Genomic DNA, 72,089 nt, shown 5'->3' on the forward strand with positions numbered 1-72,089 from the left:
AGGACTATCTTAATTGACAAAACCAAACTCAATCGATGTAACTATACGTCTTGACATCTACCCGATCGTTTATAATTAAGCATGGCATTTTAAACTGTAAACAGATAGCATGCATATCATATAGCACGTAATCATGGTATTCGTATAACACGTAATCACATACTTCATGTAACATATAAGTCAGATCATTAAAAGATAGGTCTCAGTGCGTTCAGAATGAAAATCAGGTCAATAATAATATTTACCGATCATATACCGACTCAAACTGATATACAAATCAAATTTCATTGCAATACAAAATAAATTAGGACTTAAAAGTATTTTTATTGAAAGCGTAATAATTTTCTGAGTTTGTACGCGTTCGTTTCGTATTAAACGGACGAACGGTTTAATTATTATGAATAAAATAAGAAATAAATAGAATTAAATCAATTAATAATAATATAAATTGACTTTTAAATATCAAAATATAATTTTTAAAATTCTAGAAATAATTTTTAGGAATTATTTGAAATAATTATAAATAATTTACATTTATTTAATTATTTGTAAATACTGATTAAATGATTTTTAAACAATTAATTGAATTCATAAATAATTAACTAAAATAAATTATAAATAAATAAATCAAAATAGATTTTTGAAAATAATAAAAGAAAATAATTTTAGGAATTTAACATAATTCAGAAAATAATTTTTAGAATTTAAAATAATACCTAAATGATTCTTGTAAATAAAAGAAATAATTTTTAAAAAAATGAAATTGAATTTTTGAATTAAAATAAAGGAAAATCTGGAAAACAGTTTAGGGGAAAGGGGGTTAGGTTTGGGTGGATTGAATCCGGGTTTTAGAAAAAGAAAACAGGTCGGGTTGGGGCTTCAACCGGGTTGCCAAGAACTCTGGTTGAAGTTCGACCGGAATCTGGGTTTTCCCCAGAAACCAGCGACTTCGCCGGAGTCCGGCGAATTCCCGGCGCCTGCAACCCCCCCCCCATTTTAACACTCGTTCTTCTCGTTTCTTTCTTCAAATCAATACAAAACAACCCCTGCATCTCAGTTACCCATTCAACAGCAACAATCGATTAGGGATTCACTCAATCCGGCCAAAAAAACTGAACAACCGCGGCGGTGCTCCGGCCAGACTTCGGGTTTGGCAAATTTAACATCAAATTAACAGTTTTATACATAAAAATAAAGCTTGTAAAGCCTGCAATCACTTCCCAAAATCAAAACAAACAACCATATCACGGATAATTCAGAACAAGCAAAAATAAGAACACTAAACCCCCTAAACTCGATTCGATCAATCTGCAAACAAACAACTTAAATTTATACATGAATCGACTATAAACAAGGTCGTGAATTTAATGGAATCATCAAAATCAACTAACAATCAGTCAATAATCCAGAAAGTTCAAGAATCAAATTGAACTATATAAACTTCGATTTTACAAAAAACTCAACCTTAAATCAAAATAGTTATACTGAAAGATCGGCCGTGAATCAAGCTTCAATTTGACTACTCGAGTGTCCGATTTGATTTATTAAATCGATCGAAATCAGGGATTGAAGTCGCCGAAGAAATTTCACCCCCAAAACTCAAGGGTTTGTTCTTGATTAATCCTATTTTCTGAAATTTTATTAAAATAACATCAATAAAACTAATATTAATCAGCTATTTATATTTTTACAAAAATTATACCCCAAAATAAATTAAGGGTATTTTTATCCCCTAATTATAATAATTAGGGCCCCCAAAATAATAACTATGGGGAATAATTTTTAAAATGATAAAATACAAAATTAATGTCAAAATTCCCCAAAAATTGCGAATAATTCAAAAATACAACAATAAAGGGTATTTGAAATATGAATAATTTTATAAAAATAAAAATACAGATTTTGTGGGGTTTGTTGTTCCGGTGGGGTCCCGGTCCGTTGATTTTTGAAAAACAGAAATGATTCCTAAATTACCCGAAAAACCCGATAACACATAAAATGCATTGAAACACACGTAAAATGAAATAAAACGAGTACCTTAATAAAGACGCTAATAAATACGCGTCCCGATTACGGATAAAATCATATAATTACAATTTAAACGTATATTACTCAATCGAAAAATTTTCTGGCCCGCACGAAAACACACATAAGAGCTATAACATCTAATATCATGACAATAATTACTCTAAATTTATATACATAATAATTATTTATTTAATATATAAAATTCACATAATTTCCCTGATATTACATCAATGATATTAATCGAACCGAATGGACAAGACAAAGAAGCAATATATTGTATCATAGATCCAACCACACTTCTCCTGCCCAAGACTCTTTGGGACCCTTGTGTCAAACGGACAACGGACCTTATCTTCTTTCAGATTACGAATGATACGTTGAAATTAAATTGTCACATGCAGCTTATTCGAAGGAGAAAGTCCGTAAAAATATTGATTCCCCAGAGTAATTAGTATAAGCGTGTGTCAGCCACGATGCCTCCGTTTCCAGGATTCAACTTATTCTGGAATTTTGTTCGAGCACCAGTTGTTCAACTAAATAATCAAATTAAGATGCCTTGTTGATTAGTGCCTCGTTATACTTTTTAATACCATGTCCTATAAAAGTGTAGGTTCTAATTCTGGTATTAGGCTAATTAATTAATTAACTAGTCCAACTTGTTTCCTTAATCACAGTTCTTATATTCTCCACTACACGACTATATTATGTTTTTTTAATAATGAACTTATATTGATTTTTTCAGATGTAACATAACTTTTTAAATAAAAATAAGACTGCACTAGACAATTTAGTAAAATAAAAGTAATTTTTCTGGATTAGTTTAAGTATCGAAATGCGTTTATAAAGTTTTGAATTTAGGTTTGATGTACAGTTTTTGTATAACAAGGTGGCTGAGCTAGGATACGAACTTGGGGGTAGTAAGATTTGATATATAGTTCATATTTTTATTTTTCACTTTATTAAATTATGTTAGTAGGCAGTAGCATACAAAGAAATATAAGTACAAATATTTTAATTTTATGCTTCTTTCTACTCTAAATAATTATCTGCCGCATACATTTCGATTAGAAAAAAGAAGAGGCAACCAAGTAGACTTGTGGCTGTGGATGCAATTCATGTCCCACTAAAGTGAGGTATTGTGGGGCCAGAATTAGCATGTGGGTCCGAGTTGGCTGGCAGTTGGACCATACATGGTTGTCGCTTTATCACGTCGGCCTTCTCTCTTGTCTGTTGTTAATAGGGTCCATAACAGGGTATTGAAAATTGAAGAGCCTGCTTGAATCCGGGAGGTGCATGAACCTTTTTTTTTATTAATTAAATAATATAAAACCAATTAAAATTGGTAAGACTCCAACAATGTGCCCGTTTGGAAATCTTAACTTACGACTTAAAATAAATAACTGAATTATAAGTGATAAATAAAAAAATACTTATAAGTTAAATAAGTGTTTGGATAATTTTACTTATAAGTTAGAAATTTTTTTTCTTAAATGAATTAGAATACATAATTATTACATATAATTATCTAAATTCTTGAATTTTAAGTTAGATTAACATTTAAAAATATAAATTTTAAAATTGAGGTTAATTAATCAGCAAAAAATCAAAATAAGTTGAGAAAAAGTACGTTGTTACTAACATTCAACTTATCAGCTTATAAATTATAAATTCAACTTATAAGTTGAGTCGACAAATACTCGTCAATAAGTTGTTACGGGCTTATAACCATAAGTGACTTATAAGTAGGCCGACGAACATGCCCAATGTCTATCCTTATCCTCATGTGCACATATATTTATTTTATTTAAATAATATGCCACTACACAACTTTAGCTGTCTTCCTCCCCCGGCCTTTCAACACCCAATCAAATCTTCATGCCTTTTGAGGAGGAGAAACTTTTTTTTTTGTTTCTGAGTATATGCCTTTTCATAATTTGATAGCGGAAAAAAATGTAAATTAAAATCATCATTTTGAATATTTTGAATTATGAAGATAATAATTAAAAATACTAGGCTAATCGCATGATGTTATATATAAGTAAAGTTGCTCTAAAGGGAACCGGAACATTAAATATTTAAATTACCATCGGTTTGAAGAATATCTTAAGTCCAGATCTCCACCTAATAATTGAAAAATGGACCTATGTTCAGAAATAAATATATTTCATTATTCAATAATAAATTTTTTAATTTAAATAAATAAATTTTTGAATGAGGAAATTTTAATAACATAATTTTTGATGTTAACGAAAATAAATCATATTAAAGATTTAACATTTGTAGGATCTCAATTTTGGTCATTAATTATTAAACTGAGGAGCAGATAAATTTGCTTAGTTAGTAAAAATTAACAGTCAATACATGAGCCAAAGTCAAATTAGGCAAGTTAAGCCTAATGTTGTTTGTCAGATCAGTATCATAATCATAACTCGTTGTAAACATTAGTACTACTTGACCCGTCAAAGTTCAAAACCAGGTAATATACCACTTACCACTTACCACTTACCACTTACCACTTTGTATTCTCTCGTTTTGTTAGAAAGAGTGTGTTGGCACAAACACGTAAACATACACACGCGTGAAAACTTCAAGTTGCTCGTATATAAATGTAGCCCTGAAAATCAGGAGTTTCCACAACTCTTAACACAAAAAAAAAGAAGCCTTTAAAACAAACTCACTCACAAACAAGCAACATAATTGTTACTTTACCACTTACAAGTCGATCAATCAAACAATCCATCCAGAAGAGAACCTAAGAAGAAGATGTGTGGCGGTGCTATTATCTCAGACTTGGCTGCTCCTCCCAGGCGTTCAGCTCGTCGCTTAACAGCCGATGTGCTCTGGAACATCAACAACAGCAGCCAGCGGAAGAATCCTAACAATTGCTACTCTAAGCCTTTGACATCTGCTAAGCTTGACGATGATTTCGAGGCTGATTTTCTTGGCTTTCAAGATGATGATATTACTTCTCTTTTCAACTTCTCTGCTACTTCTGTTCATCATACAGGTAACCTTATCTTATCCCCTCCTTGTTCACCTTTTTCTTTATCAGCTTTTTTTTATATAATCAATAACACATGACCACGTTAATAGTCGAACTCGTGACCTATGGCAAGGGGACACGAGCGAGCTCAACCAGGGGACATGAACTCAACCACTGCACTTAATTGGTTAAGTTTCTTTTTAGAATTTAGTTTAGTCTCGGGTCATTTGGAATATTTAGATTACCTAATTACTAAGTATGTATGATAGATGTGATTTCTACAAGTACCGAAACAACAAGATGAGTTTAGTCAGTAATATTGTTCATATATTATTTCGATTAAACTAAGCATGATGAAATTGATTTTGTTTTTAAATTATGTATAAGATCCATCTAGGAGTAGTTTGTGGTGGTCCATTTGCGTCTTCTGCTAACACCGTAACGCGATGGTAGAATTAGCTAAGAATCTTACTGTGTTTTCTCACAAGTTTAAACCTGAGATGTGAATATTGGATTCTGTTTTGTTTAATTGAAGTAGCAAGTAATGATATGTTGGTGATATTTTGATTTTTGCTGCTCATCTAGTCTTGAAAAATATTGCTATTGCTTTTATACATTTAAATTAATTCGGTTTTGATGATTTTTCATATGCAGTAACCAATGATGAAGCAGACAAATCCTCCGGTAGGAAGAAGAAGAATCAGTATAGAGGAATAAGGCAACGCCCTTGGGGTAAATGGGCTGCTGAGATTCGTGATCCGAGGAAAGGCGTGAGAGTATGGCTTGGAACATATAATACAGCTGAAGAAGCTGCGAGAGCTTATGATTCTGAGGCAAGGAAGATTCGAGGTAGGAAAGCAAAAGTGAATTTTCCTGATGCTGTAGCTCAAACTGCTGTGAAGCACATGACTGAGGCAAACATCAATAAGAATGTCTCGGACTCGGTTCAGCCCACTTTGAATCCTGATGTCAACTCGATGAAATATCTGGATAGTGATTATTGTGACTCTCTAAGCTTTGTGGAAGAAAAACCTAAGCTTTTTGGTTATAATAATTTGTATCCTGCTAACACGGAGGTGGGTCTTGAACCAATAGTTTCGTCAGATAGAGCTTCCCATTATTTTAGTTCTGACCAAGGAAGTGACTCCTACGATTATTCCGACTTTGGTTGGGGAGATAATTCATCCAAGACTCTGGAGGTGACATCTTTGGCTACTCTAAAACGTGATGGAGTTGAATATTTGAAAGATGCCAGTCCCTGTAAGAAACTGAAGCAACTCCACTCTACGGGCTTTGTGTCGTGTGAAGAAACTGTAGAGAAGAAGCCTGAGGAGATCCCCAACTTTGAAACAGAGATGAAGTTTATCCAGATGGCATGTATGGATGGCAACTGGGATGCCTCATTAGATGCATTCCTAGCTGAAGATACAACTCTGGATGCCGAAAATCCAATTAATCTTTGGGCCTTTGATGATCTCCCTGCTACGGTGGGGGGAGCATTTTAAGCAACCTCTGTCCCATGGCATGCTTTGTGTAAATAAAGGCTAAATGTTAGTAATTTCAGGGCCATATACTACTTTTTTGCATTTCCGATAGATCTTTGAAGTGGTTCCATACTGGTTTTCGTTCTAGAGAGCAAAACCCTTATCATGTTCTCTTTGTCATTTCAGGCATGCTTCCTGCTGACCGAGATGACGGGACTGACAATGAAGCATGATCATGCCTCAAGTGCTTTCAAAAATTTGGTTTTTGTAATATAGTAGTAGTTACGTAATTTGGTTGAGTAATCTTTAAGACATGAATTTTGATTATGATGTTTGATCGATGTTGTGTAACTTGTTTATTTGTGTAACTTGTTTATTTGTTTGTTTCTTTTATGTGGCTTTGCTCTTAAGTTGGAAAACTTGGACAAAAGTAGCTCATCTATTATGTGGAACTGGGACAAAAATGAGTAGTTAAAGTTTACCAGGTTAAGCCCTACTTCACTGCCTACATCTCCATATTTGCGTGGGATCAAGCTTTAGTTTGAAGTTGTAGGAATTAGTGGAGTGAAGATGAATTTGAATATTTACTTGCAATATAGTGTAAAATTGCTTCTTCTTACTGCTCAATAGGATTTAGCTTTTCTGTCGCTTATCTGTGATGCATTTTTTAGAGCATCTCCAATAGGTTGTTTAAATATGCTCTTAAGTTTAAAAATAAGGAGGATAACTAATAAGCTCTTTAAATATGCTCTTAATTGAGTATGACTCAAAATGAAGATCTAAGAGACTCCCAGAGACTCTTTAAAACTCTAAAAGACTCTTCTCACTTCTCTCTTTTAAGAGAAACTAGCAGCTCTTAATTTATATTTTATTAATAAAATTTGAATACCTACCAATTATTACACAACTTTTGGTCATAGTGGAATTGATTTATTAATAAATTATGAATAAAGCTAATATAAAGAGTATTGTTAGAGTTGACACATTAACCTATGTAATAACCTGTTAAGAGTCATTTTTTTAGTATTATTTTGAATAATAAGTGAGGAGACTCTTGGAGATGCTCTGAAAATCTTAAAACTTAGAGCAAGTCCAACAGTATTCTAGTGGGTTCTTTATAAATATTATAAAATATTAACTCTTAATAATTTAAGACATGATTTTGAATTTCAACTCCAACAATCCTTCCTTATTATTATTATATTAATATAGGATAATGGTCAAATAGAAACCAGCCCTAAAATAAAAACTAGAAACCCATCCTAGCCATTCATTACTTTCTTCTAACTTTAAATCTGGGCCACTCATTTAATTTAATAAAAAAAGATAAAAGACAGAGATTCTTTTCACTAAATTTCATAACCGGTTTTTAGTTTCTCTCTTTTCGTGTCTCTCTCTCTCTTTCTTCTGTTTCTTTCTCCATCTCTCTCCAATTTTAATCCATTAAACATTGTTCATCTAGCTTCGGAAACTTTGTTGAAAACACATATATTCAGTGATTGTTGATTTGTAAAGAGATCATCTGCTTGTCAATTGGTTGTTTGAAAATGATTATAGCTGATTTGGATAAAATTAGAGTTAATCAAGGTAAATTATCTTGTTTTATATGTTTTGATATGTTGAAAAGTTCGTTTTTTTGATTTATTGAGGCTTTTTGTATCTTTTTGTGATTTTAAGTTGTACAACGAATAGTTTGAGCTTAATTTTTTAATTATATATGTGATTAATGTTAGTTGTGATTTGTTTATGTGATTATATGCTATTCTATTAGTGATTATATATGTTATCTATTAGTAATTGTTTGTGTTTTACATATTTCAGTATTAGTTAATTATGTATTAGTGATTGTTTGTGTCTGATATACAGAGAAATAGACAAGTAGAGATTGATATAATATTTGAATAGAGAAAAGAACTATAGATATAATCAGTTAGCGAGATAAAAAGAATAACAAGATTTTTAGAGATAGAAATAAATTTGTTAGTTTGTTGTAATCGTATTCGTAATATTTTATTTATTATTAAATTGCATTATAATTATGTATCTGTGATTTTTTATATTTACATTAAATAATTGCATTGATTATACAATTTATCAGTTATTTTTGTTATATGTATTCAGTTTTTGTTTTATATTTTTTAGATTCGTTTTGCGGAGATTCTTCAAGGAGTGGCAGTGATGTTGGTATCAGTGTTGTTACTGATGTTTCTTCAACAGAAAGTGAAAGTAGTTCGAGAAATTATACTATATCTCCTGGTGGTAATAGGTATTATATACCTAGTTGTGTTGTTGAGAATGGCGTCCCTTACACTAATCAAGTTTTTGAGACTGTAGATCAAGGTTATCAGTTTTATAATACTTATGCTCGTTTAGGTGGTTTAGCGTTCGCAAAATAACTGAAAAGCTAGATGATGTCGGTACTGTTTTGTTGAAACATTTTGTTTGTAGTTGTGAATGGTTCAATAATCCTAAGGATGATCCAAAAGTTTTGAAGAAGCGACGTTCTGTTACTCGTAGGTGTGGATGTAAAGCAAAGATAGTTTTGAAGTATATGGTTCCGAATAAATATTTTGTGTACTGCTTTATTGTGCATAACAATCATCCTTTGACATGTGAAAAAGTCGTCATTTTTTGCGATCTAGTCGTGAGATGACTACTAGTTTGAGGAATATCTGTTATAATGGTGCAAAGGTAAATATTGATGTTAGTAAGTCATTTAGTTTTGTCAAGGAAATGTATGGTGGGTATGCTAATGTTGGTGCTTCGCTGCAAGATTTTCGGAACTTCAATAGGGATTTGAAATTGTTTATTGGTGATAAGGATGCGCAGATGATGATTGACAAATTCAAATGTATCCAGGATAAATCTAAATAATTCTATTATGCTTATGATGTTGATTCTGATGGTCGTCTCACAAAGTTATTTTAGGCTGATTCTATTGGTCGTAGGAATTTTGAATTGTATGGTGATGCAATATCATTTGATGTAACATTTGATACAAATAGGTACTTGACATCTATTTACTCTAATTGTATACTGAGTTTTTTTTGTTTTTTCTATTTTTTAAAATTTATTTTTCCAGGTATAATTTGATTTTTGCACCATTTACTGGCGTTGACAAACACGACAGATGTGTAACTTTTGCATCATGTCTTCTTTCACATGAGAGTGTTGCTGATTACAGTTGGGCTTTTGGTCATCTTATAAAGGCAATGTGAAGGAATCCTGTTTTGATTATTACTGATCAATGTCCTGCTATGAAGGTGTCTGTGCGTGATGTATTTTCTGATGTTAACGGTCTTGTTCGTAGTAAGCATCGTTTATGCATGTGGCATATTATGGAGAAATTCCCAGTTAAGGTATTATAGTGATATTTATAAGTGATTAGGAAAATAATGTTTAGTTATTAATTTGATATTTATTACTGATTAAAATAAATGTTTTAGTGAATATTTATATTCTCTTATGTTTTTCCATGTATCATTGTTCTTCCTTGTTATTAATAAATTAGACATTTATTAATGATTAAAATAATTGTTTCTTGTGTTTTTTATTGTATTTTATATTGTGTTTTATTATTTTTTTTGTTTTTTTACAACAGCTTGGTAAGCGATTATGCAAGGAGACAGACTTCACGGAGAAAATGAAAACTTATATCTGGTCATCTATTATTAAAACTGAAGAGTTTGAGAGCGGATGGGAGAGAGTTATAAATGAATTTAATTTACAAAATAATAAGTGGTTGCAAGATATGTATACTCTAAAGGCTTCATGGATTCCTGCATTTTTTAGAAATGAGCCAATGTTTGGATTGCTAAGAACTACTTCAAGATCTGAGAGTGAAAACTCATTTTTTGGGCAGTTTCATAAACAAGGAGATACGTTATGTGAATTTTGGTTGCGTTTTGAGAGTGCAATGGACAAGCAGAGGAATGAGACAGTTAGACTGGATCATGAGTTAAAGTCAAGTCTTCCTACGATATTGTCAAAGTGGTTTATAGAAGATGATGCAGTCACTTTGTATACACGTACAATGTTTTATAAAATTCAGGAAGAAATTCTCGCTTCTTGTTTGGAAATGCAATTTAAGCGTATGAGTGAAGAAGTTGATGGTGTTACTCATTTTGAAATCAGGGATGTGAGGGTAAAAGACAAACTCTTTAAGGGTAATCTCGTTTACTATTTTGTTTCTTTTCATCTTTTATTAGTGATTTTTTTTATGTTTAAATGATTGGATGTGTTTGTTTTAGTGATTTTTAGTTGTATAATTAGTGATTATAATGTGTTCATTATATTTTATGCAGGTTTCTGTTAGTATGAACCATGTTGTGTGTTCTTGCAAGAAATTTGTGATGTGTGGTATTGTTTGCAGACATGCATTTTGTGGTTTGAAATAAATTGGGGTTACCAAATTTCCAAGAAGCCTTGTTCTTAATCATTGGATGCAAACTGCTGATAGTGGAACTTCATCGAATTTAGATGTGGTAACCAGTGATTATTTTAAGATGGAACAAGTATCTTTAAAACTGACCACAATTTGGTTTGATTTTCGCCAAGCAGTTGACAAGGCTGGGGTAGAAATTGATAGACTTGAGCATGTACACAACACTATAAAGAAGTTAAATACAGAGTTGGTTGCTTATGATGGATCTATTGTCAGTTTTACGAAAAAGGATCGCATTGCTGCAATGGTCGGTCAGCAACGTGAAGGATAAGTGAACATTCTTCCACCTAATGTTTGTAAGAACAAAGGAAACTACTTTAAGAGGCTGATGGGTGATAAGGAAAAAATAATTAACAAGTCGAAGAAAAGAAGTCGGAAGTGTGCATTTTGTCGCGCAACAACTCATGATGCAAGAAGATGTATAAAAAGGAAGAAAGCTAGTGTTGAATAAAATTGATTGTGAACTTCTGTTTAGGCATTTAAAATTTTGATATATATATTGTTGAACTTTTTATGGGACGAGTTTAAATTTTGATATATAGATCGTGTACTTGTATATGTTTGTGACTTTCATTATGATATGATATGTTGTATATTGTTATAAAATTTTTAGTATTTGAAGAATGGAAGAAAGCAAACTTTTTAATATTAATCTATTCTACTAGGTGTTACTTTTCACTTTTTATAAGTGATTAATTGTAATGTTTTAGTGATTAGGTTTATTTTATTTAGTGATTTTTGGTTGAATAATTAGTGATTATAGCGTGTTTCACTATATTTTGTGCAGGTTTTTGTTAGAAAACATACTTTATGTTCTTGCAAGAGATTTGTGAGTGCTATTTAGAAAATTTAAATTTTTTACTTATATAGATTGTTTAATTTTTAAGGGACAAGCTTATATTTTTTATTGTTATAAAATATGTTATGTCATTTTTATTTGTTATAAAATTTGTCTTATATAGATAGATGTTATACCATGACTTTATATTAATATTTAATCAAAACATTATCAAGAAACTTTTTTCCAAGAAAAACATTATTCACACAGAGAATAATTGTAACAAACATAACATATAAATTTTAAATTGTAACAATGTATTTACAGAAATATTCATAATATTTGAAATTTGAATCATATCGTCATTCTTCAGTTTCCGAAACTGAAAGTACTAAAACATTAACACTGCTTCTACTTAAACGTTAATATCACACAGAGATTCCAACTATTTAAATTTACATTTTCCAAAGATAGAACATAATAGAACTAGTCTTTTACAGATTTGTTCTTTGCAGCTTCATCAAATGTACTTGTCAAGTTTTTCGCAAAAGTCACATTTTTTGTTTTTGTAGACTGCTCTTCTCTGTCTTCTTGATTATTGGTCATTCTCTGCTCCTAAGACTGTTGAGAGGATTCAATCACCAAGTTCATTAGCTTATTTGAGAAAAGTTTGATATAAAGTTCCTTTCCTTCCTTGATGATTTCCTGCCTTACAAAATTGAGCTGTGATGATAGTATAACACTGTTATACTTGATTCGAAGCCCGTTGAGCTGATTTTCTGCCCATTCTGCAATTAAAAAAAATATAAGACTTTAGTGATTAGTTGTTAAAATTTTTGTGATTATTTGTGTGTTGTTAGTGAATATTTTGGAAGTTTTTGTATACCTGTTCTTCTTTCAACCCTGTTTGCCAGTTCTTTGCATCTCCTTTATAAGTCTCCATGTGCCTGATTAGGAATATGCCACAATCAACTGAATTGTTTAATGTCTTCCATGACATTTTCAAATAATTTGGCTTCAAACTTTTTATCCGATTTGCTGCCATGACATGTCCCTTTGCTTTCATGTACTTGACAAAGTGTGAATGCTAAAATTAATGAAAAAAATTAGTTACATGAAATTACTAAATAAATTGAAATAAACTAAGTGTTGATATTTTTATACCAGAGTTTTTGGTTTTTGTCCATAGCAGATTTTTGGATCATTATTCCTTCTTATATTGTCAATTATTTCCCATGCTGGATTCTTGATATTGTAGCAAATCAAATAAAAATGCTCATAAGCAATAATTGGGAAAAACACCTGCAATAAATTTGGTATCAGATTTGTAAATATGGTAATAATAATGTAGCAAATTGAATAGAAATCCTCATACAGTAACTTTGAATTTTACCATGTCCATACTATCAAGCCTTGTCCTTTTGAATTTTTCAAGCATCATGTCCATATTCTCAGCAAATATCGGATATGTTGCAGTAACGCTCTTGTCAGCATCCAAACTTGGATGCTGTTAAATATGTATGTTTTGAAATTAGAACTGGACATTAATAAATAATTTTTAATATTTATGGTATTAATGAATAGATTGATTACCACACAATCAATAGTACAGAATATACGCAATGGAGATTCCTCTGCCTTGTACTTCTCATTATCATTCAGAATAATTGTGTATGTGTCGATTACTGCACTTGCTAAGTTATTGTTAATTTCCAGAGTTTGCATATCTTGCCTTATGCAAAAGAAATCATTCATGCTAAACATCATCTCCCTGTCAATAGTTAATTGGTTATTGTACGGATTTAATTATATACTGCAGTGTATAATTGAATACAACAAATATGGAGTACTTACATTAAATCTCTTTTTTGTAGTGTAAATCTCCATAATCTAACCTCCTAACTTGTAAAATTTGATTCAATGTTTACCGTTCTTTCAACATATGGTGATTTGCCAAATCTACCCAACTTTTGGAGATGTGTGCTTCTCTCTCTGATTGTTGGCTTAGGAGTAATGCAATCAGTACTCGCTTCTCTATATATATCTTCATCAATTCCAAGAGAAAAAAGATGGAATTCCATCATTGTCTTCCTCTGGACCAAAGTTGGAAAGATTTCCTTGTGTAGCTCTCACATATTCAATAAGATCAACATCTGTCAATTCTTCATCAAATTCTTCATCTCCCAATTCAACATCTGCTTCATCTGTTTGTTGTTGCCTTTTCTGCTTTGATTGCTTATTTTTCTTTGTAGAAGTATCGTCTTGGCTCTTTGGAATAGATACTTCATTGATCAAATCTTTAATCATCAATAAGTTCTGATTTTTGGATCTTTTTCTAATGCACACTTCATATCCGTATCAAACAGAATCTTTGATTCAATTAAATCATTTGCTCTCTCTCGCAATTTTTCAATTTCATCCTGTATATGCAATATATTTTAGGTTACATTATATAAGATATAATACAAGTTATAATTAGTGATTAATAAGCAAAAACTGGTGATTAAACTGTCAAGTATTAGTGATTTTATAGTAGTAAATTAGTGATTTAAGTTCAAGAAGTAGTGATTATACCTTTTCCTCATGTGTTTTTCCTGAAACACTCTGCGTAATTTCCATTTCTTTTTCAGCATCTTTGTCACCCTGTGTTTTTTTAATTGTTAGTAGTGATTTTTTATGTAATACAGTATTAAGATCAATGATTTTTTAAATTACCTGATTTTGATCTTTCACAATATCATCTTTCTTTCGTCCATCCTGACTCTGTTCCCAGCCATCATTACTAGCTCCAAATCCAGTATATTTATTATTATCCAAGTTCTTTTGCTTGGAATTTAAAACATAAAGAATTAATCAGTTTAACAAAGTATTGAAAAAAAGAATGCACAGATGTTTAATGGTTTTAAATTTTACCTTTTTGGATATATTTTCCTTTTGTGATTGTTGTTCCAAATATTCCCTCAATGGTGACAAAACAACACCAACACCAAAAACTTCGTTGAACACTTCAAGTGCCTGTCTTTATTTCAACAATTCCTCATGCCCACCTTTGTAAGACGGAAAGTGCATCTCAACAAAGTTGATTCCTATGTGGTGTACTCGGTCTACATAGAATAACTACATAACTACGGATTTATAAATACATTTATTTCTAAAAAAATAACAATTTACATAATACAAATAAATATAATTTTTACCATCAAAAAGACCATTGATCCCCTGAAAAAAACAAAATTGTTTGTGTTCCAACTATCAGTTGCTTTGATGAGGTAGGAAATTATGTACTCTACCCAATTAAACTTGCACAAATCATCAAGATTGTTATCCAACTTAAGAAGTTGTTTGTCAATGTATGCATGTCTTGGTGTTCCAAACATGACATTTAACAAAACTATAACAAAATTCAGTTTGAAATTCTCATTCAACCCTTGACCATTCATTAGATCGACCACCATTCCAGTTGTAATTTGTTCCCTTTTGTCAGCAGAAAATTGTTCTAACCACTGTTCAGTCCTCTTCTGGTACTTATCTCCTGATGCCAGCATGATAGATTTTCCTCCATAGAGGATTCCCAACACATCAAAAACATCTTCCTCAGTGATTTCTATGTTTGAATGTTTCAGCCTCAAAGAAACATGGTTATGGTAAAAAATTTGAAAGATCTTATATACAAGCTTTGATGGCAACAACTCCAAACAGAAATCAACTAGATGCTCGAATCCAGAATCTTTAACTCATTCCTTTTGTTCTTCTGAGAGGTAGTATACCATTTGGCTGAAAAGTCTTGGAGAATTCCTAATTTTTAAATCTCCTTTTTGTTTATTGATATGCACAACACCTTCAATATGATTGATATTTTTTTAAATAAAAAAATGTTAGAGACTATAAAAGGAAGCATAAGAATTTACTTTTATTATCCATATGATTTACCTCAGTGTCCAGTTTTGCAGCTTTCTTCTTCGGAATTCTCAAATTTGCCATTTTTCTCTTTATCTCTTTATCTTCACCTTCAATGTTGTCCAGTTTATAAAATTGCAACTTTAATAGTGATACAATATAGTGATTAGAATGTGTAATTTATTGATTACTATGGACATTTTAGTGAATAACATGTTTAATATAGTGATTTTTTTTACCTTTTTCTCTGTCCTCTTCTTCCACTTGTTCATTTTCAGTTTCTTGCTTGCTTCTTGCTCTTGAAATTGATCTTGACTGTCTTGTGTTTCAGTTTCTTCCAATATCATTTCTTCTTCAACATTTCTTTGAATAGTATGTTTTGTCTGGTTACAAAAATTAATAATTCAATATCTAGCAATTTCTGTCTATAATTTAAAATTTAACTAAATTTAACAGTTTTTAATTTTTTAGGGTTCACCAACTCCTTAAATAGGTTTTAAAAATATTTATCTATTTTTTACTAAATAGAAACTAGGATAGATATTACATCTATTTAGGATTTAGGGTTTGAGGTTTAGGGCCTTTAGGCCCTAAACCCTAAACCCTAAACCCTAATTTTTGCTAACGGCCCTAAATCCTAGAAACCAGATTGTATAAATAATGATTACTATCTACAATTTAAAATTTAACTAAATTTAACAGTTTTTAATTTTTTAAGGTTCACCAACTCCTTAAATAGGTTTTAAAAATATTTACCTCTTTTTTTACTAAATAGAAACTGTTAGATATATTTGAGATGTCATGTCTCATATGTTTCATGTTTAGTTTTCAGATCTTAACAAACAGGAAATATCAGTATTTACTGGAATCAGTACTTAATGGAAGCCAGAACTTAAGGATATCAGAACTTAGGTTATCAGAAGATAAATATCAGAAGATAGATATCAGAACTGAAGTACGGGAGGACTTACAGTTAAGGAAGGAAGCTGATTTACAGGAAAGAAGATCGAGACTAATACAAAAGTAGATATGCATGGAAAGAGTTAGAAAAATGAAAGACTTGTATAAGATATCTTATTGATATATTTTAGGAGACAGAATTATATTCCATATCAATTAGAAGTTATCTTGTAAGTGTGTACTATATAGACACATACATAGATTTACACTATATGTGTTATCATTATCGTGAAGATCATACATTGTAACCTAGCAGCTCTCATGATATTTGTTCATCACTGAGAGAGAACAATTCCATTGTAACAGAGTTTATTATATTGAATATATCTGTTTACTGTTACTTGTGTTTGAAATTGATTTGATTGTATTAAATACTGCATTCAACCCCCCTTCTACAGTGTTGTGTGACCTAACAATTGGTATCAGAGCTTATCTATTAACACACATACATTAAAGATCCAAACAATCATGTCTAAAGAAGCAAAAAATCCAACCAAGCCCACCAAAACTGAAGAAACTAAAAACACTCAAATCCACAGTCGATATGAGACTATTAGGGTTCCTATACTGAGACCTTCTGAGTATCCCATACGGAAAGTGAAGATGGCTATGTTTCTGGAAGCTACAGAACTAGAATACCTTGACAGAATTAATGAAGGACCACATAAGCCAACCAAGCTCTCTGTTGTAGTTGCAGATCAGCCATCAAAGACCATACCAAAGGAGAAAAGTGAGTATACAGCTGAAGATATCTCATCCATTGCCAAGGATGCAAAGATAAGGCATTTGCTGTATAGTGCCATTGATAATGTCGTGTCAAACAGGGTAATTCATTGCAAAACTGCAAAGGAGATATGGGATGCTTTGGAGACAAGATGCCAGGGAACTGATGCAATCAAGAAGAACATGAGGACTATACTCACTCAAGAGTATGAGAACTTTGACTCAAAAGCTGATGAGTCATTAACTGACTTATATGACAGGTTTGTCAATGTAACACCCCCAAATCCGGGGTCGGGGATCCGGGTTGTCACGAGTTCCATTTCCCTTAATAACACCCAATCTTAATAATTAATCAACTACTCTGTACTGTGACCCCACAATAAACACACACACCACAAGTTATAGTCTCAGAGATGATCATCCAAAAATAATCACAAGTCATTTTATTCCACAATTACATGCCAATACACCTTAAATAGGTTTCTGAATAAATTTACATTTCTCTGCCATTATTACAACTCATAATATACATAAGTCTGGTACATCATTAGTTGAAAACTTAGCCTATTGGTAATTTCTACCTCAGCTACAACGGCCTCAACGCTTCCAGAAAGTTGCGAAACGTTTCCTATCCACTTGCGAATTGGGAGCTTGGTCCTGTTCATCTTATCTATCTGATGTTGTGTGATGAAAGAAGAAAGCAAGGGTGAGCAGCAAGCCCACCAAAATAATATGTATAATGATTAACAATATATGAGCCTTCTCATAGTACTCATGAAAGTCTTGGTCAAAAGAAATGAACCAAGTTGATATCTTAATGCGATGAAGTCGCAAAATATTCAGTATATATATATACATATATACTTTTCAAAATATTGGAAGTCCTCTTCCATGCATAATACATACAGAGTTCCAGTGTATAACTGTATAAAAATACTGTTGCAAGGTGATCTCATATATCTAACCTTGTCTCAACGTTTTTCTGAAAATCTTTGTCATGCATAAGATAATCATTTACTAGATATAAGTTTAAAAAAAATGAAGTTACAAGATACTCCAATATACTTATATCCAAATACTACTTGAACTACCACCGTTCAAGTTATAATCAGTTTCAAAGTTCATCACCCAGATGAGACTACAAGATAAGACTTGAATAGATTCAATCTTTGAAATATCATTATAAATAATGAAGTTACGAGATACTTCATTAAGTCCTGATATATATATATATATATCCATATATATATATCTCATACATTTCCTGAAAATCTCTGTCATGTAAAGTATGAACAGAGTTGTAATATCCAATGAATTTGGAAAGAAAAGAATTTTGGCATAAACCTGATATCTTGCTGATCAGGCAAAGATACCAATAAGTAACCTTTTCTACTAGTAGATGGACGAATTCCCCACTGGTCATCACCCTGGTCGCAATAGGACCTTATGCTGGACTGCCACTCAGCCACTTATGCATTTGATGGACTCCCACTGAGCCACTTACACTATCATGGACGCCCACTGAGCCCATGTTGCTTATGCCGACTCAATAGATGGACTTACTTCCCGAATGTTGGGTAAGTAATCAATTCATTTACCAAAACTGCAACCTTGTTGCGAATATAAAATACACCATAGAGCCGGATCCCTCAGGTTTTGAGCGAGTATTTAAATCCCCTTTTTTAAAAGGAAGATCTTAAATATAAAAAAAATGAGTTTTGGGATCCGCTCTAACTTTTAAAAATCATTTTGAAGACTCGAAAACACTTTAAAGAGTGTTTGGAGTAATGCTGATTTAATGAAGTAAATCATTCCCAATATATTTAGAAAATGTCTGAATATTATTATTTAAATAATATTCTCATAAAGATAATCCTTATAAAAATAATCGAAGTAGAAGTATTAAAACTTATACTTGAAATGGATATTAAATAACCAAAGATATACTTATATGAAAGTACTATCTTTATTTGAATAATCGAAAATAAGTTTGATTATTGACACCTTATTCTTTAATAAAATAAAGAATATATTTCAGTAATAAGCGGAGTCATAATACCTCGAATGAATATTATAAATAATATTCATAAAATAAAGGAGTCATACATCCTCAAATGAATATCCAAGTAATATTCAATAATAATATAAAGGAGTCATAAGCCCTCGAATAATATTCGAAATAATATTCAATAATAAAATAAAGGAGTCATAAGTCCTCGGATGAATATTCGAAATAATATTCCATAATAAAACAAAGGAGTCATAAGTCCTCGGATGAATATTCGAAATAATATTCAATGAATAATATAAAGTTATCGAATAACCCTTATTTGATTAATAGTTTTGAAAACTATAACCATATATATATATATAATTATATATATATATACATATATACAAAATCTACTCGGGATCCTCGACTCCCGGTTTAGAAATATGTTCATATTTTGATCCCCTATACTAAGGGTAAATTCAAATACCGCTTATCTCTAGCATAGGTATTATACAACTGTAAGCATTTTTAACCAACAGATATATAATCCAAGAATATGAAACAGGCATGCATATATACCATATCACATGCTACAATATATCGCAAGAATTTGCTAATAACAAGTATGCATTTATCGCAAGATCATGCATATACACATATACATCACAACAACAGTATAACGGGTAGAAACCTTACCTGAGCGACTGGGGGTTACGAATGGCTCGGGACGAGTCTGGTAATCTATAAGCAACAAGTAAGTTGGAATTAAACCAAAGTCACTTGTAAATCTATACTCTAACCCAACTCAGACTCTAACGCTCGTTTTGCGCTTACTGATTCTCTTAAGTCACTCGAGTACCCTCGGCTCCACCATTTTTAATAATTTAACCATTACGAGTTTTAAGGCGATTCCTTCGCGAGTGTCTTACCAACTGCCTATTACACCTTACATAAATGTTTCATACACTAATTAACCCTTTTTGGTCTTTAACCTATGTTTTAAAGTAAGGCGAGGGGAAAAGTTTCGTTCGCGAAACGCCGTTACTTGAAACGGTCGTTTCTCCTAAACCGTATATCGGAATCAAACGAACTACATATCAAAACGAAGATCGTAACATGAGATATCTAAACATGGCAATGCTCATAATCTATCAGGGAGTTCTCGGGTCCAAATGTTATGAACAAAAGAAGTCTAAAGTAAATCGGACGTTATGACGGCTATGTTTACGCGATTTCCCAATTTTAAACCATTCAAAAACCATCCCAATTCAACCTCACATCAATCATACAACCAACATCCATCCTTATCACATCATAACAGCCCCAATCAATTCAATTTTTAACATTCATACTTATGCCTAAGCTTGAATTTAACTATACTACATTCTTTTAACCAAAACAACAAGATTTACCATTCCATTTCAATACCACTTCAACCCAAACTCTAAACCACAAACATTAAGCTACAATATCACCATAATAACCAAAATCATCTTAATAAACATAGGAATCTAGGGTTTGGAGATGATATACCTTCCTTGAAGTGGTGGGAGTAGCTAAGAAGCCTTAAGAAGCTTTGATTAGTCTTAGGGATGCTTGGATCTTAAAGGAAAAGAAGAACAATTTCAAGTTAAAAACTTGAAAACACTATTCATTGTCTTCTTCATTGATTTAATAAAGAAGATTGAGAAAGAATTGATGGCTTAAACTCATGATATAGCCCTAACTATGCATAAGGATGATTAGGGAATTAACTCACCAATTTAGGAAGCTTGGATCTTGAATTTTTGAAATTTCTTGCCTTTAAAGATGAAAAAGCCGAGAGCAAATGAAGAACAATGCCTTGGTTTCTTTTTTTGTTTTGATGAAGAATGAATTATTTGGCTTGGTTGATTTGGTTTTGTTTTGTTTTTTGGTTAATTACCAATTTAACCTTGATTTTGTGTGGTTAAAAATCCACCACATCTCCTTCCTTCCCATGTCATGCCTATGTCATGTTGTGATGTCATCTTTCCCTCCTTGTCCTCTTCTCATTGGTTGGGTGACATCACTCTCTATAATCCCTTTTCTTAACTTCCTAATTGTTTGCCTAATGACCGCTGATCTGTTATACGGTTCGCTTAACTTTCGTTTTCGTTTATCGTTTGAAGGATCATACCCGGGATCTTATTACTTAGGTTCCCTTAACCTTTCTCAATACATTATATTCCTTTTATGATCCTCTCTTATAATCCTTTAATTTAAATCCTGTTACCTTATACTCAATTCTCTCCGTATCTAGTGTATTTCCGGGAAAAATCAAAGTGTTCGGAATTGGATTCTGACGATCTTTACATACACTCATATATCATATAGAGTACTGATAAAATCTCAGAATATCCATAATAGAACCCCTACATAGTGTGGCTTGAAAAGTTTTCTCATTCAGCATAATCTGCAAAATCACTATTCATAAGGGTTTCAAAAATTTCCAAAAATTGGGGTTATTACAGTCTCCCCTTCTTAAAAGGATTCCGTCCCGGAATCAGATAGAAAATGAATAGGGATACTCTCTTAGCATTGCATTTCTAACTCTCGAGTAAATTTTCCCACATTGTGGTCCTTCCATCAAACTCTGAATAGTTTGATAACCCTTCTCCTAAGCACTTGTTCCTTTTCACTCTATAACCCTTCCTGGTTGCTCCATATAGGTTATGTCGGGTTGCATGTCTATGCGCTCATATGTCCCTATTTGTCTGGCATCCGAATTACACTTCCTTAACATTAATACGTGGAACACGTTATGATTTGCTACATGTTCTTGGTAAGGCTAGCTCATATGCTAACTTCCCAATACTTCTTAATATATCCAAGGGTCCAACAATTGGTGGACTTAGCTTTCCTTTCTTTCCGAATCTCATTAACCCCTTCCAAGGGAATACCTATAACAACACTAGGTCCCCTACTTCCCATTCCTTGTCCTTTCGTGTCAAATCAACATACTTTTTATGTCCATCTTGGGCTACTACCAGCCGTCCTCTGATTAGATCTATTATATCCTTGGTCCTTTGGACCACTACTGGTCTGAGCATCTTGCGCTCTACAACTTCATCCTAACATAAGGGAGATCGACATTATCTTCCCTCAAGGATCTCATAAGGCGACATCTCGATAATGACATATGATCTATTATCGTAAGAAACTCAATCCGTGTTAAGTGATCATTGATAAGTGGCATTTTATACCACTTAGAACGTCTTAAAATGGCTTAAATTGGTGTCTTGAAATCAAGTATTTTGTGTATTTGATGCGTTTTTCTAGTGTTTATGCATTTCAGGGTTTTAGTTGCATTTCGGGGGAGGAATCATCAAGAATAAGCCTTGGCATGTGTTCACCATTGCGAGAGGAAAGAAACGGGCAGTTTACGGCGATGAAACGGAGCGAAATCAGAATTTTTCCAGTAGAGGTCTGAGCGCCCGCTCAGCATTGCTGAGCGGCCGCGCAGCAAGCTGAGCGCCCGCTCAGCTATGCTGAGCGGCCGCGCAGGGTCGGGAAAAAAAACAAATTATTTTAGGACTTCTACTTCTATTTGGATTCCACTTCTATGTAATCTGAGTTTTATGGGACTATTATATAAGTAGATTTGAGACGTTTTCACAAGGGTGGATTGAAGAAGATTGTGTTTTTACGCAAGGAGCGAAGGAGATAAGGAAGAAGACCGATTTAGCACACCGCAACGAATAGGAAGCATATATTCTTGTGATTCTTATTTCGTTGTAACGTTGGATGCTAGTTTTCTTACTTTGAACTTATTTACTCTTGTGACGTACTCTGTTTTAATATAATTGGTTTAGTTATTATTTTCTTGTGTTTGTTTATCATGATTTCATATGAACCCATGATGACGATAAGTGCTATTATGAGCTAATCGTGATCATGGGGTTGCAACGGATTTATTATGGAATTCTTTAGTTAATTGTTTAATACTTTAGTGTGTGATGATTGCATGATATCTAGTATTGGTTGTGCGTATTCGTCTTATGTGCGTCGCGAACATATAAGATAGGGTGTTAATCTCTTGTGAAGCGACGGTGGATCTTGAGATTTAGAACTTGCCATGCTAGCATAGGTTCATGTACGTTGTGCATGATTAGTGGGTAACTCTAACAGTTTTATTTGCCCTATGTAATCAAAAGGAATAACTTGAGCTTAAATCGTTGTGTTGTCAATTTCTGTAGATATATGGGAACTCAACATAATTGATGACTATTCAACTTCTATCTTAATTGTGGATGCTTGGTAGAATGGTATTAGTACAATGAAAGTTGGCTTTTATCAGTTTCGTGTTATTCGATTAATATCATCACTGTCACATGCTAAAGGTAATAACAATGGCTATAGAAGGAAGTAATAATGAAGTTGTGATCTCATGAGTGTTTTATTATTGATAAATTGAAGTGTTAGTTAAGTGATTAATTAAGTAGTTAATTATAGTTAATATTTAATCAACAATTTTAAGTGTTAGTATCTTAACATTGAGAAGTAATCATACATTGGTGAGTGAGTTTAATTAGACAGTAATTTAGTCTGAGTCTCTGAGGGAACGAACTAGAAAGTATTCTATATTACTTGCGAACGCGTATACTTGCGTGAATATTAGCGCGTGTTTTCGCCCTAACAAGTTTTTGGCGCCGCTGCCGGGGACTCGGCGTATTTGTTTAGTTTATGTACTTACCATCATTGGTCATTAGGACTCAGTGATTAGGACGTAGTAGTTACTTATTTTTTCCGGTTGTGTTTCAGGTACTTTAGCAAGCGTTTATGCAAACTCGTTCTCGTGCTCGCAAGAGGACTTTAGATACAGCTGAGGAGACAGACGAAGTTTTTGATATTCCGGAGAAGTTAGAATTTGAGGATTCGGATTCAGGAACTGAGCAGAAAGAACCAGAAAACATGGGAGATCATATTGTTCAAGCTGATCCAGCTCTTATGGATTTTTCTCGGCCAAAAATTGATGACATCCAGTCAAGCATCCTTCATCCGGCTATTCAAGCTAACACCTTTGAAATCAAGCCGGGCACTATTCAGATGGTGCAGAATTCTGTTTTTTTTGGAGGAGCGGCAACTGAAGACCCCAACATGCACATAAGGAATTTTGTCGAGATCTGCAGCACTTTTAAGTATAATGGCGTGACTGATGAGGCTATCAAGTTGAGGTTTTTCCCATTCTCACTGAGGGACAAGGCTAAAGACTGGTTACATTCTGAACCAGCTGGGTCCATCACTACGTGGCAAGATCTTGCGCAAAAGTTTCTGGTGAAGTTTTATCCGATGGCAAAGACTGCTGCTATGAGGAGTGCTCTTACTCAGTTTGCGCAGCAACCTACAGAATCTATGTGCGAGGCTTGGGAACGCTACAAGGAAATGTTGAGAAAATGTCCACATCATGGAATGCCGGATTGGATGGTGATCACTGGTTTTTATAATGGTTTGGGGGCTCAATCTCGGCCCATGCTCGATGCAGCAGCTGGAGGCGCCTTATGGGCTAAAAGCTATACTGAGGCATATAATCTTATAGAGACGATGGCTGCAAATGAGCATCAAAACCCAACTCAGAGGATGACGTCAGGCAAGGTAGCAGGTATTCTGGAAGTTGATGCAGCCACCGCTATTGCAGCCCAGCTCCAAGCGCTATCAATGAAGGTTGATTCTCTGGCTACGTATGGAGTTAATCAAATAGCTATGGTTTGTGAGCTTTGTGCAGGTTCTCATGCTACGGATCAGTGTTCTCTTGTCAACGAATCTGTTCAGTATGTGAATAATTATCAGCGACAACAGCAGCCTGTGCCAGCGACCTATCATCCTAATAACAGAAATCATCCAAATTTCAGCTGGGGGAATAATCAGAATGCTATTCAGCCACCATATCAGCAAGGAGTGAGTAAACAGTTTAACCCACCTGGATTCCAGCAACCTCAACAGTATGCTACAAGGCAATCATATCCTCAACAGGGAAGTGCAGCTGCACCTACTAGTGCTGATTTTGAGGAACTTAAGCTGTTGTGCAAGAGTCAGGCGGTTTCTATCAAGACCTTGGAAAATCAAATCGGTCAATTAGCCAATGCAGTGCTCAATCGTCAACCTGCCACTCTTCCCAGTGACACGGAAGTACCAGGCAGGATGGAAGCTAAAGAGCAAGTCAAGGCTATTACCTTAAGGTCTGGAAAAGTAGCTGATGCTGAAAAGGCAAAAGAAGTAGAAGCTGAAAGTAGAGGTGAAGAATCTACGCAAAAGGAGAAAGCGGTGGAACCAAGGAAGACTACTGTTGAACACACTCTGCCTGAGGCTAATACAGGGGAGAAACAGCTCTATCCTCCACCACCTTTTCCTAAGAGATTGCAGCAACAAAAGCTGGATAGACAGTTCCGAAAGTTTCTGGAGGTGTTCAAGAAACTTCACATCAATATACCTTTCGCTGAGGCTCTTGAACAAATGCCTAGTTATGCGAAGTTTATGAAGAATATTCTTTCAAGGAAGGTGAAACTGGATGACCTTGAAACCGTTGCTCTCACGGAAGAATGCAGCGCTGTTCTGCAGCAAAAGTTACCACCAAAACTGAAAGATCCAGGAAGCTTCACCATTCCTTGCACAATTGGCAATCTGACGTTTGACAAGTGCCTTTGTGATTTGGGAGCAAGCATTAATCTGATGCCGTTGTCGATCTTTAAAAAGCTGGATCTGCCTGATCCAAAACCCACATACATGTCGCTACAATTGGCTGACCGTTCCATTACTTACCCAAGGGGCATAGTTAAGGATGTGCTCGTCAAGGTGGATAAGCTCTTCTTTCCAGCAGATTTTGTTATTCTGGATTTTGAGGAAGATAAGAAGATTCCCATAATCTTGGGAAGGCCTTTCTTGGCTACTGGCCATACCTTGATAGATGTGCAAAAAGGTGAACTTACTATGCGGGTCCAAGATCAGGATGTGACCTTCAACGTATTCAAGGCAATGAAATTCCCTACAGAAGATGAGGAGTGCTTAAAAGTGGATGTGATTGATTCTGCGGTTACTTCAGAACTCGATCACATGCTAATGTCTGATGCATTGGAAAAGGCCTTAGTGGGGGATTTTGACAGCGATGATGAAGATAGCAACGAGCAATTACAATATCTGAACGCTTCTCCCTGGAAGCGAAAGCTGGACATACCATTTGAATCTCTTGGTACTTCTGACCTTAAGAACGCTGAAGGGAAGCTCAAACCATCAATAGAGGAAGCACCTACCTTGGAGCTCAAGCCATTACCTGAGCACTTGAGGTATGCTTTTTTAGGTGATTCATCTACGTTACCTGTTATTATTTCATCTGACCTTTCAGGTAGTGAGGAAGACAAGCTCTTAAGGATTTTGAGAGAATTCAAATCGGCTATAGGATGGACCATAGTAGACATCAAGGGGATAAGTCCTTCATATTGTATGCATAAAATTCTGCTAGAGGAAGGTAGTAAGCCAACTGTGGAACAGCAGCGAAGACTGAATCCCATCATGAAGGAGGTGGTGAAGAAAGAAATTCTGAAATGGCTAGATGCAGACATCATTTATCCTATTTCTGACAGCTCGTGGGTGAGCCCCGTACAATGTGTACCTAAGAAGGGAGGTATCACTGTGGTCGCAAATGAAAAGAATGAGCTCATCCCTACTCGAACAGTTACAGGATGGAGAGTATGCATGGATTATAGAAAATTGAACAAAGCCACAAGGAAGGATCACTTCCCTCTTCCATTTATTGATCAGATGCTTGACAGATTGGCGGGACATGAGTATTTTTGTCTTCTGGATGGTTATTCCGGGTATAATCAGATTTGTATTGCACCAGAGGATCAGGAAAAGACTACCTTCACTTGTCCATTTGGCACGTTTGCTTTTCGCAGAGTTTCGTTTGGGTTATGTGGCGCCCCGGCCACCTTTCAGAGATGTATGATGGCTATATTCTCTGACATGATTGGAAATAACGTCGAAGTGTTCATGGATGACTTCTCCGTCTTTGGACACTCATATGATGAATGTTTGAATAATCTGCGCGCCGTACTCAAAAGATGCGTGGAAACTAATTTGGTGCTCAATTGGGAGAAATGTCATTTTATGGTGCGTGAAGGCATTATCCTTGGGCATAAGGTCTCTAGCAAGGGTCTGGAGGTGGACAAAGCCAAGGTGGGAGTCATTGAAAATCTTCCCCCACCTAATTCTGTGAAAGGAATACGTAGTTTTCTTGGTCATGCGGGTTTTTATCGGCGATTCATCAAGGACTTTTCAAAGATATCTAAGCCGTTGTGTAATTTGCTTGAGAAAGATGTGCCTTTCAAATTTGATGATGAATGTTTGGCAGCATTCGAGACTCTCAAGAAGAGTTTGATCACTGCACCAGTTATTACAGCACCAGATTGGACAGAACCGTTTGAGATGATGTGTGATGCGAGTGATTATGCGGTAGGTGCAGTTCTGGGACAGCGCAAGAAAAATCTCTTCCATGTGGTCTACTATGCGAGTAAGACTTTAAATGGTGCCCAATTGAACTACACCACTACTGAGAAGGAGCTTTTGGCTATAGTCTTTGTTTTTGAGAAATTTCGATCTTATCTGCTTGGTACGAAAGTAACAGTATTCACTGATCATGCAGCTATTCGCTATCTGGTTTCTAAGAAGGATTCGAAGCCGAGACTCATTCGTTGGGTGCTTTTACTTCAGGAATTTGAGTTAGAGATCAAAGATAGAAAAGGTACTGAGAATCAAGTAGCTGACCATCTCTCTAGGTTGGAGAATCCCGATTCTACTTCACAAGATAGGACGTTAATCAATGAATCTTTTCCGGATGAGCAGTTGTTTGCAATTCAGGAGGAAGAACCATGGTTTGCAGATATTGTAAACTATCTCGTCAGCAATATAATGCCTCCTAATTTGACATCCGCTCAAAAGAAGAAGTTTCTGCATGAGGTGAAGTGGTATATGTGGGATGAACCATATTTGTTTAGACAGGGAGCTGACCAGATAATCAGGAGATGTATCCCGTTCTGTGAGACAGAGGGGATATTACGAGACTGCCATTCCACGGTTTATGGTGGACACTATGGTGGTGAGAAGACGGCAGCTCGTATTCTGCAAGCAGGTTTTTTCTGGCCTACTTTGTTCAAGGATGCTCATCAGTTTGTTTTAAGGTGTGATCGTTGCCAAAGAGTGGGAAATTTGTCAAGGAAGGATGAAATGCCATTAAATGTGATGCTTGAAGTCGAGGTCTTTGATGTATGGGGAATCGATTTCATGGGGCCTTTTATCTCATCTGGCAATAATCAGTACATCTTGCTGGCAGTCGATTATGTCTCAAAATGGGTCGAAGTTAAAGCTTTACCGACAAATGATGCAAAGGCAGTGCTAAATTTTCTTCATAAGCAAATTTTCACAAGGTTTGGAACACCTCGGGTAATCATAAGTGATGAAGGATCGCATTTTTGCAACCGTAAGTTCACTTCTATGATGCAGCGTTATAATGTGAATCATCGAATAGCTACTGCCTATCATCCGCAAATAAATGGTCAAGCGGAAGTGTCTAACAGAGAGATAAAGCGCATTCTAGAGAAGGTTGTTTGTCCGTCAAGGAAGGATTGGTCTTTAAAGCTCGATGAAGCTGTTTGGGCTTACAGAACAGCATACAAAACTCCACTTGGGATGTCACCATTTCAGTTGGTGTACGGTAAAGGATGTCATCTACCTGCGGAGCTTGAGCATAAGGCCTACTGGGCATTGAAGAAGTTGAACCTGGATTTAGATGCAGCTGGTAAGAAAAGAATGCTTCAGCTTAATGAACTTGATGAATTTCGACTTCAAGCGTACGAAAATAACAAAATGTATAAGGAAAAGGTGAAGAGGTGGCACGATAGGAAGCTGCATCCAAAGTTATTTGTGCCAGGGCAACAAGTTCTCTTATTCAACTCTCGGCTCCGACTTTTTCCTGGGAAGTTGAAATCAAGGTGGTCTGGACCTTTTATTGTCAAAACTGTGTTTCCACATGGAGCGGTGGAAATTTTTGAGAATGATCCGGACCAAGCATTCAAGGTTAACGGTCAGCGGTTGAAGCACTACTATGGGGACATGGCAAAACGAGAAGTGGTTAGTGCCATTTTGTTGACTACTTGAGAAGGGTACGAAACGTCAAGCTAATGACGAAAAAGAAGCGCTGCGTGGGAGGCAACCCATGAATTGTTGTTACAGGAACCCTTAGAAGTTAATAACCTATCCAAAAACACAAAAAAATCAGAAAATAGGGGCTGAAATTTTTTTTTCCAGTGACCCCCTGAGCGCCCGCTCAGCTTTGCTGAGCGACTGCGCAGCAAGCTGAGCACCCGCTCAGCTTTGCTGAGTGACCACGCAGCAAGCTGAGCGCCCGCTCAGTTTTGCTGAGCGACCGCTCAGGGGCCGAGTACCAGAATTTTTTTTTCAGTTCAGAAAAAAAAAACACAAAAATAGTTTTAGCCCATAAACCCACGATTTGTTCCCACTACCCCATCATTTTACTCCTTAATTCCCAAACCCTAATCTAATCCACACCCTATATATACATACACCTATCCTACATATCTCCCACAAAACTTCCTACACTTAAACCCTCTCACAAACATCAAAAATCAGTTCTTACACACTTTTATTCACGAATCAATGGCACCCAAGAGAGCACGCACTATTGACAGCAGCAGCACAGTTCCTACTGCTGATTCATCGAGGGGTACTACTGCAAGGCCTCGGTTAACTGACAGAGCTACGGAGGAGGAGTACACTAGGTTGTTGGGGAAGCCGATTCTGAAGGAGAGGGGGTTTTTACCATCGGGGAGGGATGGTGAGTTGCTGCCCATGATTGCAGAGAAGGGGTGGATAGCTTTTTGTGAGTCACCCGAAGCAGTACCGATGAGCGTTGTTCGCGAGTTCTACGCGAACGTGAAGGCTGAAAAGAATGGGTTTTCTGTGGTCCGTGGGCTGACGGTTGATTATCATCCTGCGGCGATTCGCCGTGTGATTGGACAGCGAGAGAGGAAGCCCGAGGAGGAGAACTGGAATGAAAAGACTGCTGAGGATTTTGACTTGGATTTGATTTATGCGACTCTCTGTCGACCGGGCACAGTTTGGACCTGCAGGACCGGCACTAATGAGTATCGTCACTTTCCGGCGATCGCCATGAACAGGTATGCCCGTGCATGGAATGCATTTATTTGTGCTAATATTTTGCCTTCTTCGCATGCACACGAGGTCACAGTTGAGAGAGCACAGTTGTTGTGGGGAATTCTGAATGAGGAATACTATGTAGACCTTGGTGAGTTTATCTACCAAGGAATTCTGAAGTTTTTGAGGGGAGCGAAGTATATGAACATCCCTTATGCATCTACGGTTACGAAGCTATGCCGAGCAGTGGGAGTGAACTGGCCGGCTCATGAGCAGTTGCAGTTGCCAGCAGCTCCGATTGATTCTGGCACTCTGAATGGGATGCAGGAGTGGACCGGTGGTGAGCCTGAGGAGCATGGGCTGGGTTATCGTCTTCCAAGAGGGCGTCCAGCACGAGGTGCTACTATGGCTAGGCCAGGGCGTGATGAGGCTGGTTCTTCGAGAGCTCAGGAGGGTGCTGGGATGGTTGATGCCCAGTATAGGAGGCTTTCACGGCGGATGGATGCCATGTATGAGACGCAGAGCAGGTTTGCTCAGGAGCTCACCCTTGCGTTAGGGACTGCTTTTCGAGGCCTTGGAGCTGATATCCAGTGGCCAGTTTTTGGTGAGGACTCTGCATACCCGCCGCCTGATACTCCACCCACTGAGGGTGATGATGATGATGACTCCGAGTAGGTATACCCTGTGTTCCTTTCTACTACTTTCACTGAGGACAGTGAAGATTTTTAGTTTGGGGGTGGTAGTTAAGGAATATTGTGTGTGTGTCATTTAGTTGCATATTCATGATAATTTAGTTCATATAGTTGCATAATTTATGCCATATAGTTTTTTTTTATGAATGTCATGTAGCTCATGCATTTACCATGATCCCTTTTACAATGATTTATCGACTGAATTGTGATATTGATGCGAGTGTAGTGATAACATTAAAGTGATATTAAGTTGTGTAGGTTGATATGCATGCTAGAAACAATTGTAAGTCCACTAAGTCTTAGAGAATGCGTAAGGGCTAGATTGTTGTTATGATTTGGTTGTTTTCAAGGTCAATCTACTTATTATGCTTATAATTCGATTATAGGTTCTTAGTGATAAAGACATGAAAAAGAAAAAATTTTGGAGAAAAAAATATGGAAGTTGTTGCTAGTTGTGGCTAGGCATCAAATGGCTAGTAGCCGGCTCGCATATGGTGCGAGTAGTCTAGGGTTGAGCAAGATGGAGCGAAACGCACTTGCTCAGAAGTTATAAAAAAAAAAAAAAATTGCATAATTGATCAAGAGTGGGCTCTTTGGTATTCGAGTTATTAAGTTCTTAGGGGACTTTGTGCCTAGTGACCTAAGGCTTTTAGAGTCTGGGATCCGCTAACCTAACGCTCGTTACATGGATACCATTGTATAAGTCTTTTGTGGACCTCACTCATTGCACGGTCAAATAAGCATTTGAGTTGTAAATAAAAAGCACGATTCCGTAGTAAGCTCCAGAGTTCTTGTAGTGTTGTATATCACTTTGTGCCTAGAATTTTTTATTCTTTGTATAATCATAGGATTGCCTTGAGGATAGTCTAGTCATATTAATTGGTCTAGTTCCGAAGCATATCTGTTAAGCATTTGCACACACCATGTTTTTGGCTGTATGTCCGTTTGCATGAGTTTATTGATCTTTAGTTGTCTAACTGCATTCGTTGAGATGTGACAATTTGGTTGGTTAATTGTAGTAAGGGGGATCACTGCATTTTCATATAGATTGCATTCATGCATGTTTTTATTTGTTTTTGAGTCTGTGACGCTTGAGGACAAGCATCGATTTAAGTTTGGGGGTGTGATAAGTGGCATTTTATACCACTTAGAACGTCTTAAAATGGCTTAAATTGGTGTCTTGAAATCAAGTATTTTGTGTATTTGATGCGTTTTTCTAGTGTTTATGCATTTCAGGGTTTTAGTTGCATTTCGGGGGAGGAATCATCAAGAATAAGCCTTGGCATGTGTTCACCATTGCGAGAGGAAAGAAACGGGCAGATTACGGCGAAGAAACGGAGCGAAATCAGAATTTTTCCAGTAGAGGTCTGAGCGCCCGCTCAGCATTGCTGAGCGGCCGCGCAGGGTCGGGAAAAAAAACAAATTATTTTAGGACTTCTACTTCTGTTTGGATTCCACTTCTATGTAATCTGAGTTTTATGGGACTATTATATAAGTAGATTTGAGACGTTTTCACAAGGGTGGATTGAAGAAGATTGTGTTTTTACGCAAGGAGCGAAGGAGATAAGGAAGAAGACCGATTTAGCACACCGCAACGAATAGGAAGCATATATTCTTGTGATTCTTGTTTCGTTGTAACGTTGGATGCTAGTTTTCTTGCTTTGAACTTATTTACTCTTGTGACGTACTCTGTTTTAATATAATTAGTTTAGTTATTATTTTCTTGTGTTTGTTTATCATGATTTCATATGAACCCATGATGACGATAAGTGCTATTATGGGCTAATCGTGATCATGGGGTTGCAACGGATTTATTATGGAATTCTTTAGTTAATTGTTTAATACTTTAGTGTGTGATGATTGCATGATATCTAGTATTGGTTGTGCGTATTCGTCTTATGTGCGTCGCGAACATATAAGATAGGGTGTTAATCTCTTATGAAGTGACGGTGGATCTTGAGATTTAGAACTTGCCATGCTAGCATAGGTTCATGTACGTTGTGCATGATTAGTGGGTAACTCTAACAGTTTTATTTGCCCTATGTAATCAAAAGGAATAACTTGAGCTTAAATCGTTGTGTTGTCAATTTCTGTAGACATATGGGAACTCAACATAATTGATGACTATTCAACTTCTATCTTAATTGTGGATGCTTGGTAGAATGGTATTAGTACAATGAAAGTTGGCTTTTATCAGTTTTGTGTTATTCGATTAATATCATCACTGTCACATGCTAAAGGTAATAACAATGGCTATAGAAGGAAGTAATAATGAAGTTGTGATCTCATGAGTGTTTTATTATTGATAAATTGAAGTGTTAGTTAAGTGATTAATTAAGTAGTTAATTATAGTTAATATTTAATCAACAATTTTAAGTGTTAGTATCTTAACATTGAGAAGTAATCATACATTGGTGAGTGAGTTTAACTAGACAGTAATTTAGTCTGAGTCTCTGAGGGAACGAACTAGAAAGTATTCTATATTACTTGCGAACGCGTATACTTGCATGAATATTAGCGCGTGTTTTCGCCCTAACAAGTTTTTGGCGCCGCTGCCGGGGACTCGGCGTATTTGTTTAGTTTATGTACTTACCATCATTGGTTATTAGGACTCAGTGATTAGGACGTAGTAGTTACTTATTTTTTCCGGTTGTGTTTCAGGTACTTTAGCAAGCGTTTATGCAAACTCGTTCTCGTGCTCGCAAGAGGACTTTAGATACAGCTGAGGAGACAGACGAAGTTCTTGATATTTCGGAGAAGTTAGATTTTGAGGATTCGGATTCAGGAACTGAGCAGAAAGAACCAGAAAACATGGGAGATCGTATTGTTCAAGCTGATCCAGCTCTTATGGATTTTTCTCGGCCAAAAATTGATGACATTCAGTCAAGCATCCTTCATCCGGCTATTCAAGCTAACACCTTTGAAATCAAGCCGGGCACTATTCAGATGGTGCAGAATTCTGTTTCCTTTGGAGAAGCGGCAACTGAAGACCCCGACATGCACATAAGGAATTTTGTCGAGATCTGCAGCACTTTTAAGTATAATGGCGTGACTGATGAGGCTATCAAGTTGAGGCTTTTCCCATTCTCACTGAGGGACAAGGCTAAAGACTGGTTATATTCTGAACCAGCTGGGTCCATCACTACGTGGCAAGATCTTGCGCAAAAGTTTCTGGTGAAGTTTTATCCGATGGCAAAGACTGCTGCTATGAGGAGTGCTCTTACTCAGTTTGCGCAGCAACCTACAGAATCTATGTGTGAGGCTTGGGAACGCTACAAGGAAATGTTGAGAAAATGTCCACATCATGGAATGCCGGATTGGATGGTGATCACTGGTTTTTATAATGGTTTGGGGGCTCAATCTCGGCCCATGCTCGATGCAGCAGCTGGAGGCGCCTTATGGGCTAAAAGCTATACTGAGGCATATAATCTTATAGAGACGATGGCTGCAAATGAGCATCAAAACCCAACTCAGAGGATGACGTCAGGCAAGGTAGCAGGTATTCTGGAAGTTGATGCAGCCACCGCTATTGCAGCCCAGCTCCAAGCGCTATCAATGAAGGTTGATTCTCTGGCTACGTATGGAGTTAATCAAATAGCTATGGTTTGTGAGCTTTGTGCAGGTTCTCATGCTACGGATCAGTGTTCTCTTGTCAACGAATCTGTTCAGTATGTGAATAATTATCAGCGACAACAGCAGCCTGTGCCAGCGACCTATCATCCTAACAACAGAAATCATCCAAATTTCAGCTGGGGGAATAATCAGAATGCTATTCAGCCACCATATCAGCAAGGAGTGAGTAAACAGTTTAACCCACCTGGATTCCAGCAACCTCAGCAGTATGCTACAAGGCAATCATATCCTCAACAGGGAAGTGCAGCTGCACCTACTAGTGCTGATTTTGAGGAACTTAAGCTATTGTGCAAGAGTCAGGCGGTTTCTATCAAGACCTTGGAAAATCATTATAACTTTTAGCATTAGAGCTTTTGCTTCTCAATACCCATTCTTTTCCAGTTCGTAATCACTACTACCTTCCGTTCCTAATATTATACTGGTTATACTTCTGCTCGTTAGCGTTCTATAACCTTTTAATAACCACGTCAACCTTAGTATCACGAATGTGTTTCCATTCCGAATACTACCATAACTTTATTACTCCTTTTTCAGCTATTTATATTTCCTAAAGTTTGATCAATCATATAGAAGTAAAAGAATTCATTGAGAGATCACTATGATCATGAACACTTGTTACATTGCATAGTTAGTACAGAAGGTGGCCAGCCTTTAATACTTGACAAGCAATTAAACAATAGCTGGTATCCTACTCGGCTTCTATCACACAGATAGATAGTCATTCGGCAATACCTCCCCTTCTGGAAGGGTTGTTCTTCTCAGTTTATATGAAATGAAGAGAATAGAAAAGAACGAACTGAAGAGAATTGTATATACGTAAAAAAAATTTTATTGCCATAAAATATCTGGCTTAGAATCTACCTCTGAACTATAGAGGTTTGTCATAGGAGAACAAAACATATATGTATTTATATCAACATCAAGTATTATAGCATCGTATTTCACAGGCCTAACTATTTTTGCTATTCCGTCCATCATTCTATGGACCCATGCTCTTCCTCGAGCTTATACACAATCACCTTTGAAACTCCCTCGATATCGAGAATCGAATTTGGGATCTCATTCTAGACATCATCATTACTAGAATCCTATGCTTGCACCGCAACCTTCCTCATATAGTAATACGACTCTCTTTTCATAAGAGGGAATAAATATTCAATAGGTAGATACTCTACTTAATTAGTCTATCAATGATAACTTATACACTACCACGACCCGATTAGTGGTACTCAATCTCAACATCCATTCCAATACAACTCTCACGGTTGTAATCAGCTCATTACTCGCAGAATCATTGCTGCATTACTATGGTCCACTACTGACCTACTGTCGTCATTCACGTTCCATGAAATCTTAATATCTACCCATACAGAGTCCATACATGGCGTATCAAATCCTTCTAAGGAGGTAACACAATCACCATTCATGATTCATGAAGAACACTCCTGATCCTGACATACATACATGACATGAAGCAGATAAAATTGCAGGAGAGTTTCAATCAAAGCAACGATAGCAGGTTAATACCATTCTTAATCATATGCCTTAAATAGAAGACTTAACTCAAAGGTTAGTCTAGTCCTTTTTGAAACATGGTCCTGGCTTATCTCAAGATAGTATCTTCTGAGATAGATAGCCTGCTCATGGCGATTACACGAATTAAACCTTTACCAACTACTATTATGGTTGGGTATTGCACAGTCATCAGAAGGAATGTCAATCTTTTAAACCATAATACAACCTTTACGGCTTCAACCATTATTAGTGTATTCCTCTGGCACGAGCGCTTGTAATTGTCCTCTTACATTTAAAGTGTCGGCCACCTCTTTGGCCTTTCCTGATAGTAATATTTCCTTACAATCAATGTTAGCTTAACCACTTTCACTAATTTTCTACCCCATTTCAATCACAACTTATGTGAAGATGTTTTCCTTAAAATCTGATGAGAAAAAAAATATCACCATTTTTCCATAAGTTATTGCCTCAGTCTTTAGAGGTTAATCACTGTCACGACTGACTCTCAATCATACTTAGAACATCTTTTATCTTAGGTCCTAATTGCCCTGAACAATTTTGACCTTTACTGGTTTGATCCATACTTTCTCGTGGTTTAACACGTGCCCCACTTGGCATCATTATAATTACGTCATATTTCTTTTATCAACATTTTTATTCTTGAGAATTTTGAATATTACCTTTCTCCTTGTAAGACCTCTAAGGTTATCCTTCAATCGTTCCTCCTGTATTCCCTAGATACAGGGCATATCAAAATACCATTTACTCTTACTAGAACTATTGTCTATATACTTCTGAAAAATTTCTCCACTAATTCTTAAAGATTATTGTTACCTTAACCCTTTCCAAATCATACTGTCAAAACTCATACTGTCCCTATTAAGGGTGAAATGCCAACCTTTATGCATTCCCCTAGGATTCATTTTAAGTTACCGATGTTCTATCCTTAATTCCACCTTTAAAAGGTACCTGCATCCTTCCATGGATAAATCAAGTCATATATCCCTGATAAGGGTGTCTTATTCAATCATTCCCACCTCGATAGTATATGCCTAATTTCAGAATAACATTTGTATTCAAAATGAGGTCAATCAATATGGCCTCCCAAAAGATAACAACGATTATCCGCTTTTCTTGCCTAATTTGGTAACGATAACAAGGATGTTCTGGAAGATATTGGTCGTGTTCAACGTGAACTTCTTCTTAATAATTCCTCATTTACTTTTGTTGTTTATCTCAACAGTCACCTCAATGCTGGGATATCTTTCATACCTAGCCTCCCTTTTTGGGTATCAAGCCACCGGTCTTACACTTCACATTCTTGAAGGTCACTTCCTTCATCCACTTTTCCTAATTTCGTACTTCCTTGTCTCCTCAGTCTATCCGCATTTTATTATTCATCCTTCGAACTATCTCAAGGTTTCCTCGGATCCTCCCAACTTACAGGGAATAAAATATATGTATCTCTTATGCCTTCAACCATCAATTTTTAACTCATGGTGAATCACCCTCATCCTGAAGATTACATACTTCTCTATTTTTATTGCTACGAGTCTTTAGGGTTTCCTCATACCCAACTCCCTTATCATTCCTCAAACTCTATTGCCTTTATATTCCTTTCCACTTCAATTCCTCTTTTTTTTTCCTTTCTCTTATCATTATTTCATGAACCAACACAACATAAACATTGATTTCAAATATCTCGTCATTCTGGATTCGTGCCCTCAGAACGAATCTTGACAACTTTTACAACTTAGATTCATAATTCATCATACTCGTCTGTCTTTGCTCTGGCTCTAAAGCTTTTACAATATCTCCATAACCTTGGGAAGTACTTTCCTGAAAACAATTGACTGAACTTAAATCAGTTTATTATAATCTCTTGCTCCGTGCCTTCCTTGGCCTTTCACCAGCGGGTGGTCTCTCTCTCAAGAGGGTAAGTGACAAAAACAGTCTTTTGTGGTTCGTCCATCATTTAGAATCTCAAATGATTCCTATATTTCCTTTAGCCAGGCTTTTGCCTCGACTGGGCCAGCTTGTTCCTTGGAACTCTGAGAGCTTAGCGACTTAGAGGTCCTGAAAGAATTTCCCACTACCTTGTTTCCCTCAAGGTGGTGGTTGGGAATAAAGTATAAGTTCTGTTTGGACAGGTCCATGAATTTTCGTATAGGAGTACCGTCTCGGGTCTCCTGACCTCGCTCGACCTTTGTTTTCTCAGTCTAAATATTTCTTCCTACTCCCCATAATTGGGGTCATCTTTTAATTTAAACTCCTCATTTTCCACTTTAGTATATTCTGGGTTCCTTATATCTTAATTGCAACCTCCCTGATTATCACATTCAAGGTTTGCCCCTAATCTTATTCCTTGTGGGGGCATATTAGTTGGAAAAATTTTGAGAATCTCTGGATATTTGTCTTACTTACTTTGCTCAAGTCTTTCCCTCGTTCAGTCCTTGCACGATTGCAAATTATGAATTCTCAAGTTCGATAAACTTCATGAAACTCTCTTAAGTGTTAATAGAGCAATTAACAATGTGATCTTATCACAAAAAAACTGATCTGAACTGAAATTAACGAATATATACATAACCATTTATTCGAGGGTACAACAACTGAACACATTAAAGAGAATTACATCATTTGATCTGATCGCTCCTATCTCAAAAGTACTACCATAGATAATCATCTAGTCATTAAAACTAATCATCCATAACTTAGGCTAATCCTCCAAAAGCGGTGCTGCATGAAATTCTTGTCAGATTGTTCAGACTCTGCACACTATTATGGATCAAGAAATGCGGACACGCACGACATCCCTAACCTGCTCCATTAAGGCGGTGATGAGGTCTAGGATAGTTGCAAGTAGAGCTGGATCAATCTGACCCTCAAGATGGCCTCTAGCTGTAACACGAGTGGTAGCCTCAATCCTTTCCATGCTATGAGCTAATCCTGCCGGAAGTACCCCGCCCTCAATCCTTGGTGCAGTAAGTCGATCCAACAGATCACTCCTAACATTACGGGCCTCGGACAGGCCACCCAAAGTCATGTGATAATTGGCGATAAGAGAAGCCTGAGTGGTAGCATCTAGCAGTCCATGGGGTGCAGGTGGCGCAGACCCAGGAGATCCAAATGGATAACCAAGCACGGTATCAGGTGACAATGGTGCAGGAGATAAAGGTGGCATTTCCTCAGTAGGTGCTGGGCTTTGTACAGGGGAGGGAACAGGAATTGGTGGAACCTCATGGATGTCTACAGGAACCTCTGGAAGAGGGTCTGATACTGGTATAATTGGGGTCATGGAAGGCCCCACTCCTTCTGCCCTCATTAACCTTTGTGCCCTTGGTAACTCTTCATCCTCTAGTGCCACCCTCGCGGCCATTCTTGCTCTGGTAGTCGCCCTGACTACGGTCATCAATTCCTCAGTGGTCCTCTCTTCATTCTCATCAGGATCCTCCATGAGATCCTCCCCAGCCACAATCCTTTCCGGAATAACATCCTCAACCGCAACATTCTCAATATGAATCTCATCCGGTCCCTCATTAGGGTACTCCATCAGATTCACAATTTGATCTCCAGCTTGTAATAAAACATCCTCATGCTGATGCTCCTGAACCTCAGGGTTCAGTGCCCCGCTGCCCTATACGAGAACGAACTATGTTACTATCACGATATTTATAAGGGTTCCCGTAAGGGTTTTAACTGTCAGTACTACGTTAGGTAGCCCGACTATGAACTTGGAAAGAGTTCTTATTATCTTAGTGAACTTATTATCTTTACGTCACATCATCTCTGAGGTTTATAACGCTTAGCTCTGATACCACTTCTGTAACACCCCCAAATCCGGGGTCGGGGATCCGGGTTGTCACGAGTTCCATTTCCCTTAATAACACCCAATCTTAATAATTAATCAACTACTCTGTACTATGACCCCACAATAAACACATACACCACAAGTTATAGTCTCAGAGATGATCATCCAAAAATAATCACAAGTCATTTTATTCCACAATTACATGCCAATACACCTTAAATAGGTTTCTGAATAAATTTACATTTCTCTGCCATTATTACAACTCATAATATACATAAGTCTGGTACATCATTAGTTGAAAACTTAGCCTATTGGTAATTTCTACCTCAGCTACAACGGCCTCAACGCTTCCAGAAAGCTGCGGAACGTTTCCTATCCACTTGCGAATTGGGAGCTTGGTCCTGTTCATCTTATCTATCTGATGTTGTGTGATGAAAGAAGAAAGCAAGGGTGAGCAGCAAGCCCACCAAAATAATATGTATAATGATTAACAATATATGAGCCTTCTCATAGTACTCATGAAAGTCTTGGTCAAAAGAAATGAACCAAGTTGATATCTTAATGCGATGAAGTCGCAAAATATTCAGCATATATATATACATATATACTTTTCAAAATATTGGAAGTCCTCTTTCATGCATAATACACACAGAGTTCCAGTGTATAACTGTATAAAAATACTGTTGCAAGGTGATCTCATATATCTAACCTTGTCTCAACGTTTTTCTGAAAATCTTTGTCATGCATAAGATAATCATTTACTAGATATAAGTTTAAAAAAAATGAAGTTACAAGATACTCTAATATACTTATATCCAAATACTACTTGAACTACCACCGTTCAAGTTATAATCAGTTTCAAAGTTCATCACCCAGATGAGACTACAAGATAAGACTTGAATAGATTCAATCTTTGAAATATCATTATAAATAATGAAGTTACGAGATACTTCATTAAGTCCTGATATATATATATATATATATATCCATATATATATATATCTCATACATTTCCTGAAAATCTCTGTCATGTAAAGTATGAACAGAGTTGTAATATCCAATGAATTTGGAAAGAAAAGAATTTTGGCATAAAACTGATATCTTGCTGATCAGGCAAAGATACCAATAAGTAACCTTTTCTACTAGTAGATGGACGAATTCCCCACTGGTCATCACCCTGGTCGCAATAGGACCTTATGCTGGACTGCCACTCAGCCACTTATGCATTTGATGGACTCCCACTGAGCCACTTACACTATCATGGACGCCCACTGAGCCCATGTTGCTTATGCCGACTCAATAGATGGACTTACTTCCCGAACGTTGGGTAAGTAATCAATTCATTTACCAAAACTGCAACCTTGTTGCGAATATAAAATACACCATAGAGCCGGATCCCTCAGGTTTTGAGCGAGTATTTAAATCCCCTTTTTTAAAAGGAAGATCTTAAATATAAAAAAAATGAGTTTTGGGATCCGCTCTAACTTTTAAAAATCATTTTGAAGAATCGAAAACACTTTAAAGAGTGTTTGGAGTAATGCTGATTTAATGAAGTAAATCAGTCCCAATATATTTAGAAAATGTCTGAATATTATTATTTAAATAATATTCTCATAAAGATAATCCTTATAAAAATAATCGAAGTAGAAGTATTAAAACTTATACTTGAAATGGATATTAAATAACCAAAGATATACTTATATGAAAGTACTATCTTTATTTGAATAATCGAAAATAAGTTTGATTATTGACACCTTATTCTTTAATAAAATAAAGAATATATTTCAGTAATAAGCGGAGTCATAATACCTCGAATGAATATTATAAATAATATTCATAAAATAAAGGAGTCATACATCCTCAAATGAATATCCAAGTAATATTCAATAATAATATAAAGGAGTCATAAGCCCTCGAATAATATTCGAAATAATATTCAATAATAAAATAAAGGAGTCATAAGTCCTCGGATGAATATTCGAAATAATATTCCATAATAAAACAAAGGAGTCATAAGTCCTCGGATGAATATTCGAAATAATATTCAATGAATAATATAAAGTTATCGAATAACCCTTATTTGATTAATAGTTTTGAAAACTATAACCATATATATATATAATTATATATATATATATATACATATATACAAAATCTACTCGGGATCCTCGACTCCCGGTTTAGAAATATGTTCACATTTTGATCCCCTATACTAAGGGTAAATTCAAATACCGCTTATCTCTAGCATAGGTATTATGCAACTGTAAGCATTTTTAACCAACAGATATATAATCCAAGAATATGAAACAGGCATGCATATATACCATATCACATGCTACAATATATCGCAAGAATTTGCTAATAACAAGTATGCATTTATCGCAAGATCATGCATATACACATATACATCACAACAACAGTATAACGGGTAGAAAACTTGTCTGAGCGACTGGGGGTTACGAATGGCTCGGGACGAGTCTGGTAACCTATAAGCAACAAGTAAGTTGGAATTAAACCAAAGTCACTTGTAAATCTATACTCTAACCAACTCAGACTCTAACGCTCGTTTTGCGCTTACTGATTCTCTTAAGTCACTCGAGTACCCTCGGCTCCACCATTTTTAATAATTTAACCATTACGAGTTTTAAGGCGATTCCTTCGCGAGTGTCTTACTAACTGCCTATTACACCTTACATAAATGTTTCATACACTAATTAACCTTTTTTGGTCTTTAACCTATGTTTTAAAGTAAGGCGAGGGGAAAAGTTTCGTTCGCGAAACGCCGTTACTTGAAACGGTTGTTTCTCCTAAACCGTATATCGGAATCAAACGAACTACATATCAAAACGAAGCTCGTAACATGAGTTATCTAAACATGGCAATGGTCATAATCTAGCAGGGAGTTCTCGGGTCCAAATGTTATGAACAAAAGCAGTCTAAAGTAAATCGGACGTTACGACGACTATGTTTACGCGATTTCCCAATTTTAAACCATTCAAAAACCATCCCAATTCAACCTCACATCAATCACACAACCAACATCCATCCTTATCACATCATAACAGCCCCAATCAATTCAATTTTTAACATTCATACTTATGCCTAAGCTTGAATTTAACTATACTACATTCTTTTAACCAAAACAACAAGATTTACCATTCCATTTCAATACCACTTCAACCCAAACTCTAAACCACAAACATTAAGCTACAATATCACCATAATAACCAAAATCATCTTAATAAACATAGGAATCTAGGGTTTGGAGATGATATACCTTACTTGAAGTGGTGGGAGTAGCTAAGAAGCCTTAAGAAGCTTTGAGAAATCATAGGGATGCTTGGATCTTAAAGGAAAAGAAGAAAAATTTCAAGTTAAAAACTTGAAAACACTATTCATTGTCTTCTTCATTGATTTAATGAAGAGGATTGAGAAAGAATTGATGGCTTAAACTCATGATATAGCCCTAACTATGCATAAGGATGATTAGGGAATTAACTCACCAATTTAGGAAGCTTGGATCTTGAATTTTTGAAATTTCTTGCCTTTAAAGATGAAAAAACCGAGAGGAAATGAAGAACAATGCCTTGGTTTCTTTTTTTGTTTTGATGAAGAATGAATTATTTGGCTTGGTTGATTTGGTTTTGTTTTTTTTTTGGTTAATTACCAATTTAACCTTGATTTTGTGTGGTTAAAAATCCACCACATCTCCTTCCTTCCCATGTCATGCCTATGTCATGTTGTGATGTCATCTTTCCCTCCTTGTCCTCTTCTCATTGTTTGGGTGACATCACTCTCTCTAATCCCTTTGCTTAACTTCCTAATTGTTTGCCTAATGACCGCTGATCTGTTATACGGTTCGCTTAACTTTCGTTTTCGTTTATCGTTTGAAGGATCATACCCGGGATCTTATTACTTAGGTTCCCTTAACCTTTCTCAATACATTATATTCCTTTTATGATCCTCTCTTATAATCCTTTAATTTAAATCCTGTTACCTTATACTCAATTCTCTCCGTATCTAGTGTATTTCCGGGAAAAATCAAAGTGTTCGGAATTGGATTCTGACGATCTTTACATACACTCATATATCATATAGAGTACTGATAAAATCTCAGAATATCCATAATAGAACCCCTACATAGTGTGGCTTGAAAAGTTTTCTCATTCAGCATAATCTGCAAAATCACTATTCATAAGGGTTTCAAAAATTTCCAAAAATTGGGGTTATTACAGTCAAACTCTTGAATGATCTGTCACTGGTGGACAAGGAATATGATCTTGAAGATTTAAATCTAAAATTCCTTTTAGCTCTTCCTGAAAGTTGGGATTTGAAGTCTTCTACTATAAGAGACAACTATACTCTTGATGAAACTACTCTTGATGAAATTTATGGTATGCTCAAGACTTATGAACTTGAGATGGATCAAATGAGCAAGAGACATGAGAGAAAGTCAAGAACATTTGCTCTTAAGGCTGAGAAGGAATCCCCCAAAGTGGTTATCTCAAAGAAAGGCAAAGGAAAGGCTCTCATCATAAAGTCTGATTCGGAATCATCAAGTTATGATGATGATGATTCGGAAACTGAAAGTTTATCTGAAATAGATGTTGATGAAGAGATGATGAAATTATATGCTCTTATAGTGAAGGGTATCACAAAGATAGCCTATAGGAAATTCAGAAGGGGAAAGAAGTTTTCCAGGAAAGGTGGAAGTACTGATAAGAAAGGGTTCAGAAAATATGAAGGCAAAAGTGCAAAGTCTGATATAGAAGACAACTCAAATGTCAAATACTACAATTATGGTGAAAGAGGCCACATATCTCCTGACTGCAAGAAAGGAAAGAGTGAAAAAGGCAAGGAACTTGTCACAAAGAAGAAAAGCTGGACAGACTCTTCAGATTCTGAAGATGAGGTGAATTATGCTTTAATGGCAAATGCTGATGGCAGCCCTGAAACTGTTGAATTGAAGGTACCTCAAACAGCTTATGCTTTTCATACAGATGATATTACTGAGTTGAGATTATATCTTAAAATAATGTTTATTAGTTACAGAGATCAAACTTTAACATGTGAAAGATTAACTTCTGAAAATTGTGCTTATAAGAAAAGGAATGACTATTTGGAAAAAGAGTTAGTTGTGTTCCATCAAACTCAGAAAGAAAGAGATGATGCTATTTATGTTAGAGATGAATTGCTAAAATTGAATAAATCTCTAAAAACTGAGTTAGAAAAGGAAAAAGAGATTATTAGGACTTGGACTAACTCTGGCAGAACAACTCAGAATTTATTAAGTAGTGGAAACTGGAAAGTGTTGGATTTTTAATCGCAGCGGGGCATGGTAAAACACTTTTACACACATAAAATCCAAATAAAAGCATACAGATCATGAATAAAAATTCGAGGGATCGAATCTAACCTTTAAAATAATTCGGAGACAACGATCAGAGATCCTTAGCAGTTGCTCCTCAAGTGTGAAGCACTCCACCGGTCTCCACCAAGAAAACGATGTTAAGGAGGAGGAAGTAGGTGGAGAGAATTGGGTTTTCCAAACTTTTTGGGTTTTTGGGGTTCGAATAAAAACAGGGTTTATAATAGTATATTTATAGGCAAAATTTTCAGCTGAAATTTTCCCATAAATATTATTATTATTATCCCATTTATTATTCTCATTAATAATTAAAACACCTTTTAATTATTAATTCTTTTTCTAAACACTTTAGAAATAATTCTCTCTCTTGATTTAATTTCCAAAAATTAAATCCTTAATTAATAATATTAAGAACTTTTCTTAATTAATTTATAATCAATTAAATCTCATTTAATCAATTATTAAATTTTCCAAATAATTATTTATTTCATAAATAAATAATTATTAGCCATTATTAATTAATTCCTCCACCATTAAATCATTCTCTTTTTATGGTGTGACCCTGTAGGTTCAATATTAAGCCGGTAGTAGAAATAAATAATAATAAAACTATTTTATCATTATTTATATAAATTCTCTAATTTATTAAATATGATTAATTAATTAATCATATTTATTCTACATCGTGAGGGATACTTCTCAGCATATCGCGACTATCCGGATAATATGAATTCACTGCTTAGAATACCAAGAACCTATTCAGTGAATAGTTACCGTACAATAAACTCTTTCTACCCTACAATGTCCCGATTAAATACAAGGCATGGATCTCGTGTCAAGCCTATCTAATTCAATAACTTGCTTACCATTTACTATGCGTAGTTCTATGCAAATTAGAAACTCCTTTCTAATTTCATTTACTCTGGCCAGAGATTCCTGAACTAGCATAAGTGGATCAGCCTTGAACATTCGCTTCCTTCACTGGAAGGGGTAGATCCTTTATTGATCATACACTATCTTCGTGTACAAATTCCTATACCCAGTAGAGCCCTAATAATTGTCCCTGGAGACTAAGAACTAAACCAAAGCATAGTTCAGTGTACACAAGATGACTATGATGACCTCAAGTCTAAGGATACTTGTACAACTATCACTATGTGAACAACTGCTGACACGTGAGTGAACTCCATCAGTTGTTCAGCTGTGCGAGTCATGTTCAGTGAACTTATTCCATAATAAGCACCTACATACTAGCTATTGTGTCACCATACAAATGTCTATGAGAACAGACATCCTTCATAATGAAGCAAGCATAGTATGTACCGATCTCTGTGGATTATTAATTACCAGTTAGTAATCCTACGACCTGGAACTATTTAAGTTTAGAGTTATCATCTTTTAGGTCTCACTATTATGATCTCATCATAATCCATAAAAAGCTTTACTCTAAACTATGGTATATCTTATTTAAACATTTAAATAGAGAGAGCCCATAATAAAAACAAAAAAAGTCTTTTATTAATATCAATGAAATCAAAACATGTTACACAGGAAGTTATTCCTAAATCCAAATTCATGATTGGACTTATGACATATTCCTTTCAATCTCCCACTTATACTAAAGCCAATCACTTTGGTATCTAATACCCATCTTGTCTTTATGACGATCAAAGTGACTTTCATAAAGTAGCTTTGTGAGTGGGTCTGCTATGTTGTTATGTGTGTCAACTCTAATTCAATACAATATAAGAAATGTTACCGCGCTCCCACTAACCCTTTTGTAGACGCATGGTTCATCTATGTTTTTTGATAAAATCAAACTCTTTGATTGTCTCATCAAAACGAATGTTCCATCTTTCGAGAAGCTTGCTTTAAACCACATATGGTTCGCAGTAGCTTACACACTAGGCTTTCATTTCCCTTAGAAAGAAAACCATCTGGCTATATGCCAGATCTCATAGTCGTAGTAAGCAGCAATCGCAAGCAAAATCCGAACTGATTTTAACAGGGCTATAGGTAAAAGGTTTCATCAAAGTCAATCCATTGCCTTTGTTTGAATCCTTTTGCCAAAAGCCTGGCCTTAAAGGTCTCCACCTGGCCATCTGCTATAATCTATCTTTTGTATACCGTATACATAGATTCCATTCCGGATTTCATGGCACTATGCCATTTCTCTGAGTCAACACTACTCATAGCCTCATTATAGGTTACAGGGTCGTCATCATCGATGATCGACAATTCATTGTCATTCTCAATGACAAGGCCATATTACCTCTCAGGTTGGCGAGACACTCTCCCTGATCTATGAATGGGCTGTTCCACAAAAGGTTGTTCAGTCAGAACAGGTGTTTCCACTTGATCCGTAGTAGTTTGTGCTTCTTGAACTTCATCAAGTTCAATTTTGCTCCCACTGTTTCCTTCAAGGATAAACTCCTTTTCCAAGAAGGTAGCATGTCTGGAGACAAACACCCGATGATCGGTGTAAAAGTAATACCCTAAAGTCTCTTTAGGATATCCCACAAAACTACATTTTACGGATCGATATTCCAGCTTATTTGGGTCAACTTTCTTGACATAAGCTGGACATCCCCAAATCTTAACGTGTTTAAGACTCGGTTTCCTTTCTTTCCATATCTCATACGGAGAACAGATTTGGAAGGCACCTTATTCAATAAATATGCTGAGGTTTCCAATGCATAACCCCATAGGAATACTGGAAGATTTACATAGCTCATCATGGACCGAACTATGTCTAACAAAGTTCGATTTCTCCTTTCAGATACCAATCTGGAGGAGTCCACTGGGAGACTATACCATTTACTTTGAGATAATCTAGAAACACTCCATTAAAGTATTCACCACCTCGATCTAATTGAAGAATTATAATACTATATTTGGTTTGTTTCTCCACTTCATACTTATACTCTTTGAACTTTACAAAGGCTTCAGACTTGTGTTTCATCAAACACATATCTGAATCTAGATCTATCATCTAAGAAAGTAATGAAGTATGAAAATCCACCCATGGCTTGCTTAGTCTTTGGTCCACATACATCTGTGTGTACCATTCCTAGCAAATTTGCAGTCCTCTCTTCATGTCTACTAAATGGAGACTGCAGTGCCACTATGAAGTGAGATTTTCATCATCCCTTTTCTTTTATTATTTTGTTCAATCTGAAGTAAATAATGTCACATTTATACAGACCATTATTTAAAGTACCACGTCCATAAAGAATATTATCTCTAAGAATAGAACATTCATTATTCTCAATAATAAATGAAAATCCAGCCAAGTCTAACATGGGAATAATATTCCTCACAATCGAGGGAACAAAATAACAATTATTTAAAACAATAGTCTTGCCCGTAGGCATATGTAAATGAAATGATTCTACATCTTCAGCAGCAACTCTTGCTCCATTTCCCATCAGTAGAATCACCTTCTCTTCCTCAAGAGTCCTACTTCTCCTTGGTCCCTGCAACAAATTACAGATTTGAGAACCACAGGCGGTATCTAATACCCAAGTAGAAATTTAATTTAATGACATATTCACTTCTATCATGAACATACCTGAATCAGAAGCGATAGTCTCACTACCCTTCTTCTTCTTCAATTCTGCAAGGTAAACCTTGCAGTTCCTCTTCCAGTGCCCCACCTTGTTACAGTGAAAGCAAACAACTTTGCTCTTGGGGTCTTCAGCTTTTGGTGGAACCGGCTTTTCTTCACCTACTTTCTTCTTCTTGGAAGAGTTCCTCTTCTTTTTCTTAGGATTGGAACCTTCACCAATTAGAAGAACAGAACTCTTCTTAGGGGGAAAATTCGATTCCGCAGTCTTCAACATGTTGTGGAGTTCAGGCAGGCTGACATCCAACTTATTCATGTGAAAGTTCACAACAAACTGCGAGAACGAACTCGGAAGTGATTGCAAGACCAAGTCTTGGCTCAGCTCCCCATCCATGGCAAAACCAAGTTGTCCAAGACGTTCAATCAAATTGATCATCTTAAGTACATGGTCATTCACAGATGATCCCTCAGACATCCTACAACCGAACAGCTCCTTTGATATCTCATATCGAGCTATCCTCCCTGCCACATCATATAACTCTTGTAGATGCATGAGGATAGTGTGAGCATTCAAATGCTCATGTTGCTTCTGTACCTTAATGTTCATGGAAGCTAGCATGATGCATTGAGCAACATTTGCATCATCTATCCACTTACGATACACAACATGTTCATCATTATGTGCATCACTAGCAGGTTCAGTAGGCTTAGGTGAGTCAATCACGTATTCCAGCTTCTCAATCCTGAGAACAATTCTCAAGTTTCGAAGCCAGTCAGCATAATTAGGACCAGTCAATTTGTGAGAATCCAGTATGCTCCTGAGTGATAGTGCAGAAGACATAACGTACAAAATAAATCTGTAAATAATAAACACATAACAACACTTAGCAAATATTCGATTTCATTTTAAAACACTACATGAATCGGGTCTTTATTCATAAGTGGCTCCCACTAGTTTACCTAATTTATTCAACCCCCTACGTGAAAAATTAAGCATTCATAATGCTAGTGGGAATAGGGATCCTACATTCCATTACACAACCCCGGCTGTAGCACGAACCGCCATGCAATGTTCAATAGGCAGACAACTCTTGTCAATTACATCTTATGTTATTCCCTAATCAAACTTTAGCCTCTTGAATAATTGAGTCTCGGCTGTGGCACGACAAACTCAATATTCTAAGTCAAGTCTAACCCAACATTCCGTACAGTTGAATCAGTCCCCAAAGGCCCACGGCTGTAGCACGTACCGACCTTTAGATTCTTATTCAATGTACACATCTCTATATAATAGACAAGTATTTCTTATTTCGAAATCAAAGCCCTCGGCTGTAGCATGAACCGACAATGATTCAAAAATAAGAACTACTTTCTATCATGTTGGAAGGCTATGACCGACACAAGCCCGTTGTATCATTGGCCAATTACTACTTGATATTATTTAATTTTAGAGGGATTATATTACGTTACAATCATAATCATATTATAAAGAAATTCTTCCTTTTAAATTAAATATTTCAAATCAATAATCAATAATCAGATGATTCCCAGATCGGGTGGAGCATTGTCAAGAGGCGTCACTTAATAACCCTTTCTTACAGATAGAAATCTGTTGTTGACAGAATCATCCTTTCTCTCATATCGAAAATTCATATTCAATTACGTGTTTCACAAACACAAGAATCTCATGATTGTATTCATAATATTGTTATTAAGGTTATGAAACAATTTCACTATACTAGGTTGTCTAACAAACGCCTTATGTTCATTCAAGTTCTCCTAAATCTATCATCGCATGATAAACTAAGCATATATCACATATATAAACATGAATAAACATCAAGGTAGGCATGTTATATCATCTAGCACATTAGTCTAAGCATTATACATCTCTATGTATCACATGAAGCATTTAAAAGCAATTAAAAACAGTTAAAAACAGCTTTAAAACACTTTCAGAAATATAAACAGTTCAAAAATTTTATATAAACTAAAATTGATCACTCCATCAGATCCTTCTTGGAAAAACGAATCCAACGGTATATCGCACGCCCAAAATGGAGTTACGAAACTCCCAGAAAATCAAATTTAATCTGGACAGTCGGGCTGTAACGCATTACAGGAACGCGTTACAAGCCCTGTAACGCATTCCGGTGATGCGTTACAACCCTTTTAAGCCATTAAAATGTGTAACGCATTCCGTGAATGCGCCACAAGGTGTAACGCATTCCCGGAATGCGCGACACCCCTTTATTTATTTATTTTTTTTCTTTTGCAGCAGCCGCCATTTTCCTTTTGATCAGCATGTCGCCGTACTGTACCCTGTACCTTTGCTTTTCTTTGTCCGTGCCATCAACAGACAGCAATCAACAGCATACAATACAAACATATATATACATATATATATTATATACATATATTTATACTTATTTAATTACGAATTTAATTACAAGAACTTCAAAAATTCATAATAAAAAATCTATACATCCTAAAATTATGAAAAAAATACCCAGACGATCTACAACACTTGTAGAACCCAGATCAACATTCAAAATTATTCTGAGAAATGATTTCTCATCAGACAAAATTAATCCATGATATAACTTGTAAAAATCATAATTAATTCATACAAGCACATAAAATTCTGAAATTTTTACCACAGATCTATATGCATACAACCTATGCTCTGATACCATTGTTGGATTTTTAATCGCAGCGGGGCATGGTAAAACACTTTTACACACATAAAATCCAAATAAAAGCATACAGATCATGAATAAAAATTCGAGGGATCGAATCTAACCTTTAAAATAATTCGGAGACAACGATCAGAGATCCTTAGCAGTTGCTCCTCAAGTGTGAAGCACTCCACCGGTCTCCACCAAGAAAACGATGTTAAGGAGGAGGAAAGAGGTGGAGAGAATTGGGTTTTCCAAACTTTTTGGGTTTTTGGGGTTCGAATAAAAACAAGGTTTATAATAGTATATTTATAGGCAAAATTTTCAGCTGAAATTTTCCCATAAATATTATTATTATTATCCCATTTATTATTCTCATTAATAATTAAAACACCTTTTAATTATTAATTCTTTTTCTAAACACTTTATAAATAATTCTCTCTCTTGATTTAATTTCCAAAAATTAAATCCTTAATTAATAATATTAAGAACTTTTCTTAATTAATTTATAATCAATTAAATCTCATTTAATCAATTATTAAATTTGCCAAATAATTATTTATTTCATAAATAAATAATTATTAGCCATTATTAATTAATTCCTCCACCATTAAATCATTCTCTTTTTATGGTGTGACCCTGTAGGTTCAATATTAAGCCGGTAGTAGAAATAAATAATAATAAAACTATTTTATCATTATTTATATAAATTCTCTAATTTATTAAATATGATTAATTAATTAATCACATTTATTCTACATCGTGAGGGATACTTCTCAGCATATCGCGACTATCCGGATAATATGAATTCACTGCTTAGAATACCAAGAACCTATTCAGTGAATAGTTACCGTACAATAAACTCCTTCTACCCTATAATGTCCCGATTAAATACAAGGCATGAATCTCGTGTCAAGCCTATCTAATTCAATCACTTGCTTACCATTTACTATGCGTAGTTCTATGCAAATTAGAAACTCCTTTCTAATTTCATTTACTCTGGCCAGAGATTCCTGAACTAGCATAAGTGGATCAGCCTTGAACATTCGCTTCCTTCACTGGAAGGGGTAGATCCTTTATTGATCATACACTATCTTCGTGTACAAATTCCTATACCCAGTAGAGCCCTAATAATTGTCCCTGGAGACTAAGAACTAAACCAAAGCATAGTTCAGTGTACACAAGATGACTATGATGACCTCAAGTCTAAGGATACTTGTACAACTATCACTATGTGAACAACTGCTGACACGTGAGTGAACTCCATCAGTTGTTCAGCTGTGCGAGTCATGTTCAGTGAACTTATTCCATAATAAGCACCTACATACTAGCTATAGTGTTACCACACAAATGTCTATGAGAACAGACATCCTTCATAATGAAGCAAGCATAGTATGTACCGATCTCTGCGGATTATTAATTACCAGTTAGTAATCCTACGACCAGGAACTATTTAAGTTTAGAGTTATCATCTTTTAGGTCTCACTATTATGATCTCATCATAATCCATAAAAAGCTTTACTCTAAACTATGATATATCTTATTTAAACATTTAAATAGATAGAGCCCGTAATAAAAACAAAAAAAGTCTTTTATTAATATCAATGAAATCAAAACAGATTACACAGGAAGTTATTCCTAAATCCAAATTCATGATTGGACTTAGGACATATTCCTTTCAGAAAGAGGGCTTAGGTTATGGAGATAATAAAAGTGAAAAAGGAACTGAACAAATTGGGCCAATTGTTGTTAAAAAGACTGTTAAGCCAAAGGTAAATCCTGTTAAGTTTGTAGCTAAAACTGTAAAGTCTGATTCTGAAAAGATGAAAGAGTCTGTGACAGAACTTAAGGAGAAGTCAACTTCTGACAAATTAGAACATGATAAACCAGCTGAAGTCAACATAGGCTTAATGACAAAGAAGCAGCTTAGACATAAGCTGAAAGAAATAAGGAATGTCAACAAGGTAAAGGCAACTAGGAAAAATAGGAATGGAAAGGAAGGTGTGAATAAAAGCAATAATTATATGCCTGTTCCTAATGCTCCTAGAAATAAATGTTATAACTGTGGAAACTCTAACCATCTTGCTTCTTTTTGCAGGAAGAATAAGAATATAAACTCTTTACCTCCTAAGTCAGGAGTTAAGAGTCAGTCTGTTAGGTTTAAGCCACAAAATCCTTGTTTTCATTGTGGTAGTTTATGGCATTCCATTTATACTTGTAAGAAATATCATAAATTGTACTATGATTATTATCAAATAAAACCTTCTTTGAAGAAAGTTACTTTAATTTCTTCTAGTGTAAACTCTGATGCAAAGTCTTATATAAGTTCTGATAAACAATATGTTAGCATAAACTCTGATATTAAATCCGCTGCAAATGCTAACAAACTTAAAAAGGCCAAAGGATCCAAGCAAGTCTGGGTCCTTAAAACTAACCATTAGTGGTCTTTGTGATTGCAGGGCAACTGGAAAAACATCCTAGTACTGAATAGTGGATGTTCAGGACATATGACTGGAAATAAATCCCTGCTCTCAGATTTTGTGGAGAAAGCTAGCCCAGGAGTTTCTTATGGAGATGGCAACATGGGAAAAACTCTGAGATATGGCAATATAAATCTTAGGAATGTCATCATTAAATCAGTAGCTCTTGTCTCAGGACTTATACATAATCTGCTGAGTGTGAGTCAAATCTGTGATAGAGGTTATCATGTGGATTTCTTTGAAGAACACTGTGAAGTTGTAAGCAATTCTACAGGCAAAGTGGTTCTGAAAGGTTACAGGCATGGTAACATTTATGAAGCCAGACTTTCAACAAGTTCTGATGGTTCTGCAATCTGTCTGTTGAGTAGAGTATCAATTGAAGAAAGCTGGAATTGGCACAAAAGACTCTCTCATTTAAACTTCAACAACATAAATGAGCTTGTAAAGAAAGATCTTGTGAGAGGACTGCCAAAATCAGTATTTGCTCCTGATGGCCTTTGTGATTCATGTCAAAAGGCAAAACAAAGAAAATCTTCTTTCAAGAGCAAAACTGAGTCATCAATTCTTGAGCCTTATCACCTACTGCATGTTGATCTATTTGGTCCAGTCAATGTCATGTCTATTGCAAAGAAGAAATATGCTATGGTTATAGTGGATGAGTTCACAAGGTATACTTGGGTGTACTTCTTGCACAAGAAGAATGAAACTGCATCTACTCTAAATGATCATGTCAGACGGCTGGATAAGTTGGTCAAAGATTCTGTTAAAATTATAAGAAATGATAATGGCACTGAGTTCAAGAATTCAATCATGGAAGAGTTCTGAAAAGAGCATGGAATCAAACAGGAATTTTCTGCACCTGGAACTCCACAGCAAAATGTAGTTGTAGAAAGAAAGAACGGGACTCTCATTGAAGCTGCACGAACTATGCTTGAAGAAGCAAAGCTGGTAACCTACTTTTGGGCTGAAGCTGTGCAGACTGCTTGTTTTACACAGAATGCAACACTCATAAACAAGCATGGAAAAACACCATATGAGATGGTGAAGAAAAAGAAGCCAAATCTGAAATACTTTCATATATTTAAGTGTAAGTGTTTTGTTCTTAAGACTCATCCTGAACAGCTGTCAAAATTTGATCTAAATGCTGATGAATGAATTTTTGTTGGATATCCACTTTCCACAAAATCCTTCAGAGTCTATAATTTAAGAACAAGAGTTGTCATGGAATCTATCAATGTATCTTTTAATGATAAGAAGATTACTGGACTTGAAGATTTCAATGATCACGATCAGCTGAGATTTGAAAATGAAGATTTAAATTCTGATTCTGTAAATTCTGATGACTTAAACTCTGATCCTGTAAGTACTGATGTCATTGAATCTGTGGTAACAACTCCAAAGGAAAATGCACCTGTCTAGGGGGAGCAAGCTGAAGATCCTACCACATCTCAAGACTCTCAAGAAGCATCAGAACCTGTCACTGGCTCTTCAAGTTCTGATTCATCTAGTTCTGATGAGCCAAATTCTAATAATTTTGGAAACTCTGATACTTCAAATCCAGAAGGATCCAAGTCAAATTCTGAAGTCTCAGAGATCATAACTACAGGGGGAGCATCAGAAAATGCTGATGGAGACAGCATAGATCATGGGGGAGGATCCAGTTCTAGAAGTCAACTTCAATCTGCAAGGAGGACCAAATCACATACACTTGACTTAATTATTGGAGATCCTGAAGCAGGTGTCAGAACTAGAACTGCAACATCAAATAAATGTCTCTATCATTCTTTTCTATCTCAGACTGAAACAAAGAAAGTGGAAGAAGCTCTTCAAGATGCTGATTGGGTGCAAGCAATGCAGGAAGAGTTAAATGAATTTAAAAGAAATAAAGTCTGGACCCTAGTGCCAAGACCAAAGAACAGATCAGTTATTGGCACAAAATGGGTGTTCAGTAACAAAACTGACAATGATGGCATAATTACAAGAAACAAAGCAAGGATGGTTGTTAAGGGTTACTCTCAATAGGAGGGTATTGATTATGATGAAACATTTACACCAGTTACTAGATTAGAAGCCATAAGAATCTTTTTGGCTTATGCTGCTCATAAAAAGTTTAAAGTCTTTCAAATAGATGTGAAAAGTGCTTTTCTTAATGGAAAATTGGAAGAAGAGGTCTATGTTGAACAACCTCCAGGCTTTGTAGATTCAAAATTTCCAAATCATGTCTACAAGCTTAATAAAGCACTTTATGGCCTTAAGCAAGCTCCTAGAGCATGGTATGAGACTTTAGCTCAATTCCTTATGGAAAGTGGATTTCACAGAGGTACAATTGATAAAACACTGTTCTACCTCAACCATGGAAAGGACTTACTTTTGGTACGGATATATGTTGATGATATCATATTTGGTTCTACAAATGCCAAACTCTGTGAGAGGTTTGCAAAACTAATGCAGTCAAGATATCAAATGAGTATGATGGGAAAACTAAGCTATTTTCTGGGACTTCAAGTCAAGCAAAATGAAGAAGGTTGTTATTCCCAAGGAACTAACAATGAGATTTACAGAAGGGGGGTTGAATGTAAATCTCAAAACTTTTTCAAATTTTGAGCAGTTTTAAAAGCTAAGTGTTATGATGAACAGATGTGTGTGAATTGCTTTGAGCAGGTGCAGACAGATGTATATTCAAAACACAAATGTAAATAACACAAAGGCTTTAAAAACTTTTCTGGTGGATTTGTTGTTCCACCAGAGATGTGTATTTCAGAAAATCTGTGATACAAAGAATTGATCACAGCTACTTCCTAGTACAAACTAGATGATTTTCTCTCTATGTTTTTCTAAACAGCTCTGGAAAATTCACATCTAATTACTAGCTGCAACTCGGTTTATATATCACCAAGTTTACAAGTGAAGACAAAGATAAAATACAATTATAAAATAGTTCTTCACATGTTTCTTCTTTATTTCTCTATCCAATGCAATCTAAGATAATCTGTGAATCTTTGAATACTTCCTTGTTTGCACCAGAATGGAAATGCTGCTTTTTCTTGATTCCTCCAAGAGGATACCACATTCCAATTGTCTCTGTCAACCCATGTGCCTCTGTCAGCTTATGAATTGTCACTATTAACTGCTATTGAACTGAGCATCCGTTGAAGCTTTCATCCATTGATGGCTTTATCCGTTGATGCTTTAGTAGTTGAAGCTTTATCCGTTGATGCACTCATCCGTTGAAGCTTTAGAGACATCCGTTGAAACTTTGTTTCTCATCCGTTGAAGGCCTTTAATCTATCAGTTGATACTACTTAATTTATACAAAATTATAAGGCATTAAATATTTACAATTAGCCCTCCTATTTGCATATCCACTAGTAGTAAACATGACTTATAATTTCCCACAACTTCTAAGAATTATAACTTAAATGCAGAGACTTAAATATGCTACAATACTAAACTTATTTCTAAGTAAAGCTACTTCATCAACGGATAGCCAAGATGGTCTTATCCGTTGAGGCTACAAACACTAGATTTCTACTTAAGTGTTTTGTTTAACTTATCATCAAACTAATACACATATTCCTAATAAAGGTACTTTTATCTGTCAATCCAAGTACACCAAAAATTTACTGAAGAAATTTGGAATGCAAGATTGTTCAACTGCATCCACTACCATGGCCACATCAACCAAGTTAGATAAAGATACTGATTCATCAGTAGATATTACTAACTACAGAGGTATGATTGGCTCTTTACTTTATTTAACTGCAAGTAGACCTAATATCATGTATGCTACCTGTCTTTGTGCAAGATTTCAGGTTGATCCAAGAGAACCTCACTTAATAGTTGTGACATCTAGCTCTGATGAGCCAAATTCTGATAATTCTGGAAGCTCTGATACTTCAAATCCTGAAGGATCCAAGTCAAATTCTGAAGTCTCAGATAGCATAACTACAGGGGGAATATCAAAAAATGCCAATGGAGACAGCATGGATCATGGGGGAGGATCCATTTCTAGAAGTCAACTTCAATCTGCAAGGAAGTGGACCAAATCACATACACCTGACTTAATTATTGGAGATCCTGAAGCAGGTGTCCGAACTAGAACTGCAATATCAAATGAATGTCTCTATCACTCTTTTCTATCTCAGACTGAACCAAAGAAAGTGGAAGAAGCTCTTCAAGATGTTGATTGGGTGCAAGCAATGTAGGAAGAGTTAAATGAATTTGAAAGAAATAAAGTCTTGACCCTAGTGCCAAGACCAAAGAACAGATCAGTTGTTGGCACAAAATGGGTATTCAGAAACAAAACTGACAGTGATGGCATAATTACAAGGAATAAAGCAAGGCTGGTTGCTAAAGGCTACTCTCAACAGGAGGGTATTGATTATGACGAAACAGTTGCACCAATTGCTAGATTAGAAGCCATAAGAATCTTTTTGGCTTATACTGCTCATAAAAAGTTTAAAGTCTTTCAAATGGATGTGAAAAGTGCTTTTCTTAATGGAGAATTGGAAGAAGAGGTCTATGTTGAACAACCTTCAGGCTTTGTAGATTCAAAATTTCCAAATCATGTCTACAGGCTTGACAAAGCACTTTATGACCTTAAGCAAGCTCCAAGAGCATGGTATGAGACTTTAGCTCAATTCCTTCTGGAAAGTGGATTTCACAGAGGTACAATTGATAAAACACTGTTCTACCTCAACCATGGAAAGGACTTACTTTTGGTACAGATATATGTTGATGATATCATATTTGGTTCTATAAATGCCAAACTCTGTGAGAGGTTTGCAAAGCTAATGCAGTCAAGATATCAAATGAGTATGATGGGATAACTTAGTTATTTTCTGGGCCTTCAAGTCATGCAAAATGAAGAAGGTGCTTTTATCTGTCAATCCAAGTACACCAGAAATTTACTGAAGAAATTTGGAATGCAAGATTGTTCAAGTGCATCCACTCCCATGGCCACTGCAACCAAGTTAGATAAAGATACTGGCTCACCAGTAGATATTACTAACTACAGAGGTATGATTGGTTATTTACTCTATTTAACTGCAAGTAGACCTGATATCATGTATACTACCTGTCTTTGTACAAGATTTCAGGCTGATCCAAGAGAACCTCATTTAATAGCTGTGAAGAGAATTTTCAAGTACCTTAAGGGTACAGCTGATCTGGGATTGTGGTATCAAAGAGAATCAGATTTTAAGCTAATAGGTTACTCAGATGCAGATTTTGTAGGATGCAAAATAGACAGGAAAAGAACTAGTAGAAGCTGTCAATTTTTTGGAGGAAGATTGGTTTCTTGGTTTAGCAAGAAACAGAAGTCAATTTCCACATCAACTACAGAAGCAGAATATATTGCTGCAGGAAGCTGTTGTGCACAGTTTCTTTGGATGAAGAATCAGTTACTGGATTATGGGTTAGAATTTTCTAAAATCCCTATTTACTATCATAATCAAAGTGCTATTGCTATGACAGGTAATCCAGTTCAACACTCAATGACAAAGCACATCAGCATTAGGTACCATTTCATAAGGGAACATGTGATGGAAGGTACAGTGGAATTGCATTTTATTCCAACAGATCAACAACTAGTAGATATCTTCACAAAACCACTATGTGAAGCTACTTTTACAAGAATGGTAAATGAACTTGGAATGGTTTCAGGTTCTTTCTCTAAATCTGCTTAGTTTTTTGTTCTAATGCATCAGACTTTATGATCAGTGTTTACAGATTATTTTATTTTCAATTTATATGTGCCTAAATTGAAATTCATTAAATGCTGATTATTATCTGATGTGGATCTATATACTCTGATAAGGTTTTGAATGTTCTGTGATAATTCAATCCAATGAAGATACATGTGCTATATGCTGACCTAGTAGTCTTTAACATACTAGAAATCCCATGTTTGAATTAGTTGTTTATGTGGAAATTCATTAACACAGGCAAATTCTGATTTTGAGCTTAGTCAAATTTACTTTGTGTATCTTATTACTAAGTCACAAACTAGATTCTTGCTTCTTATCTGTCAAATTCTGATGTCAGTAAATCTTAAGGATGAACTAAATACTGATAAGCCTCGCTTATCAAAAGAAAAATAAAATAAAATAAAAGTCAGGTACTCCTTTGAGATCTAGAGTAAATAATGTGGAAGGTAAGACCCAAGTGCATTGCTGGTATTAAGTAATATGCATTAGAAAAGCAAATAAATTTTTCTTGGTGACTTTTTACATTCTCTGATTACTGGAGAAATACTCTGATAATAGCATAAATTCTAATAAGCAGTTGTGACTCACTTACACTGAGAAGCTACTGTAAAAAGGAATTTCAAAAGATGCATAAAATGAGCACAAACAGTTGAGCTGTCTCTTGCATAAATTTGTTCTTGAGTAGACTTCATGATTGATGACAGATTTTAAGCACTTTTCTTAGTTATGCATTATTTTTAAGATGTACTGAATTTTATCAGACTTTAATCTTTATATGATATTTTGCTGAATGCACACACTTTCACTCCATATGAATGATGAAAATTACTGTGGTGATTAAGTTATTATTGACAAACAGTTAAGTGTCATTTGCATAAATTTGGAGGACAAGTTCTGATGAAAGTTATGATGATTTAACTCTGAAGAATCAAGTCAGTATTTGTATGAAGAATCACATAAAAAGATATTCACTTTTTGAGTACAGAAGCCATATTCTGATGACTGTTAAAATCTGATATAAGTTAAAGTTCTGATATTAAATCCTGATGGAATCCTTGATGCTTACGTGGCATTATTCTTTACTTGACTTATTTGTGGTAAAAAAACTAAAACAATCATATTTAATCAGAATATATTTAGGTAATATAAAAATAGTCATAATCATTAAGGGTTAGTGGTAAACGTGTTTATCTTGAAAACTACATGTGCACAGTAATTGTTACTTATTTCCAGTGCCCATTAACTCCTGCTTTCACTTTTTACTGACTGTTATTATTACACATCGGTCTAGGGAGACGAGGCATCATTATTTCTATTCTTAATCGTTAAATAGTTTCGAGTCCCTTGGTATTCCGAAGGCTACCTAAAACCGATAATTCATGTCAGCCAAATCATCTTCCATTTTCTCACAAACTCACTCTCTCTCTAAATTCTCATCATTTTTCTTCTTCATAAACAAAAATGGTTCTTTTCAACTTGTTCATGAACTATGAAAATTTTAATATAGAGTTGAGTTGTGATGACTGGCAACAGGAATGGCATGTCACTGTCATTCCTGAAGAGATCTGGAACTCTGTTCCACAAGAGGTTCACACAGACCTCTTGTTCTTTTCGATGGACTATCAGCTTCATCTTGATAGATTGGAAGAAGAAAGGAGAGAGGCTCTCCTTCAGCAAGAACGGATCATCCGTCTTGCAGTGCTCTTTGTCAGCAGCAGGAGGAACTAATTGATAGGTTTTCTTCTAGGACTAAGGTTGTTGATGTTAACTATCTTAGACTATGACTATCTTGTAATTTTTGCATGTAATCTATAAATTTCATGAAATGTACTCATTTGATATATTAATGAAATTTCTTTTAATTACAAGATTTAGTTTGTGTTTATCTCATATTATATGTTTATCTCATATTATGTGATTGTGAATGTTCTTAGTGCAACCTGTTAATCTTTACTTCATCTATTTGAACTATATCTTTTGATGAATGTTTTGATTAAAATTATGGTCAATAATAAATTGTGATGATTTAAGAAACAGTTGGAGCACAGGTTCATGCATTAGAACCTGTGATAGTTGAAGCTGAGAATGGTACTTCTCAGAAAGAAACAGCAGCTAACAGTTCTGATACTTTAAAAAGAAAGAAATCTGTAAGTTCTGTTGCTACTAAAGCAACTCCTTCATTGGCAAGGAGATTGAATAAAATGAATGCTAGGAGGTATTTGGCTACGGCTCCATCAGAAGATACTGAAGAAGCTGAGGAAGGGGATCAGGAATCTCTGATCTCACAAGAACCAATTATCATTGAAGCCCTTCCAGCTCAAGCCAAAGACACTGTTAATGATACAATGGTTACCCCTCATGTCTCTCATATTAAAGCTACAGATGATGCTAAAGAACAAACTGAAAACTCTGAGATAGATATTCACAATTTGAATATACCAAATGTTCTTTATCTGGAAGCTCCATCTACAGAAGCTCAGCCATCTACAGTCAACTTTCCAATCTTAGTTGCTGAGAGACCATCTACACCAATACTGGAGATAAATTCTGATGCTCAAAATTTAAATGAAGTTGTTCCTGAATCTCCAGTTGCTTCACACACTGTTGTGCTGTCAAAACATAATGAGTCTTCCTCAAGTTCTGAAGACAGTGTTTCTGTTGAGACTCCAGTTCCCATACTAGGCAAGGAAGCATTGTGAAGAAATTTGTTGAAAAGGAAGCACCTATTCCTTGGGAGGATACTCACAGAGGTGTGGAGTGGACCAAGAAGTGGAATAAATCAGATTTTATTCTAAGCTCTAAAATTCTGACAGAGCATATTGCTAAAGCTGATGAGTTGCTCACAAATGCTGATTTCAAGACACAACTCAAGATCACAGCTCTGTCTACCAAACATCTTCAAGGTCTACATTCTTCTACTCATGAAAAGGTTGATACACTAAAGGAACATGCTGATAAGCTAGATCTACAGCTTAAGCTTGACAAGGATAGGTATATCAGACCTACTCTTGAGAAAATTGAAGCCACTGAGAAGATTCAAGAGAAGCAACAGGCCCAAAAATTATGAGGTTCTGGCTAACCAAGCTTCTCAGAAAGCTCAATTGGATGAAATCCAATCTTCAGTTGAACTTATTCTCTCTCTCTCTCTTACTTCCTGATGATGCCAAAAAGGGGAGAAGGTAGTTAAGTCCAAATGCTCACCTACTCAAATACTGAAGAAAAAGGATGATAAAGGTGATGACCAGGGAAACTCTGATAAGAGCAGAGGTCAAGGAAAAGTTCAAGAAAAATCTTCACAGAAAACAGTTTCTGATGTTAGCAAATCTTCTACACTGTACAAGTCAAGTTCTGATAAACAAAGTCTGATGTCAAGTTCTGATATTCTGATTCAGTCAGGATCTAAAGACTCTCAGAAGTTTTTACAAACTCTGAAGCTAGAGGGGAAGTAGACTACTGTTTATTATAAAGATCCTAAAATCCAGACACTTGATGAGGAGATAGCTAGAAGATTATTTCTGAAACAAAATCCAGGAATGGATTCGGAAACTCTCAAGGAGGAAGAAGCTAGATTTGCAGCTGAGAAGACAAATCTTAAGTCTAAAGTTTCTGATGTAAAGAAACCTCCAAGGCCTAAGGAAAAAGGAATTGTGATCAGGGAAAAGTCAAATTCTGAGATTTCAAAGTCCAAGACTAGATCACAAACTGAGATTGATCCTAAGTCAAAAGGAAAAGAAAAGGTTGGTGAACCTTTAAAGATTGATAAAAAGATAAGTTCTTCCGTTCCAGTCTATCAAACTACAATGCATGATGATGATTTGATAGAAGATGAAACTGTTCAAATTCTGAAGAGAAGAAAGATAATTGAAGAATCTAAAACAACCTCTGACACTGCTCAAGTTGTTCAGAATGAAGAACAACAAGTTATAGAAGAAACAACAAATTCTAATCAAGTTGATTTGAAAAAGATGACAATTGTTGATAAGAAGAAGCTGTTATGGAAGAAAGCTACTCCGGTTGAACCAAAATCCAATCTTATGATTAATCAACTCGCAACATTTGGGTTGAGAGCCAAGCAACCTAGAGATAGAGCTGGATTAGGTTCTAATGAAGAGAAAATACAAACAGGAGTAGAAGTTACTCTAAGAGATCCTTTCATGTTGACAGACAAACCATATGAACAAATCAAACAAAAGCACCTTGACAAAGTGCTGTCTGCTCAAATTGTGATAGATGCTCATGATAAGGATAATCTAAAGGAGAAATTTATCTTATTTCTCAATGATGGACTAACTTACAGACTAGCTGATACTGATGTGCTAAAGAAGTCTATCAAAGAGCTTTAACATATTCACTATCTTCTAGAAGTAAAATCTGATATTACAAGAAGATGGTCAGAATATATTTTGAAGGCTGTAAGAGATCTACTTTGAATCTCTAGTACAAAGACTTCTCAGTATATACCAATGATTACTAAAGGTGATGGAAGAGAAATTCCTATGCTGAAGAACTCTGCTAAGGTGGAAGTTATTCTGAAAGGAAGATTCTTATGTTATAATGAAAACTCTTCACATCCTACAGTTAACATACTTGGTGATGGAATTGAAAGAACATCAATTAAAGCTCTCAGAACAACCATTTATCAAATTGGTGATAGTAAAGATGAAGAACTGATGCAGGTCAAAGCATAGTTAGTTGAAGTTCCGAGAAAAGCTGAAGATAAGCTGGTAAAAGATTTTGTTAAGAATCATTATGGATTTAGATTGATCCATTGATATTGGTAAAGCTACAAGGACTGTAAGTTGTAGTTAATAGTCTTATTAAACTCTTATTGCATTTGAACTCAAATGTTTTTGACATCATCAAATCTATTAACTTGTATATTTTTGCACAATTTACTTGGGGGAGATTGTTAGATATATTTGAGATGTCATGTCTCATATGTTTCATGTTTAGTTTTCAGATCTTAACAAACAGGAAATATCAGTACTTATTGGAATCAGTACTTATTGGAAGTCAGAACTTAAGGATATCAGAACTTAGGTTATCAGAAGATAAATATCAGAAGATAGATATCAGAACTTAAGTACGGGTGGACTTACAGTTAAGGAAGGAAGCTGATTTATAGGAAAGAAGATCGAGACTAATACAAAAGAAGATATGCATGAAAAGAGTTAGAAAACTGAAAGACTTGTATAAGATATCTGATTGATATATTTTAGGAGACATAATTATATTCCATATCAATTAGAAGTTATCTTGTAACTGTGTACTATATAAACACAGACATAGGTTTACACTATATGTGTTATCATTATCGAGAAGATCATACATTATAACCTAGCAGCTCTCGTGATATTTATTCATCAATGAGAGAGAACAGTTCCATTGTAAAAGAGTTTATTATATTGAATATATCTGTAAACTGTTGCTTATGTTTGAAATCGATTTGATTGTATTAAACACTGCATTCAACCCCCTTCTACAGTGTTGTGTGACCTAACAGAAACTAGGATAGATATTACATCTATTTAGGGTTTAGGGTTTGGGGTTTAGGGCCTTTAGGCCGCCCTAAACCCTAGACCCTAAAACATAATTTTTGCTAGGATCCCTAGACCCTAAATCCTAACTTTTGCTAGAAACCGGATTGTATAAATAATGATTACTATCTATAATTTAAAATTTAACTAAATTTAATAATTTTTAATTTTTTAGGATTCACCAACTCTTTAAATAGGTTTTAAAAATATTTACCTCTTTTTTTACTAAATAGGAACTTGGATAAATATTGTTGAAAATGGCTTTCATCAATGTCGTAACATGTTTATACAATACCTTGTATTGGCTTGGTAGTGCGCTTTTCACCTTCACTCGATTGAACTCATCCTGAATTTGCTGCACTTCACCCTTCTTTTTTAACTGTGATGACACATCCTTTTTCTTTTTCTACGTAAAATTAAAAAGAATGTAAGTACCCTTACTATGACATTTTAATTAAGGAATAAGTACATGTAAATTACCACAACTGTTCGGAGGCTGACTAAATTTCGAGGCCATGCTAAGTGAGAACCAACAGCTTCGCGAACTTTTTCTATTTCACCAGGTATCGGCACAGGAACTAATGCGTCTGGTTGTATGTGTCCGTCAACCGACACACGAACGTGTCTAGACATTAGTGGCACTCCATATACTGTAACACTCATTTCTTCATCATCGAAAAGCGTACCATAAGCAGCTTTATTTTCAATGCTATTGACAACAAGCTCACAAATTTGTGGACCCTACAATTATGAATCATAAGTCTATATGTGTTTAAAATCCTAGAAAATAGACTGTATATAGTGATTTCTATGTACAACTTAGTGATTACTATATATAACTTAGTGATTAGTATATAAAGTTTTAGTGAATAACATTTGTATTATAATAATTTTTTTACCTTTTTCACTGCCCTCATCTTCCACTTGTTCATTTTTTGTTTGTTGGATGGTTTTTGTTCTTCAAATTATTCTTCACTTTGTTGTGTCTCTTGTTGTTCAATCTCCATTTCATCTTGACTTTTTTGTGTCTTATGTTCTTCCTGAATATTCTCCTGAGTAGTCTTTGGTGTTTTTTGTGTTGATATTTCATCCTACATAGTTTTTTTAATTATTAGTATCATATAGAGGTGACAAGTAAGGTGGATAAGAAATGAAAAATCTGCAGACTAATCTGGCAAATTAGAAATAATAAAATAAGTTTAGAATACATACATCATTGTAGTTTTCTGTCTTCCTGCAGTTTGCTTAAATTTTTTTGGTCTTGTATAAACCCTAATTTTCTTTACTGTTTCAGTATTTTTTTCTTGGAGGAGTATTTGGCTCTGCATCATTTATAAGAATTATGAAACTAATGGAAATATGAAATTAGTATAAGCAATTTTTAAATATATTATACCTTGTTCCATTGTATTTTCTTGATCTGTCGAATCTTCCAAGTCAACAAAGACAAGTGTGGTTTGTCTTATTTGCCGAGTTGTTTGTCTTATCCTTGGACTTCGTCGTGGTATTACTGTAGAAGCTCCTGTAAAGATTGATCTCAAACATAACAATTTTCTGAAGAATCATACTAGAACAGAACAGAGCAAGGCTAGTTTACGACACTAGGGCCAAGCACATAAGAAACTGTGGCACCAATGGCCAAGTATTTTGTTCAGTTTACTAATACAGGCAAATAGCTACCATGCAAAGAATCTATATTTATATTAGTATTGCTTTAAATCTCAGTTCATAAGGAATTTAGTAAATAGTATACAATAATATGCATACTTTCGTTTTCCAAAAGTGCCTAGTTTCAAGATAAATTAAAAGTGAATGGCTCTAAATATGTGATTTCAAGATTCTTCAACAGCAGTTTACTTGCATTTAACTTACATATGCAAAAATAACAAAAGTTTTCATGAAAGAAACATCAACATTAAGTGATAAACCAATAAACATTCCTCAGTAAATTAAGAATTCGACAGTAAATATCAACATCAACATTCCACAGTAACAACGTTAAACAAAACCATAAATAGCAAAATCACCAATAAACCAAAACATAAGTCAGAACAAACAGTAAAATCTCATCATAGCGAAGCACAATTTATCCTCGAATCTTATTATCATAAAATTTTCTGTATTTAATCCCTAATTCCAACTTAACAAAATTCTATAATTCACATGTTCTGTATTTAATCTAACTTAAATAATGGAAATCACTAAAATACAAGCATGCATTCATCAAATTAAGATTATATATAAATTTTTGCAGTTTAATGATATGAATTTTCATTAATATACATGTTCATCTAAATAATAATCTACAATATCATGTAATTAAATACGTAAAATTAATCACTAAACTATGTCTAATATATTGAAGATTCAGTATATATTCCTAAATAATCACTTAATATTTCAATAAAATCAATCAATTTCATTAAAAATTTCATTAAATAAAATGAAATTATGAAATTAAACAGTGTAGAACCTAATTCAACATACCTCCTCTAGTCCTAGCCATTTTTGCTTCAATAAAATGCTAAATATGATCTGTTTGAAGATTAATATGTTAGAATGCAGAATAATCATTAAAAACCCCTGAAAATCACTAAAATATGAGTATGCATTCATTAAATTTAATTTATATTTAAATTTATGCATATTATTGTGATGAATACCTCTAAAAGTATGAGATATATACATGTTCGAGTTGAATTTAGTCAGAAACTTTGAATTGAAGTTCTTCATTGCAGCAAACGTAGAAAAGTAGTCCCGTTGAACTCGTTTTTGAATGTATACGGATAAATTATGTTTAAATTGAGTGAATAGATCCGAGAACTCACGTTGATGGTTGAAATCAGAGATTATTTCTGTTGATGAAGAAGATGATGATGATGATGATGATGCTTGTAGAAGATGATGGAGCAGTTTTGTGCAGATTTATGCGCGTGAATTGTGTAACTGTTTTTTAATTTTAATTTCAAACTTAAAGGAACTGTTTTTTGGGCTGGGCTGCTTTTCTTGTTTTGGGCTGGGCTATTTCTAGTTTTTATTTTAAGGTTGTTTCTATTTGAACAACCCCTTATTAATATATTTGAAAATATATGGACAAAAAGTGGAACAAAAAGAGAGAGAAATGTAAAAAGAAGAGAGAGAAATGAATTTTTGATTGCTAAAAATGTTATAAGGGAGCACTAGAAGTTCATTAAAGATAAAAAATTAAGCTCATGTCTTAGTGATATAAAGAAGTACTAATACATTGTTGGAGTGCCATTTTTTGTCAAAATCTTTATAATTAAACTTAAGAGCTCATATAAGGGAGCTGTTGGACTTGCTCTTAATCTGTGTAATTTATCAAATAATTTTGTTTTTGCCGGCCTCTTTCGCACTAAATGTCCTTAAACTAGTCTCGGGCAACTTATAATACTTCCATCTTGGAAATCTGCGATTAGGAAAGAATGGAGAGTTTATTACTGGAACGACCAAATTGAAATCAGCTATTTGGAAAAGTTATGCATGTTGCTAATTAGAAAGAGAAATGATTTTTCATTTTCGAAATTCAGTTAGCGGTGGAGTTTATTGTTTTTTCAAAATAAATAAATATAGAGAATGCTTGGTGTACAAAATTTTGTACATAATAACATGTGGTGTGTTTTAATTGGAATGGCTCCTTGTTTTCACATCAACAAAACCAATTAAAACACCCCACATCATTTATCATGTCATTATGTACAAATTTTTTGTATAAAATTCTGTACACCTAGCACTACTCAATAAATATACGTAGATCGCGTTTTCTTTGGTGTGAACTTCAAACAAAGATCAGAAGATTGATCTAAAAGTCTTGGTTAAAAAAATATAACAACAGAACTTTCCTGCAATTATTATCAACCTCAAAGCTTTGTATGGTCTGTAATATCTATCGTGCTGTTGTATCCGGATTTTCTGTCATGACAGGACATGATCGAAGGCATGGACAATAAAGACTGCAATGGATGAGTCGAAACACGAGGGTTAAGGAGACCTCTTGATCAGAATTGAGAGTAGAAAGCCAACGAAACAGAACAAAAGATTTAGTCAGCAACATGCCGAGTTTATAGGAATTGCAGTTGAACTCCAAGACTTAATCTACAACCATGATTCAAAAGATGAGAGAAAAGGGGGGAAGTTAGATAAAAAAGGTGGAAAAACCAAGAGGATAAGGGGTAGATAAAAAAGAAAACACCCGAGAGATAGAAACGGAACATGCAAACACATGAGTACGAGGAGAATTCTCAGCTGGTAGAAATACATACACGAGCACTAGAAAAACACGAAGCTTTGTCATCCTGGTAGCAAAACACATTGCCTTCACACACACACACAAACACCTCAGCAAATAAAAATAATGTATTATGAACATGGATTTAGCTTGATCTATATTCGTTAGGTTGGGTACACAATCCCACCCGCGGTTTTTTCCCATTTATGGGTTTTTCGCGTCACCAATATCTTGTGTCATTTACATTTACGTTCTAAATAGTTTAGTCACATTGTATGAATCGATTTGAATAGACCTTAGCATTTAACCTACTAAATTTGGTAAAAACAATTGGTGTCATCTGTGGGAAATTTGCTAAGGATTTGATTGATTCATTATCATGGCGGGCAACGAATCGGAAGAACAGGTCACAAATCGAGAAGCTGAGACAGAAAGAAACAAAGAAATAGTTGTGACGTTAAAGAAACTACAAGAGGAGATGGAGAAGATACGCTCTGAAAATGAGGAATTGAAGAAAGAAATCACTACGACCAAATCCAAGACCAAAACGGATACAAAGAAGACGATTCCAAGTGTAGTCAGACGTCTGAACATGGATGATGCTGAGCAGTGGGATCAACATGAGGAACCAACAAGGGATATTGTCGATGTCATTGAGATAGAGGATGTTGAGAATGTATCAAATAATGATGATGATTTGGAGAAGCAGCATGATGAACGACGTTATGATGATCGTGAGGAACAAGAGGGGGATCATGACAGGAGAAGATCACGTCAGAGGAGTACAAAGTCTCGAAATCAGATTCTGGAGGAATTCAAAAGAGAATTACAAGAAGTGTAGGAATTAATCGAGAGAATTCCTGGTGTCCCCAAGCCATTAGAGAAAGCGACCCCTACGAGTTATGCTTATTCACCCTTTCATGAGAACATTATTTTGGTAGAGATACCAAAACGCTTCACAGTGCCAAGGATGAGGCCATATGATGGAAATAATGACCCATTGGAACACATCGCATTAAATAAACAATGAATGTTTACGTTACCTATTACACGTGACTTAAAAGAGGCTTATATGTGTAAGGGTTTTAGCTCAACATTGTCAGGACCAGCCCTATAATGGTTTTTGAATCTTCCACACAGGAGCACCAAGATGTTTGCCAACATGGAGGATGTATTTAATATGCAATTTGCTAGCAGTAGAGTGTTTGAGAAATCTATAAGCGATTTATACAAGATCGTGCAACGTCATAGAGAGCCGCTACGTGACTACTTGACACGATTCAACAGAGAGAAAGTGATTATTACCAACTGTGATATACCCACATCTTTTGAGGCATTTAGAAGGGGTTTGGAGAGGGAATCTCCACTTTATGAAGAACTGTCAAAGTACCTGTGTAGAACTATAGATGACGTATAAGCAAAGGCTATGCCACAAGTGAGATTGGAAGAAGACATAAGGGAAGATGATCAGAAATATTATAGACCTTCGAGAAGATTACAACACCAAGGTATAGTGAATACAAACCCTATTTGAGGCCTTCTAGGGATGAAGTCTATGTCAACATGACACGATAACACAATGATTGGAGAAAGGAGGAATGTATGAATTGGAGAAAGGACCCTAATTTACCATCAACATATGATAGCTACGTTTTCACGATAACACCATCAGCCATGATGAAGGAGTTCACCGAGACGGGATACATAGTTAAATGGCCAACGAAGAGCAACAAGCCCAAGGCGAATATAGACTCCAGATTATGGTATGACTACCATGGAGATTATGGACACAAAACTTATGAATGTGTGGCTTTACGAAAGGAGCTACAATTCTTAACCAAGAAATGGTATTGAACTGAGTTCATGACATCCAAGAAAATAGCTTACGTCAGGAGAGATAAGTCACCCAATAGAGACGACATAACGCCAATGAGACAACCACCACCACCACACCATAAAGTAATTAACTTTATCGCATGTGGTTTTGAATTGTGTGGGTCTACGTACTCCCAAGCTAAAAGGGTGGCTAGAGAGACATGCATACGAGTTACTCAAGTAGTAGTTGATACTGGTACTCTTCCAGTCTTGATGTTTGATAAATTAGATAAGAGGAGTATTCGAGAACCACAATAAGATGGTCTTGTCATCTCGCTCCCAGTGGGGAATTGCCTAATCAAAAGGATATTGGTTGATAATGGGAGTGTTGCCAACATCGTGATGTTGAGCACGTTAAAGCAAATGGGTTTGGCAAAAAGTGACATGATTAAAAAATAACATCTGGTGGGATTTAGTAGAGAAACCAAACGTATAATGGGTGAGATCACGCTTCTTACATATGCACAAGGGGTCAACCTCTTGGAGAAGTTTTGCATATAGACGTCG

General features: G+C 35.3%; 2 protein-coding genes and 2 non-coding genes across 4 annotated transcripts; 2 read left to right on the forward strand and 2 right to left on the reverse strand.

The window, feature by feature from the left end:
• The first annotated feature begins 4,649 nt into the window (after positions 1 to 4,649).
• LOC141684439 (ethylene-responsive transcription factor RAP2-12-like) lies at positions 4,650 to 6,888 on the forward strand. The gene is made up of 3 exons (XM_074489425.1): positions 4,650 to 5,035; positions 5,666 to 6,561; positions 6,682 to 6,888. The coding sequence occupies exons 1-2, from the start codon at positions 4,792 to 4,794 to the stop codon at positions 6,514 to 6,516; spliced, it is 1,095 nt and encodes a 364-aa protein (XP_074345526.1). The 5' UTR covers positions 4,650 to 4,791; the 3' UTR covers positions 6,517 to 6,561; positions 6,682 to 6,888.
• A 146-nt stretch (positions 6,889 to 7,034) lies between these two features.
• Positions 7,035 to 11,453, forward strand: LOC141684440 (protein FAR1-RELATED SEQUENCE 5-like). Its single transcript, XM_074489426.1, has 4 exons — positions 7,035 to 9,500; positions 9,578 to 9,854; positions 10,097 to 10,661; positions 10,800 to 11,453. Exons 2-4 carry the CDS (start codon positions 9,753 to 9,755, stop codon positions 10,808 to 10,810), a joined length of 678 nt encoding a protein of 225 aa, XP_074345527.1. The 5' UTR covers positions 7,035 to 9,500; positions 9,578 to 9,752; the 3' UTR covers positions 10,811 to 11,453.
• A 13,162-nt stretch (positions 11,454 to 24,615) lies between these two features.
• LOC141687843 (small nucleolar RNA R71) lies at positions 24,616 to 24,722 on the reverse strand. The gene has a single exon (XR_012561323.1). It is a non-coding gene; the product is annotated as a small nucleolar RNA R71 (small nucleolar RNA).
• A 9,648-nt stretch (positions 24,723 to 34,370) lies between these two features.
• LOC141687582 (small nucleolar RNA R71) lies at positions 34,371 to 34,477 on the reverse strand. Its single transcript, XR_012561076.1, has one exon. It is a non-coding gene; the product is annotated as a small nucleolar RNA R71 (small nucleolar RNA).
• Between the last annotated feature and the right edge of the window lie 37,612 nt (positions 34,478 to 72,089).

Source organism: Apium graveolens, chromosome 9 (assembly GCF_009905375.1).
Source record: "Apium graveolens cultivar Ventura chromosome 9, ASM990537v1, whole genome shotgun sequence".
In the NCBI taxonomy this organism is placed as follows: Eukaryota; Viridiplantae; Streptophyta; class Magnoliopsida; order Apiales; family Apiaceae; genus Apium; species Apium graveolens.

Coding starts and splice junctions, on each gene's coding strand:
- LOC141684440 (XM_074489426.1), top strand. CDS start 9,753: ATGAAGGTGTCTGTGCGTGATGTATTTTCTGATGTTAACGGTCTTGTT. Junction 9,855..10,096: donor TGGAGAAATTCCCAGTTAAG/GTATTATAGTGA, acceptor TTTTTACAACAG/CTTGGTAAGCGATTATGCAA.
- LOC141684439 (XM_074489425.1), top strand. CDS start 4,792: ATGTGTGGCGGTGCTATTATCTCAGACTTGGCTGCTCCTCCCAGGCGT. Junction 5,036..5,665: donor TACTTCTGTTCATCATACAG/GTAACCTTATCT, acceptor TTTCATATGCAG/TAACCAATGATGAAGCAGAC.